Consider the following 72,089-nt stretch of genomic DNA (forward strand, 5'->3'; position numbering starts at 1 on the left):
CTGTGGTTCTATATTTTAGATAAAAGAAGTCCTTTAATATTTTCATACCATTTGTACACTCATTTCAATGAAAAGCCAAACTGGAATAATTGTAATCAGGGGTGTTGGTTTTTTCCTTCTTTATTCAGTCTAAAGACAACCCCCTTTTATTTACTCACATTAAACCTGGTGATTTATCTAGAATAACCACAGGATTCTTCTACCTGATTTCTATGACAACTTTTAATAATCTAACACAAAAAATAAGCTGTTCTCATGCAGTCAATATTTATCTCCTGGAAGAAAGCATGACACTTTCAGCAGAGTTTATGGAGCTTCAACACAAAAAGTATGTGCCCATCACCTCTTTACAGATGAGATTCTCCACTCCTCATCAGAAATTACAAGTTAATTAGGGGAAAAAAAAATCAAAACAAACAAAAAGTTATTAAAAAGAAACACCTAAACATTCCTAGGGAATCAGCAGAGAGCTTCAAAAGATCACAAAAGGAAATAGCCATATGCTTGCTGCACAACATTGGGAAATCTTCTTGGCCTTGTCACTATATTTGCACCTTTGGTTTATTCTCTGTGTGGGACTAAGCCAGCCAAATATAAGAAAAAATAAAAAGAGTGTTTCTTTTCCAGAAGTTTCTGATTCCCCCCCAGCCTTTTTTCATCCTCCAATGACCAAGGTACAGTTAAGAACTAGGGATTTTATCTTGAGGAATGAGATATCCTAACCTTGCAATGGAGATTTATCAACAATTGGATAGATTCTGAACCAAGATTGTGATAAGACTTCTAAACAAACGCAGATGTAATCTACATAGTTTGAGATTAGCTTGGATCTAAAGAGTATTTATTTCTATTTATAGCTTTGAAATATTTCTGTGTTTCAAATTGTACTAAAGAAAATCAGGTAATTGTTTAAGGAGGTATTGACCTCAAAATGTGCAACCATCGCTGAGCTACAACAGCATCATTTTCTACCTCAAGTAACATTCCATTTGCCACTTGGACACAGGAACCTTCATTTTGCTTGTATAATTCCTCTCATTGTAACAGTATCACAGTATCACAGTATCACAGTATAACTAAGGTTGGAAGAGATCTCGAGGATCATCAAGTCCAACCTGTCAACACAAACCCCATGACTAGACCATGGCACCAAGTGCCAAGTCCAATCCCCTCTTGAACGCCTCCAGGGACAGTGACTCAACCACGTCCCTGGGCAGCACATTCCAATGAATGACTCGCTCAGTGAAGAACTTTCTCCTCACCTCGAGTCTAAACCTCCCCTGGCAGCCTATTGTCATCCATTTCTGCTCTATAGTACATTCCATATGCAAAAGAAAACCAATCTGAATGTTTATCATGTGCTAATTATCATCAAAAGTATCTGTAAAAAGATCAAGTCAAACAGAACATACTAAAATACACTTGCTTTGTGATCTTTTCTTCAGCAGAGTAATTAGCCTGAAGTGTAAAACTTCAGATTTTACACTTTTCATAGATTCATAAAGCTGTTTGGGTTGGAAAGGGCCTCAAAGAACATCTAATTCCAACCCCCCTGCCATGGGCAGGGACACCTTCCATTAGGCCAGGTTGCTCAAGGCCTCATCCAACTTGGCCTTCAACACCTCTAGGGAAGGGTTATCCCTAAGCAACCAGTTCCAGTGCCTCAGCACCCTTATTGTAAAGAATTTCTTTCTAATCTCTAGTCTAGAGTTATGTGTCTTCTCCTTAGCCTGTGCTTCTACAGGCACAAGAATTCAAAGATTCATATGGGATCATATGAATATAGAAAAAGGAACTGATGAAGACTGACTCTACATAAATTCTATATAATTTTATCCCTTCCTTTGCTTTCTTTCCGTTCAAATCATTATTTATTAACTTGATGAAAGATTAATAGGCCCAAATATAGATCATTATATAAAATTTACCCAAAAAATGCATGAATCATCTGAAGTTCTCTCAGTGCTTGATGCTGTAAGGAATTAAAAAAAACCCAACCCCTACAGAAGAACATGAACCCTAACCTACATTATGCAAAATTATGTAAATCAAGGAAAGAAGTAAAGAAAAATCACTCTGCAAATACAGCTCACATGTTATTGCAAAGCAATTAAATCACTATATAACCCTTAGTAAAAATGGGGCAGTAGATAATTAGAAATGCTAATGTTAAGGAATTTTAGACTTTGCTCATATTTTTAACTGCTAATTGCTGCAATTAAAAAATGAGGATTTCACTTTAATTTTCTTACCAAAAGAGTTCAGAACTGAAACACATTTTGAAGCCATCACTTCTGAAGAGGACTGCTGAATCAGCTGTGTGAAATACCGCCTCAAATTCATTCATATTAGCTTGTTTTTTTTAAGGAGGAATCATCCCCTCTGGACACACACAAAAAAAACCGTAATAAAAACAATGCCTGTACATTCTTAAATTGGAGAAATCAAATTTCAGGGTCACTCATTAAAATTCACAATTACAGTATCACACAATTCATACAGCATTATTGTATGAACAAGAACAAATCAAAAATGCTAATTAATGACTAGTGAACAGAGATTGAGATGGAGAAAGGTCCATGTTACAAAAACCCAGAGCATGACTAATGTAACAGTGTGGTGCCACCAGACTTTCCATTAAGAGAATTTGGAGTCTGATTTATAGGGATAAAGGGAAGGTGGAATTATTTTGTAGATCCAGAATAGCATCACATAGCATACATTATTATTAGTTAATAATAAGAAGAATCATAGGATGATTTAGGTTGGAAGGGCCCTCCAAAGGTCATCTAGTCCAACCCCCCTCCAGTGCACAGGGACATCCTCTGTTAGATCAGGTTGCCCAGAGCCCTGTTGAGCCTGACATTGAATATTCCCTATAATGGGGCCTAAACTACCTCCCTGGGTAACCTGCTCCAATATTCCACTACCCTCATGGTAGAGAATTTGTTCCAAACATCCCATCTAAATCTACTCTTTTCTAATTTAAATCTATTGTCCCTAGTCCTGTGACTACAGGCCTTTGTGAACAGCATTTTCCAACTTTATTACAAGCCCCCTTCAGGTGCTTGAAAGCCCTCATTAGATCTCTGGAGTCTTTTCTTCAGGCTGAACAGCCCCAGCTCCCTCAGCCTGTCCTTGCAGGAGAGGCATTCCAGTCCCATGATCATTTCTGTGGCCCTCCTCTGGCCCTCTCCATCACATCTATGTCCTTCTTGTGTTGAGAAGTCATAGGTTATCACAGAATCAGAGAATGGTTTGGGTAGAAAGGGACCTTCAAGATCATCTAGTTCCAACTTCCCTGCCATGGGCAGGGACACCTCCTGCTAGACCAGGTTTTGAACACTTCCAGGCATGGAGCCTCCAAAACTTCTCTGGGCAACCTATTTCAGTGCCTCACCACCCTTATGGGAAGAAATATTTCCTAATGTTTCATCTCAGTCAAGCTTCCTCTAGTATGAAGCCATCACCCATCACGTGGGGATTACTTCCAAAGCAATTTCCATATTCAGAACCATGGCATTAATATACTAATCAATTTTTTACATCTGCTATTATATATATTATATAAACTATTATATATATTATATAAACTATTATATAGTTTAAAAATTATTATGGTGGTGAAGGTTTTTGGCATATTGAAAGTGAAAGACAGAAAACAATCAGGTTTGTTTTCATTTTACATAACATAACCATCTCAGCAAAAGCTTCAAAACCTGTAAATGAAAAGGCTCAAAATTAATATAACATGTTTTCAAAGCCAATAATGGCTTTTGGGATAAACTTCACACTACCAGAAAATAATTGAAAGTGACAGATAAAGTTTTGAATTCTTTCCTGTTAAGTTTCTGCTTCTGCATAGGTATAAACTGCTAATGAATGACCACAGTATCCAAGTTTAATTTTGGAACCTGGCCTGCCTGTTGTTAACTACATCCTTGACTGGTTGAGTCTGCATGATTGGTTTAGTGACAGAAAGTGATGCTTCCACAAAATACATATCTACAATAGTAGATATATTCTTTTCAGTATTGCAGAGCAGATTAATTGAAGACAGAAGTGTCATTCCAACAAAATAAATCTTGAGGCTTCCAAATACCTAAGAAGATAATTATCCTATTAACAGAAGAACCTCATAAAATGCTTTAAAATCTTGATTTTTCTTTAAACTAGAATATCATTAGAACAGCCAGTAGTGTGTGACACACTTCACACATATTTTTGAACCTGAATTTACCTTCTCCTTCCTGCCCCGCAGAAAAGTCAGGCTTATCTAATCAAGAGAAAAGATTGGCATCAAAGGGCTGTTTTTCCACTCACCAGATCTAAGCTGCTTTTTATTGTTCGAAGGAATTATCTAAGAGACTCAACACAGAACTTCAATCAGATAGAGAGTTTCTGGTTCATTGATTGGCTGATTCTGCTGCTTCTGCTGAATAAAAGCAACAAAAGTCCTTTTCAAGTCTGCTCTCCTCAGAGAGAGGTTGCAGTTGTGCTTTCATTAAGCCACTCTTCATGGTAGCATGGTGCCAGAGAGTGTCCATCCATCCAGAAACTGCCATACTGTACTGCAGAGCAGCTTCTCTCAGCTGCTGTGTAAACCCAGAAATGTACAATATTCCTGGAAGTAAAGTTTAGCAGCGATGGAGACCTGGAAATGTGTCAGTATCTCTAACTATGGGTGATCACGCTCGCTCCAAATCTGAGTAACTGAGAAATGATTTCTCATACAAACTGACTTTGCAAGTGCTAGTTCTTCTAACCTAAGTAATTCTTATTCCTGAGATTCTTCTACTCACTTCTGATCTTCTTTTCTGTTTCCTGTTTTTATGCTGAGGGATACAGAGTCAATCAATCTCTGGTCTTCTTTTACCCTGTAACCTCAGGAATCCTTCAAGAAACAGCAATTTAGAGAGTTGATAATACTGTATGGAGCTGACTCATGTATACAGTTAGAGCAAACTGAGTGGGAGGCCAGCTTGGATGTCTGCTAGTAAGGGAAACTTAAATGTCATACACATATTGATTGTTTCATTAAATGAACATCTTTCTGCTTCTTCATTATTTATTACCCTGAGTGCTTTGCATTTAATGTAAACCTGAAATAACTGCTTAAAATGCTCAATGCTACCCAATTCTGTAGTGTTAATCTTGTTACACTGAACAAGCTTTGTGAAGACAGTTCAAGGGATAGGGCAATTCAGCAGTTCCTAGAACCTGCCATACTGAAAACAAGGTACTTTCATGCTGGTTCCTATCCTCATTAAAGCTATTTTTTGAAGAACAGGTCTCTAAGATGTTACTGTGATATTGTCTCCTTCAAATTAGGTGAGAAATTTCTCATCGGAGAAACAGCAAAAGTTTCTATAAAATTATTTATTTCCTACAACTCCTTTAAAGAAGACATTTAGATAGATGCAGAAGAACAACTTCTACCACAAACTCCCTGAGAAAATGTATAACAACCAGAAGGCATCCAGCACTCTGTTGAGCACATCCAGAAATCTCCTGCAGGCCTGAGGCACACCGATGCCCATCAGGAAGGAGCAACTTTTTCCAGTGCCTCACCACCCTCATGGGAAAGAATTTCCTCCCAATGTCTAATCTGAATAGAGTTTTTTCCACTTTGAAGCCGTTACCCCTCTTCCTGTCACTCCATGTTTTTGTCAAAAGTCCCTCTTCAGTTTTCCTGTAGGACAGAATCTGAAAATGTTTCCTGTTTTCCTGTGCTAGAGTATTTTTTAGCTTCTTCAAGGCTGTGCAAATAATTGTGCAGCCAGGAAGTCTGATATCCCAAACTATAGTCTCTGAAGACCATTCTGGAGAGCTCTCTTCTCACACCTAAATGTACGGGAGATTAGCAATTGAAACTCAAATTTTCACATCAAAGATTTATACTTTATAAGAATTTTTTTGGCTACAGAAATGTCCAAAGAACAATATGCTGGTGTGCTTCAGGTTATGAAGGAAGCTGATCTGTTTGTGATCTCCAATGTCATGAGCTGGATTGAGGCTCTCAGTGATGCTAGTGTTACTGCATGTACCATCTGAGCAGCGCTAAACTTAATGGTTTGGGTGGGAATGGACCTTCGCAATCATCTAGTTCCAAGCCACCTGCCATGATACCATTGGCAGGGAAACCTTTCACTAGACCAGGTAGCTCAAGACCTCATCCAGCCTGGTCTAGAACACCTCCAGGGAGGGGGCATCCACAACCTCACTGGGTAACCTATTACAGTGTCTCACCACCCTCACTGCAAAGAATGGCTTCCTAATATCCAGTCTAAATCTACCTTCCTCCACCATAAAGCCATTCCTCCTCATCCTATCATCACAAGCCCTTGTAAAAAGTCCCTTTTCAGCTTGCTTGTTGGCCACCCTAAAGTATTGGAAGACTGATGTGAGGTCTTCCTGGAGTGCTTCTTTCCCCAGACTGAACAGCCCCAACTCTCACAGCCTCTATCAGAATATGGGAGGTGTTCCAGCCCTCTGATCATCTTTATGGCCATTCTCTGAACCCACTCCTTGAGACTGCTCTCAAGCCACTCCTCAAGACTGTTCTCCCAGCCTATATTTGTGCTTGGGATTGCTCCAACCCAGATGCAGAACCTTGCACTTGGCCTTGCCAAACTTCATGAAGTTGGCTTGGGCACCTTTAAAGTCTGACAAAACCCAGGTCAGGAATCTGAGGAGAAGACTCACCAAAAGTCTGCACTATGTAGAAAATGGCAAGGGCCATTACATGCTGGTTGGGTTTGTTGGGTTTTTTTTCCTTTGAAAGAAAGGTTCAAAATACTCATCCAGTCTTTTGAAGATTCCAGTCTTTTATACGTGCAAAGTTGCCTTTTACTTTAATGTGAGTTGTCTGATGTAAATTAAGTAATTTTCCTCTGACTGATAACTGTCTATGTAAACTAAGAAAAATTTCCAGACTTGTCTGTAGGCAAAAGCACTCTGAAGGCTGCACTGGTCTGGGTTTCTCAGAGATGGAATGAAATGACTTTATTAATTTTCTAGCCCATGTGCCAAGTCTGGGACAGGGTACTTATTTCGTGTAAATATTTTTCTTATTTATTTATTTCAATTATCAAGTAGAAGCAGAAATTTTCAACTGCAAGCTTCGTTATTCTGCTGCAATACCGCTCTGGTGAATTCAAAACCAGCAGGTCAGAGTTTCCAAGGGTGCCAGGCAAGTGGAAACCCAAATAGCAGGAAGATTAAGTATCAGCTACTTTGTTATCTTAAAATGGTCACTATTTCATTTTCAATTATCTGCAAGCTTCCATAACTACAGAACCTGACCCAGCTGCTGAGATGGAAACTTGTAGGCAGATTTTGCCAGTACATGAACACAAACTTATTTTTTAATGACTGGTTTGCTACTACAATGTTAACTCAAGATAAAATAAATCCAAATAATTACTTTTAAGTATAAATTGTAGAATTAATGGGAGTATTTTAGCTTTAAAATTTGCATTCACTAGTAATACCCTCTGTAAATATAAAAGATCAAAGAAAAACTTGCTATAAATTATGTAGGACAATAGCTTCCATAGAGAATTCAGGGTAACATAGTCTTTTTATTTAACTTTTCATATCTTTGAGATTTTTTTAGCTTTAATTTGAATGATTTTATAAAGTTTAAAACAAAATGTAAAGCTGGGTCTCCTGCCAATATGCTTTCATTCCACAGGTGTTTTCCTAGGATAGGAACTATGGTTTTTTCCTTTACTAAGCATGTTGGCTCTTCATCCCCATTTTGCAGTAATGATCTGGCCAGAGCTGAACAGCTTTACCAAGAAGCAAAGGCACCAGTGGAAAAGACAAGGTTCCATGATAAAAGTGAATCCATGCATAGACAATAGGAATGGCCAGTGGGCAGGCACTGCACAACACAATATGCATGGCTGGGGAAGAAGGGGCCTGTGTCAGAGATTGACTGAACTTTGATTTTTCACTGCCACAGTTTACTACCTTCCTGCTAGATGTGAGCCTACTCAGAAGAGGGGCTTAACTACAATCCTACAGCAGCTGGTGTTCTAGGCACTGCTGGAGCGGTGGAATACAATGGAAACATGAAGAAGCTTCAAGGAAGTACCACTAAGCCTAGAACTTTTCCTACCACACTGAGGGACAGAATCATAGAATTGTTTTGGCTGGAAAAGACTTCTAACATTATCAAATTCAACCATCAACCTAACACCACTATGGCCATTAAACCATGTCCCAAAGTGCCAGGTTTTTTGAACACCTCCAGGGATGGTGACTCCACCACATCCTTGGGCAGCCTGGGCCACTCTTTCAGTAAAGATATTTTACCTAATATCCAAAATAAACCTCACTTAGTCATTTCTTTCCTTTATTTTCCTTGCCTTGACTGCCCTCATCTGATCCCTATTCTCTTAAGCACCAAAGCAGAGCAGAATTGCACATCTCTCAGAGCAGAATTACACATCGCTCATGCCAATCTGCCACTTCTTTCATGCTTGTGATTAGTTGCAAGCTCCTAATGAAGACCTGTTACCTAACTACTCTTCCTGCTTCACTTTTCAAAAGGAAAAGATGCAATTTAAGCAGAATACACAGGAGTCTGTGAAAGTATTAATGAGGTGGATTCTAGTGAAGAGAGTCAGGCTTTTTTTTGCTTTTTTTTCTTTTTTTAATCTTTGCTTCTACAGGTGTTTTAGACTGGGAATGCTTTGGGGAATCTCCTTCGGGGCAATCACTGTGCACTAAGGCCTCAGACTCAAGAAAATGTCATTGGGGATTATGACTGAGAGGAATTTCCATATCTTAAGATGGGGAAGAGACTTCTTTGAGCCAATGGGAAATGGCTTTGCTTACAGGGGACGAAGAGAGTAGGAGGTGTGTTCGCAAGTGGGACACTCATGAGTGTTTCCAAGGGACACGCCTGCGTTTTGCTGTCCGTTGGTGATCGGTGCTCTCAAAGACCTACAAATAAACAGCAGCAATACCTAAATCCATTAGAAGTCACTTTTAAACCCTTCATTTTGCCACCTGCATTTCATTATTTCTCTACCACATTCCTGGTTTACAAAGCCAACAGTATCCCTTTAGTTTAAACAAACTAATGGCCTGAAGTCTTGAGAAAGTTCAAGCAAAGTCAATTAGATCCCTGACACCAGAGGTAGCATCACATTTCGGTCAAGAAAATTGCCCTACTTTTCCTTTTATGTCTCATGTGCTTTCATACTTCCAAACAATCTAAGTTCACCATCATATGTCAGTTTTCAGCTGCTAAAGGAATACACAAAAACAGACTTCAAAGCCATCTTTGTTCTGCACATGCATATCAAAGAAAACATCTATTTTATTTTGCTGCATCAAAGGCCATTAAGTACTATTTTAACATCTGGGAAATAACACCATTTGACATTCAATGCACCTGATGCTCATCAATGTGCCTTCATTAATTCCTTTGCTAGATGTTAACTTTTTGAAGTCACATCAAAAGTCCAAATATTATATCCACAATGATAGGATATATCTACATGTGGACATGCCTATAGGTGTGTTTCTATATACATGTTTGCCTAACAGACCACTTTATTCCGACAGGATTGGTATTTTGTAAGAATTCTCTCACAGGTAATAATTCTATCAATTATAGGTTTGTAGCTCTTTTCATTTACCCAATCACACCACGGCTGCTATGGTTTCTGAGTCTTTTCTCTCTTGCTTCACTTATGGAAATCTTCAACCTATGTGAAAAGTTCCAGCACTGAAGGATTTCAAGCTCTTGCTGAGGTTAATCAAAGTCACTTAAAAGCAATCCCTAAAAGCTCCTTCACTGCACAGCAAATGAATCTTTCTTCACAAACACATTTTAGAATAATGACATGGATTTAGATTCTCAAGTAAAGTGTGACCCTGATGCTCATTAGTGGGGAGATAATTTATACTTGTGGAGCTGCCTGTGGTGTTCAGAGAGTGGTATGCTTCAAACAGAAACTTCTCTTCTCAGCTGCTCTCATCCCACAGCACTACCATGTAGCATTAACAGTTCCTGATTTATTACTTTCTCTGTGCTATGGAATAACTCAAGTTTAGGGACTCTGCTTACACACAGAATCATAGAATCACAGCATTGTTTTGGTTTGAAAAGACCTGTAAGATCATCAAGTTCAGCCATCAACTTAAGACCACCATGGCCATTAGAACATGTCCCAGAGTGTCATCCCCACACATTTCTTGAAAACTTCTGGGGGTAATTAATCCACCACCTCCCTGGGCAGCTTATTCCAATGCCTGTGATGATGTAAAACACACAGCTCAGCATCTCCTGCTTAAAGCAACCTCACTGGATGAACGAAGATCAATTACCTTGGAACTTATGAGCCATTACTGATCCACTGCCTCACCACCTTCATGAGGAAGAATTTCTTCCTCAAGTCTAATTTAAACTCAGATTCTTCTAGTTTGAAGCAATTACCCCTCATCCTGTCACTCCACACCTTTGTCAGAAGTCCCTCTCCAACTCTTCTGTATCTAAATATCTAAACATGTCTATAAAGATATTGGTGTATACATATATAATTAAAGATAGATAAATAAATAACTTGTGGATCTGACTTGCCTAAATTCTTGCCCATTTCAGTAATTTTACCTCAACATCCTGTTTTTCAAATCCCATTGATTCCAGTACAAATCCAGAGGCAGCTTTCCCATCTTCAAAAGTGGTTATCACAATTGGCCCCTCAGCCTTTAAACATCCAGCTGTACTTTTTACATTTTCAGTCCTAAATGGAGGCTGCAGTTCAGTAATGTGGTGTAACTGTGTGCTCCATGCTTTTGTGAGTCTCTTGGGAAACATTTTTAATTCTTTATAATAATGAATGCTGTCAAGTGGATATGATATACAAGCTCCATATGGAAAGGCAAAATTAGAGAATGCCTCCTCTTAAAGCACCAATAAAAGGTTTTTTCCCCCCCTGGAGATTATAACTTACTCTAAAAAGAAATCAAACAACTGGGCCAACAATAAGCAGTTCTCATCTGGGCACCATTAGACAAACATATTAGTCACCTAAAGAACCACAGAATTATTTGGGTTGGAAAAGGCCTCTAAGATCATCACATCTTACTATCAACTTAACACCACCACGGCCATTAAACCATGTCCTAAATTGCCACATCCACGCATTTCTTGAGCACCTTCGGGGATGGTGACTCCACAACCTCCCTGTGCAGCCGGTTCCAATGTCTGGCCACTTTTTCAGGAAAGATATTTTTCCTAATATCCAATCTAAACCTCCCCTGGCCATTTATTTCAGGCCATTTCCTCTCCAATCACCTTATACTAGAGAGAAGAGAACAGTCCCTACCTGACTCCAACCTCTTTTCAGGGAGTTGTAGCGAGCAATGTGGTCTCCCTTTAGACTTCTCTTCTCCAGATTGAACAATACAAATATTAACCCAGTTTTAACTCTTGTGCAAATAATTGCAATGGTTCAAGTAAAGGGCAACATTCTATGCAAACTATAGGACTAAATGCCTTCATAAGCTTATTTTATATACATCAGAATAGGTTACTATTCTCTGTGAATCATGTTCATTCAAGGAAGAAACTAAAGTTGAAGGAGCTGAAATAAAGTACCTGAAATCTGAGAAGAACACTGTGATGAGACTGTCATTGTGTGTTACAGCTGTTTGTAAATATTTAATCAGGAAATTAAATAAAAAGAAATCCATAATATAAATCAGCAAGAATAGATTAAGAAGAAGAAAGCAGTAGTGTAGAGAGTCATTCAATATGTTATGTACTTCTAATTCTGTTCAGGCTGATGTAGACCTAAGATCCCTGGAACAGTTAGTATCAAGTGGGAGCCTTTAGCAGTTACCTTGGAGAAATTCTAAAGGACATTTGGAGTTTCAGCCAATAAAAGTGGCATCATACTTCTCATCTTTAAAAGGCAATAGCTAAGTGTTTGTAGTTATAGATCTGTTTCCTGAGATCAATTCCCATTAAAAAGAAAAAAATATAATCCTAAGACTCTAATGGTTTAATGGGTCAGTGGGCAGGGAGGTCTTAGGTTGATGTCTGAACTTGATAATCTTAAAGGTCTTTTTCTAACTGAAATGATTCTATGATAACAAACTGCCTAAAGTACAGGCAGGAGCAGAAAGAGATGAGAATAAGTCAGCATGGCTTTATCATAAACACACAGTCATCAATCTAATCCCTGTCTCTGGCACAACAGGAGACCCCAAGAAGGGAGGGAAAGCAGCAGATGTCGCAACTTGACTTTCCCAATCCTTTTGATGTGACATTCTGATAAACAAGCTAGAAAAGCATGGTGCAGATGAAAGGGGTGTAAACCAGATGAAAACTCTAGTTGGAGAGTGGATAATACTAGTTCCCTGTCAAAAGGGAGAGCTGCATCAAGAGTGGTTCTGCAAGGCAAGGCTCTGTTTTTACTGTTACTTTTGTGAATGGTAGAATAAAGAGAATACTTATGAAAGTGACACATGAAGTGAAGCCCTGGGGAGCACTGAAAGAGGCAACTAGAAGGGAGAAAGAGTCCAAGTTGAGCCAGGCAGAGGAGTGGCGTATAAGGAGGAAGCAGGGCAGAACTTGGTACCTACAACATTCCACACCAAACAAAAAGAAATATACCACCTATGTGCAGTGGGGAGTAACCAGTCAGGCAGCAGCAATTCAGAGGCAATCTGGGAATTTAGTTCATACAAACTGAACAGAAGTTGAAATGTCATCCTGCACAGGAGGGAGATCTCATGCAACGTTTGCAAGATAAAAAGTAATCTTTTTTTCTCTCACATTAGTAAGCTACATTTAGAGTGCTGTGTTTAGTTCTAGGCATCAGCTGGAGGCAGTCAGGAGGGAGAAATGTGAATGATCAAGGGCTTATAAGACATCACTGTTGGAGAAAGATGGGATGAATGATGCTTATAAAACTTACGGAGAAAAACAAGTAAAGAACATGCTGAACTTTCAAGGGCAGAGTTAGATAATGGTTGGACTCCATGATCTTAAAGGTCTTTTAGAACTGAAATAGGCCTATAATTCTGTGAGTAAATGGATAAACTCCTTCCAAGTCTGTGGAAAATCAAACAGGTTTAGTTCCAATAAGAATGGAACCATAGGAATATATATATCCTAGAGAAGCTAAGTAGTAGTTGAGGGATCCAGGGCTGTTCAGCCTCAAGAAAAAGACGTTGAGAAGAGACCTTCTCACTCTCTACAACTCCACAAAGAAGGCTGTAGTGAGGTGGGTGTTGCTCTTTTCTCCCTAGGAAGAGGTGATAGAATGAGAGGAAAAAACAGAATCATAGAATGGTCATCTAGTCCAATAACCCTGCAGTGAGCAGGGGGCCTCAGGGTGCACCAGAGGAGGTTTAGGTTGGACATTAGAAGACTTTTCTTGACTAAAAGGGTTCTTGAGGGTTGGAACAGGCTCCCCAGAGAAGTGGTTGAATCTCCATCCCTGGAAGTATTTAAAAGATGCTGAGATGCGGTGCTGAGGGGCATGGTTTAGCACCAGACTTGGTAGAGTTCAGAGAATGATTGGACTCAATGATCTTAAAGGCCCTTCCCATCCAGAACAATTCTATCATTTTAACCAATTATTTTCCAGAGCTATATAAATCACCCTCAAATCATGTCAAAATATGTTCTAACTTGGAGTGAGAAACTTGGAGCTGATCAGGGTAAGCAAATGGCTTGAAAGAGCTCTATTTTTCCTGCATTGTTTAAGGCTGGGCAGCAGAACAGATACATAAAATCTTCATACCTGCATAATGCAGGAAGGTAAAGAATTGTGCAAGCACTACTTTCAAGGAGGCTATGAATTCATTCCTCGCCAGTGACTTGAAACATACAGTTTATACTGATTAATTGTTTTCATTATGTGGAAAAAACTTGTGGAACTAATGGTAATGCTAATTTTTGCATTTCAATGCTTTGAAATGACAATAGCATGATAATGATGAGCCTCATTACTGTGTGCATTTTATGCAAGTCATAGAACATGTACAAAACAGACTTCTGATGCAAGTCAGCCAGAAAATAAAGTTACTCCCTACGCAAAAGATTCATTTTGGTTCATTTAGGTCGGATTAGCCTGTTTTCAAAGGAGCTGTGTCAAATGCAGAGGCTAACTTGATATAGTTAAAAATGTACATCCCTATTTAACTCAACAGGATCTGATGGAGAACCAGCCTGATCTAGTGTGAGGTGTCCCTGCCCATGGCAGGGGGGTTGGAACTAGATGATCCTTGTGGTCCCTTCCAACCCTGAATGATACTATGATACTATGATACAAGCAGACATATTTCATGCAAAAATTCTATCGATTCAATTCTGTCTAATGATTATGGAAGTATCTGAATATGAATCCATAAATGTACTCACTATGGTAGGAGTAAAATTTTCATTGTTAGTGCCAAGAGTAGTTTCCGAATGCTGTCTTTTAAGAGCCATAAACGTGTATCCAGATAGGACAAAAAAAAAGCAAACAACCAAGAAGTATCTAAACTGAGTTTACAAAAAACAAACAAACAAGCAAACTAAAATACTCTGTGACATTTTTGTTTATTTCAATAAATTTGCAACTACATGCTTTTATGCAGTCTTGAGAAGTATGAGGTCAGAACAAACACAACAGTGATTAAAGCTGTCAGGGCAAAGCATTTTTTATATAGGTACTTACTGGTTTATGTTTCCAAAGTGTGAAATAAACCTGTATTTCAAGATATGCTAAATAGTAACATAACTGAGCAGCTGTGCCCTCTGGCTGGTTTAAGGACTCCCCAAACTTGAGATTTTCATATCTATATACACAAAATGTGCATAATCGTTACTAGATGTTTAAAATATCATGCTGTACCTGTGTGAGAAGAGTTTATCATCTTTGTAAGGTAGTACATACTCCTATTTCTTTTGACCTCTTTGGGATTAAAAATCCAAACTGTTCCACAAGATAGATCAAATATGTCAAGCCAGTTCAATATTTGCTCACCACTCAGCTCTGTGCCAGTCTGCTTCTTTAACCACCTCAGGTTTCTATCTGTAGGGCTGATGGCAGTGACTGCACATTTGTGGTGAGTCCACCCGGCCCCTCACTCACCGCCCACCAGACAGGCAGAGAAAGCAGGATGAGAAAGGTCATGGATCAAGATAAAGACAGGAAGATCACTTACCAATTACTATTGCAAGCAAAACAGACTCAACTCAGGGAGGATTGATTTAATTTACTGCCAATTAAAATAGATTGGTGTAGTGAGAAGCAAAGAGACAAACATGAAAACACCTTACCTGCTCTTGCTCAGGCTTAGCTTCCTTCCTTTCATTTAGACTCCTCTGCCTTCACCCCTAGCAGCATAGAGGGGATGGTAGGCTTCACAGCTGGTTTCTCCCTGCCCTCCACATTCCTTTTCTCACACTTTCTCCATGCTGCAGGGTGCCTTTCCTCTGGGAATGTCCACCCGTCCTGGTGTGGGATCTTCCACAGGCTCCTGAGCAATACCTGTTCCCAGCCTGGAGCACAGCCTTTTCCTTCATCTGTGCCCTTGGTGTTCCCTCGGCTGTCCTCACACTTTTTTTCATCACTGTTCATTGCTGTTCTTGCCCTTTCTTAAATATGTGTGAACAGAGGCAGCTCACTTCTGCCAACAGGCTCAGCTCAGTCCTGCAGGAGGTGCATTGTAGAGCCGGCCGGATCTGGCTGTGTCCAGCGTGCAGCAGCCCCAGCCTCTCCTCACAGGCACTTTTGTTTCTCATCATCTGAAGCTATTAGAATTGGCAGTAAATTAAATTAATTTTCCCTGAGTTAAGTCTGCTTTTCTCACTTACGAGTTTTTAGAATCTTAGAATCATTTTGGTTGGAAAAGACCTTTCGGATCATCAAGTCCAACCGTTATCTAACTCTGCCAAGTATGGGGCTAAACCACATCCCTCAGCACCACGTTTCTGTGACTTTTAAACACCTCCAGGAATGAGGATTCAACCAGCAACTTGTGCAGCCTGTTCCAACTCCTGACCAATCTTTCAGTCAAGAAATTTCTTCTAACATCAGACCTAAACCTCCCTTGTTGAAACCTGAGGCCATTTCCTTTCATCCTACCACTTGTTCCTTGGGAGAGGAAACAAACCCCTATCCCGCTCCAACCTCCTTTTAGGCTCAGAATTTATTAGATTGAATTTTTAGGTGGATTGTTCAACACCAGAATAACCAGTGTGGCTGAAGCATGTCACAGCATGTCACACTGATAAAAACACCAGTGTTCTGAGATTGACCAACTCCTTGGCTGCTCCCAAGAATGTACTTTCCAAAGGAATGAGACTATGGGAGCCTCACAGGTGATAAAGTGTTTATTTAACTAGAGGTACTAGGTAAAGGAACTCTTTTTTTCCACTTCCCTGTTTGTACCTATATTTCATATAATGTGCCAAAAAATGCTGTATAGCCTCACAGATTTTGCATAACTAGATTCACTGAGTTCATAGCAGAAGATAAAGGCTAGATATGAAATAAAACCTGAAAAATCACCTGGAATCAATATGATAATTTTTATCTGGACCTCACAGTTCATTTGAAATCTTGCTTAAAACAAAATAGCAGAAGATCCTACAACAGATTTTCTGTTCTACCAGAGAGACCAAATGTTTTCATGTTGCTGAACCTAACTCTCTTGTTACCAATATGCTCAACCAAATCCACAAGAACAAGAGATCTGTAATACCGTGAATCAGTACAGTAAGTTGTATAGAGACAAAGACTAGACTTTAAAATTAATGAGAATACAGAATACCACCACAGGGGCTTTGAATCCACAAACCTGGTTGTTACCAGAATAGAACTCCCTACAATGAGCTCCTAAAAGAGAAATCACAAAATGACCTTCAATACAAAATAGACCCTGTCAATAAAACTCCATTTAACCCACTTTTATCCTCACAAAGCAGACCCTTACTCTCAGACATGCCATCAGAGTAGCAAAATCTTGTTTGGTTAAACTCTTGGCTCAACCTGTTCACCTCTGATCATGCTGCAGGATTTTTTTCTTTCATCCTTGCAAATTCCTCCCCCTTTATCATAGAAAACTACCCTGATGAAGTACACATGACAATTTTCAGCAAAGGAACCACCTCCCCGTGCACAGGAAACACCATTGTAGGGCTGTCCATCATTCTCAGTACCCTGATATGTGAAAGACACTCATAACAACATCAGAAAGACTTCAAGAAGACAGAGAAGCCAAAAAAAGAACCTCTGAAGTCTTAAGGTAGCAAAGATCCTCCCCAAGGACAGTACAAGGCAATACAGCATAGGAAAGGCTTCGACCTACTGCTGTTGGGAAGATCTAGAACCATAAAATACGTAAAGACAACAGCAGCTGTACATGGGGGCTCACAAGCCTGACCAGCCAAACCTTCTCCTGGAGACTGAAGACATCCCTGTCTTTCAAATTCATCAGAAAAAAAAACATTAAATAAAAATAGAGGAGCTAAAAAAAATGCCCAACACAAAAGAAAGCAGAGGGGAGGAAAAAAACAGTAGGAAAGACAAAAAGATCTTGGGCTAAGTCCTGTTAGAAAGCTCAAGAAAACTGAGGCTACTGAAAGTGAAAGATCACAGATTTCCATAGATGCACAAATTACTAAAATGTGATTAAGAAAAAATTAATGAAGCACAAGAGAGCAAAGACTCAGAACATGGTCTTTTCCAATAAATAGAACTATTTAAATAAGTAGTGTATTTATTCAAGCACACGTAGGGAAGATACAAGAACAGATGCAGCAATCTGATATTTATTTATTGTCCATTTACTCCTTACAGGAGGTACATGCTGATCTTTGCTTTGATTGCCTAATTCAAATTTGTTTTGTTTTTAGCTCTTCTCAACGCTGTTTGTTTGTTTTTTCAATTCATGACTCTGCTTTCTCACAACTTCTTAAGGACAGGAGGTAGGGAAGGTGAACAGCTCCTTTGCCATCAATGTATTTGATCATTGTAACAGGATTGTTTTGATTGGAGAAGACCTTTAAAATCATTGAGTCCAACCACTATCCAACTCTTCCAAGGCTGGAACAAAAGCATGCACCACATCTCTTTAGCTTTTAAACACCCCCAGGGATGGGCATTCAAGTACCTTCCCAGGGAGGTTGTTCCAGTCTATGAGAACCCTTTCAGTCAAGATGTTTCTTCTAATATTCAACCTAAACTTCCCCTGGTGCAACTTGAGTCCATTTCCTCTTGTCCTAGAATTCAGTCTGACAGCTCTCTACTATCTACAGCTGATTCACCTTCCACTTCCATACAGCACCAGGTAGTAGTATCTATCAATCCTCAAAATAAAACCTTTAAAATTGTTACAGTATATGTACATTGAAGTATTTTCCTCATTTTCTGACTGGCTCTTGTTGTAATTGACAGCTCTCATTATTGATTAGGAGAGAGCTACTTAGTCTGCCATGCTCCTCATCTATTACTCTCCTTCCTAGGTGGAGTAGAAATACTAGACATACTCTACTATTTCAGAAAACAATGGGCATTGCTAGCAAGTTATCCTCTGTGATGGATTTTTAACTTTGTCTTTCCATCCTCATCCAGGGAAAAAATCTTAGAAGATTGTTATTCCATAGCTCCTGATAAAAGGCAAAGTGTAAAGTGACAAAGTGTAAATGGCAAAGTGACACGGGGTTTTAGCAAGCTATAGATTTTATTGCTCTGAGACATCGACCGTGCTCATGCATCTATTGTTAGCATTGTCTGAAATTTTATTATACACAGTGATATGTTTCTAGAGTACCCAATCAGTTCTACTTACACTGGCACTGAGATTGTAGACAACTTTGGCAAGAGTAGAAATCTATTGGAAAAGGTGCGTAGAGAGAATGTTGGATTTTCTTCTCTTGAGACATTTGGGAAATTCATAGATTCATAGAATTGTTTAGATTGGAAGGGATCCTAAAGATCATCTAGTTCCAACCCCCCTGCCATCATCAGAGACACCTTCCACTAGGCCAGGCTGCTCAAGGCCTTGTCCAACCTGATCTTGAACACCTCCAGGGAGAAGACAGACCCAGCCTCCCTGGGCAAACTGTTCCAGTGTTCCACCACTCTCACTGTAAAGAATTTCTTTCTAATGTCCAGTTTAAATCTACTTTCCTCAAGTTTCAACCCATTCCCTCTTGTCCTACAATTCTCTATGCAATGATGAATGTGAGGTGGTATTAAAACTCTTACCAGACCAGAAAGATTCTGAAGCATATCTACAACTTTACACAATTTACAAGCACAAATTAAAATCCCTTAACATATTCCTTTCCTTACTGTTAGCTGCAACTTTAGCCTATGGCTCTATTACATAATTACAACAATATTGTAGTAATCTAATAAAACTGAATATCTTATTGGTATGAGTCTGGGTGAATTAGTTCAGATAAGTGGTTATCATAGGCTAAATCTCAAAGAGTGACACTAAAGAGTGTGTGCAGAGTCTGATGTCTCGCTTAGTTGTTACTCATACAAATGTGCAAAATCTCTGGCTTTTGGGGTTTTTTTTTGTGAAAAAGCTATTTTTTAAACTGCAGACATAGATCACACATAGGGCAGGGATACTCCCCGTCGACTCTGCTCTCATGAAAACCCACCTGGAGTCCTGTGTCCAGCTATGGAGTCCCCAAGGTAAAAAGCACAAGGACCTGTTACAGTGGGTCCAGAGGAGGCCATCAAGATGATCAGAGGGATGGAGATCCCATCCTGTGAAGACAGACTGAAAGAATTGTGGTTATTCAGACTGGAGAAGGGAAGGCTCCAGGAAGGCTTTCTAGCAGCTTTCCAGTATTTGAAGTGGACTACTGGAAAGCTGGAGAGGGACTTTTGACAAAGGCGTGGAGTGACAGGACAAGGGGTAATGGCTTCAAACTAAAAGAAGCTGGATTTAGATGAGACATGAGGAAGAAATTCTTCCCCTTAGGGGTGGGAAGACACTGGAAGAGGTTTCCCGGGGAAGTTGTGGAGGCACCAAGCCTGGAAGTGTTGAAAGCTAGGCTGGATGTGGCCTTGAGCAAGCTGGTCTATGTGGAGGTGTCCCTGTCCATGGTGAGGGGTCTAGAACTAAATAATCTTTAAGGCCCCTTCCAACCCAGTGTATTGTATGAGTCTATGATTCTGTGAAACACATAGTGGGAGGTTTTTTTAAGGATGCCCAAAGGAAAACTTCAAATCAGGAATTAACTTAGCTGCCCAAATGTGCTGACACTGTTAGAACACTTAGCAGTCATATTTACTGTCTACTAATCAGCTAAAACTGGTAAGTCAATAATCACCACCTTTAAATGTATTGAGGAGGATATGCACCTATGAATAATGAAGCAACAGTGAAATGAAATTGTATAAAAAAAAGCAATTATAAATATACAAAACTTCACAACATAAATGATAGATTAAAACATTGTCTTTCTGATTCAGCATGAGGAAGCACATCCAGAAATTCACTGCCAAAAAAAAAAAGAACTAAGGAACAGAGCATTTTGTCTTACACTGCTCAGAACCAAACATTCTGGAACTCTTATATTGGAACCTGTGATATTTCAATACAAATCCTTCTTAATAGGAATAAAGCAATGGGCTGTAGTATATATAAAAACTTTTAATAAGATGGTAGTTTAGCATCACTACTGTAGTTAACAATGCTATTAATGATCTACACCCATCATCTATAGCATTTCTTGAAATGTAATGCATTTCAAAACAACAAAGTTCTACCTTCTCATGCCTTTGTTGAGGCAGTTCCATAAAATAAGAGTGAAAAGCAGATTTAAATTTTATTCCATGTGTCTCTTCAACATTCTCAATTAATTTTGCCTAGGAACTACTAAACATGGGTTACCAGTGGTCATGGTAAAAACTGTGCAGTAGTTCTTAGGGAGGTGATTAACTTTAGAAGAGCAGTCAAATTTCAATAGCTACCTTCCTATTATTATTCTTTTTTCTTTTTGAAACCAAGCCAAACTTTGATTCTTCTCACTGCTCTTAAATCACAGAATTCCAGAATTGTTCTGAATGGAAAGGACCTTTAAGATCAGCAAGTCCAACCATTATCTAACTCTGCCAATCCTGGTGCTAAACCATGTCCCTCAGCATCACGTCTCTGCCTCTTTGAAATACCTCCATGGGGATTCAACAACCTCCCTAGTGACCCTGTTCCAGTCTTTGAGAAATTTTCAGTCAAGAAGTTTCTTCTAATGTCCAACCTAAACCTCCCTGAGTGCAACTTGAGGCCATTTCCTCTCCTGTCATTTGTTCCTAGGGAGATGACATCAACACCCATCTGGCTCCAACCACCTTTCAGGGAGTTGTAGAGAGCAGTGAGGTCTCCCCTCAGCCTCCTTTTCTCCAGACTAACCAACCCAGTTCCCTCAGTCATTCCTCTCCAGACCTGTTCTCCAGACCGTTCACCAGCTTGATTGCCCTGCTCCAGCACCTCAGTGTCTTACTTTTATTTTCTGTAACTAGTTTCCAAGGGAAGGTGTGATTTAAGGCCACCTGTGTTTTCTTCTAGTACCATTAGGATTGTGATCCTTGATCATTTAATGCTAGCAAAATCCATTGAGATACTGGGCTGAAAAAAAATTCTTGGTATAGAAATTTGTGTTGTTGGGGTGTTTTGTGTGGTTTGGTTTTGGTTTTGATGGGTTGGTTTGTTTGGTTTTTAATGCAGACAGATTAAAGAAATCCAGCAATGAGACAAAAAAAGTACTTGATAATATCATTACTGTAAAATTTTGTAGCCATTTGGAGGCACGATTCTCCCTTGCTTAGTTATTTTTCCACAGTAATTGGAATTCAAGTGTACAGTGAGCTAATTCTCCTGAGTTTACTTAGCAGGATTTGTGTTCACAGCCACGTCCTGCAGTTTTCATTAAAAGGACAATGACAAAAGTCATATGTTATCTTGAGTTCTGAATTTTGCACATAATAGAGTGGCACAAATCCCATTGCTTGAGCAACATCTGCCCTTGGTCACTGAATCAGTATCTCCTGTATCATTCGTCTCCTGTAAATCTTCAAAGCAGCACAGCTTGTGACTGTTGTGGGGGAACACAGTATTTCCCTCAGGCAACCAGATAATTTGAGGCACCTTCATAATCAATTAATTGCCAAAGATTTTCTGGTTTTCCTGTATATATTGCTTCTGATTCAAGAAGATACACCAGGGTTCTCTCAAGCAGTAAAAGGTCACCAAAGACAAAAGGCATCAAAGACAGAGAATTCAAGCCCAAACAAAAAAAGCACAAGCAATGTAAATGGCATTCACTTCCCAAGTGATGAACCAAAGAACTGACCAGGGGAATTAGCTGGTACTGAATAATGAGTATTCAGAATATTACACAGCAGCAGACAAGTACCTGAAGGAAAGAGAGCTTGAAGCACTCTTAGCTAGCAGATTCCTACTAATGATGGCCAACAGCACAGAAAACAACCAGACGTTAAAACGAATGAATGAAAAATGAAGCAAAACTCCATCTTGCATCTAGAATACTGCAGGAGAGTCAGGGGATAGATGATGTTCCATTTATAAGTCAAAAACATTGCCATAATTATTTGAAGTTTCAGTTTCAGTAAAATACCAATATTGAGCTCTCTCTAAGGATTAAAAAAATCAGTGGGGAAAAAAAAATAACTAAATGTATTTAGCATTCTGATGCAAAAAAATCATTTCAATCTAAGCATTTATTTATCAGTCTCACTTCAGCAGATATTTCATCTTCCTTATCATGCAGGATTACGAATCAATGTAGTTCAAATACATTCATCCTGGGGGTGTTGGTTGACAGCAACTGTACATGAGCCAGCAGTGTACTCAGGTGGCCAGGAAGGCCAACAACATCCTGGCTCGTATCAGAAATGGTGTGGCCAGGAGGAGTAAGGAAGTGATTATGTCCCTGTACTCAGCACTGATGAGACCACATCATGAGTACAGTGCCCAGCTTTGGACACTGCAGTATAATTAAGACACTGGACCTGGAGCAGGTCCAAAGAAGAGCAATGAAGCTGATGAAGGGTCTGGAGAACAGGTATGGTGAGGAGTAGCTGAGGGACCTGGGGTTGTTTAGTCTGGAGAAGAGAAAGATGAGAGGAGACTTTGCTGCTCTCTACAGCTACCTGAAAGGAGATTGCAGTTAGGCTGGTGTTGGCTTCTTCTCCCAAATCGTAATGACAGGACAAGAGGTCCTTGAGCTGCACAAGGGAAAGTTTAGGTTGGTTATCAGGAAGAATTTCTTTCCTGCAGGAGTGGTGGAACATTGGAATAGGCTGCCTATGGATGTGGTGGAGTCACCATCCATAGAGCTGTTCAAGTAGTAGGTGTGACACTTTGGGAGATGGTCTAGTGGTCATGCAGGTGTTGGGTAGAAGGTTGGACTTGATCTTAGAAGCCATTTCCAACTAATGATTTTATTTCTTCCCATACTTGTGCAACCAAACTTAATTACTGTAGGTAGTAATAAAACTGAAAGTGTGGTTTTCAAATGTGCTAATCAGAGTAAAAACATTCACAATTCCATGATACACTCATAGCTAGTTAATATGCAACAGTGACCATGACACCATATCCACAGTGCTGGAACTTCAAAACAATTGCATACTTACTATGTTGAGAATCATAGAATCATAGTTTTGGTTGGAAAAGACCTCCAAGATCACTGAGTCTAACCATTATCTAACTCAACCAAGTCTGGTGCTAAACCATAGAATCATAGGGAGGTCTGGGTTGGAAGGGACCTCCAAATGTCATCTAGTCATCTAGCCCCTGCAATAAGCAGGGGCATCCTCAACTAGACCAGGCTGCCTAAAGCCCTGCTGAGCCTCCCTTTGAATATTTCCAGGGATGGGCCCCCCAAAAAACTCCCCTGGCAACCTGTTCCAATGTTCCACTAACTTCATGGTACAACACGCCCCTCAGCACCACACCTCAGTGAATTTTAAACACCTCCAGGGATGGGGATTCAACCACCACCTTGGGAGCCTGTTCCAGCCTTTGAGAACCCTTTCAGTCAAGAAGTTCTTTCTAACATCCAACCTAAATCTCCTGTCTTATTCTATCACTTGCTGCTGGGTAGAAGAGAGCAACTTCTACCTCACTACAGCCTCCTGTCAGGTTGTTGTAGAGTGCAAGGGAGAAGAACTTGGTGAGAACATAAAAACTGGGCAGTACAGAGATCTGTGGATGACCAAAGGTCATTCAGAAATCCACAAGACATGAACACAACTTTGAAAATAGGTTCATCCTTATGACTGGAGGGGAAAATCAGGGTCATCTATAAGAAAAAATGATTCTATGATTCTACAGTCTATGTATGCTGACAAACTCTTTCAGCGTTGCACACACAAAGATGCTCTTCTCATATCCAAAGACCAATGACATGTTTCTAATACTTGCTACTAAGCCAGACAAGCATCTTTAAAAATATCAGCACTGTCCTAATTTATAGTAGGGCATTTTAGATAAGCTTTGAGCTAGTTTTATTGCTGCACTATCTGAATACAACACCAGCAACCTCGATACTAACAATAGACTCAAAAGCTGTTTGCAGCATTATGTTAATTTCCTTCAAGGACAGCTTGATAAAACAGTGACAAAACCATGTTTGTAGCTCATCTTTCATGTGTGCCAGTGTGATATTTACACCATTAACAACAACATGTAATAACATTGTTTGTTGTAGTAGCTGCTAGCCTCACTTCTTCCTAAATGAATCCCTGCTCAGTTTCTGCCTCTGTTCGTATAAGAAACATCAACAGCATGCAGCAGAGCACACTGCAAAGACACGCAAGCTTGTCTCAAAGAGTCCTGTGTATTCACTTTTAGGAGTGCAGCATTTGGCAGGAGTACCTAACGTAGAACCCTGGGGAGGAACAGCCCCAGGCACCGGCAGATGCTAGGGGCAGCCCAGCTGGAAAGCAGATTTGCAGAAAAGGACCTGGGAGTCCTGGTGGACACCAAATTGAACATGGGCCAGCAATATGCCCTTGCTGCAAAGAAGACAAATGGTATCCTGGGCTGCAGCAGGAGGAGTGTTACCGTTAGGTCATGGGAGGTGATCCTGCCACTCTGCTCTGCACTGGTGAGGCCACAGCTGGAATGTTGTGTCCAGTTCCAGGCTCTTCAGTGCAAGAAAGATACAGAGATACTTTGGAGTCCAGCAAAGGACCATGAAAATAATGGAGGGACTGGGCATCTCCCCTGTAAGGAAAAGCAGAATGTGCTGGGACTATTCAGCCTGGAGAAGGGAAGGCTCACAGAGTATCTTAGAGGGTACAAAAAAGATGCAGCCAGGATCTCGGTGATGCCCAGTGACAGGACAAAACAAACAGAGACAAAGGGCACAAACTGAAACACAAGAGGTTCCATCTGAGCAGCAGGAAATACTTTTTCCCTGCGAGGATGACTGAGCACTGGCACAGGTTGCCCAGGGAGGTTGTGGAGTTTCTGTCCTTGGAGATATTCAAAAGCTGTCTGGGCTCTAGGTGACCCTGCTTAAGCAGGGAAGATAGACATGATGACCTCCAGAGGTCTCTTCCAAACCTAGCCACTCTGTGATCCTGCAAACCTCAAAAGGGCAAATTAATAATTTATTAGCTCTGCACAGAGCTGTGCCTCTCAGTAAGGTTTATCTGTAGTGCCTGTCAAAGCAATGAATACACTGAACAATATTTTTTTTCTGTCATCCCTCTTAGCAATATAAAGTCTGTCAACATCTGAACTCTTATTCATTCAGTGACACAAACCACCTCTTAATATTCCTGTCTAACTTTCACAGATAGAGATGTCTGGTCTTTCTGTTGTCACACTGTGATGTCAACCTGTAATTACAGCAGAACACTGAAGAAAGACACCAATTTAAAAAGTAAATATTAGCCTTCACTTATTTCTTTTAATTTTGCAAAGTCCTAGTTGGAATATAACCACTGATCTGACAGTTGGACTCAATGATCTTAGAGGTCTTTTCCAACTGAAATAATTCTATGAGTACACGATTTCAAACAAATATTTAGCTTTCATTGCAATCTCCTCTTTGGTGTATGCAAGGAGGTTGTGGATTTGTGGACCTGAACTTTTAGGAATCCTTTGGAGAATTATGAATCTGGTACCATTCAGCTGTGTCCTTATCCCGCTGAAGCAACACGATCATGGCTCTTGTCAGCTGCTCTTGGTAAAATGCTTACATTGTGGCTTCATTCATTTGTGTATTTGTTTGCAGTCTAGAATGTAAATGCTCAGATTGTTCATCTAAATTATGTTCTGCCTCTACATGAAATTTTTGACTTTTGAATTCTGTCCATAAAAATGAGGAATTTTTCTCACCTAAGTTTTTCTGCATTAATAGTGTTCTACACTCACAGATTCACAGATTGCATCTGGTTGGAAGGGACCCTCAAACATTGTTTTGTTCAAACCCCCTGCAGTGAGCAGGGACACCTCCAACTAGATTAGGCTGCCCAAGTCTGATCTTGAATGTCTCCAGGGACAGGGCCTCAACCACATCCCTGGACAATCCATTCCAATGTTTTAAAAGTCTCATTGTAAAGAAATTCCTCCTCATGCCCAACCTCATGTCATACTCCAGTTTCAAACCATTGCCCCTCATTGTATCACAAGCCCTTCTAAACAGTTCCTCTCCAGCTTTCCTGTACATCCCCTTCAAATACTGAAAGGTAGCTCAAAGGTCTCCCTGGATCCTTCTCTTCTCCCAACCCTCTCAGCGTGTCTTCATAGAAGAGATGCTCCAGCCCTCTGATCAGCTTTGTGACATTCCTCTCAACCTGCTCCAGCAGGTCTATGTTTTGCATTGGGGATCCCACAGCTGGACATAGCTTGGCCATACCTCTGGTCTAGTCATATCCTACCAGGGGTGTCACCATACTTATTATATAATTAATAATAATAATAATAATAATAATAATAATAATAATAATAAATAACAAACAACAACCAGGTTGGAAGAGACCTTCAAGATCATTGTGTCCAACCCATCAACCAATCCAACCCACCTAAACAACTAAACCATGGTACCAAGCACCCCATCAAGTCCAGCTTCAAACACTGCTGGGATTATGCCCAGAACCATCAATTCTGAATACCACTTTCTGAAGTCACAATAGTCTTTATGATAAAATAGAATAAAATAGAATAGAATTAACCCAGTTGGAAAAGACCTCCAAGATCACCAAGTCCAACCTATCACCCAACACTAACCAATCAACTAAACTATGGCACCAAGCCAGTCTCCTCTTTAACACCTCCAGTGATGGGAATGGTGGATTAAATCCAGTTGGGCCTCTTAGTTCTTCCCACTGCAGTTTGATTTTGACTCTGCCCCTTAGCAACTCCTCTGACAGAATTCATTATTTATTTCTGAATGAGTGTGTGTATAAACATGCAAATGTATGTGTAGCTATTGCATTTTAAATGACTTATTTTCAGTTGTTTGGGTTTCTACTCTGAATCTGGAATAGCTGTTCCTTATAAAAGTATCCCTTAATTAAGCTCTGTGTTTTCCTATTCATGGCTATCCTAACTGTTTCTAGAGGTACTATGTCATCATCACGTAACATGATCCAAAAGCTCGAACACTAATCTGTCTCTCTATTCTTTGGCACAAAACACAGTGGAACAATTCGAGCTGGCTCCAACTTTCAGAGGCATTTTACAGTCTCTGGTGTTCAACCTGCTCTGTAATGCCACAGTGGTTTATTAGCACAGCACACCAATATTATTTCAATCTTTCTCATAACATCTGAAAAAAAAATGGTGAAATAATAAATAACTACAGGAATGGTTATGTTGAAGAGACACTTTGGAACAGATCTGACCTATGTTTAATGCAGTGTGATGAAACAGCTTGATAAAATGCTATAAAATATTGCAGTACTGCTGTGAAATTCTGGGAATCTCACAGTACAGTTTTAAAATATTATTTTAAAATTATCATTTCATAATGCAAAATTTTAAAATCAACCAAGATTTTACCTTCTACTTACAATATTTCATTTACCAGCTCTCTTGACAGGCTGAGTCAGCTGGGTCTGTTCAGCCTGTGGAAGAGAATCCTTCAGGGAGACATTTCAGTAGTTGAAGGGGGCTACAGCAGAGCTGGAGAGGGTGATTTTCTGAGTACCTGTGGTGACAGGACAGGGGGCAAGGGTTTTAAACTAGAGCAGGGTAGGTTTAAATTGGACATTAGGGAGACTTTCATTACTATAAGGGTGGTGAGACACTGGAAGGGGTTGCCCAGAGCAGTTGTGTATGCATCATCCCTGGAAGTGCATAAAACTGGGATGGATGAGACTTGCATCCTTGCTCATGACAGGGGATTTGGAATTAGATGGTCTTTAAGGTCTCTTCCAACTCAAGCCATTCTATGATTCTAGAATTTCTGTTATTTAGACATCATTCTGTAACTAACTGAAAATTTATGCTGTGCCTTGATTGCACTATGCTGTACCACTGAGTTCAGAATTCCACAGCACTGACTTGAAAGGACCAGAAAAAATAGGCACAAATAAAAAAGTTAGAAGGTAAAGAGTTTTTGCTTTGTAGTAGTTCTGAATTCTGAAACTGGTACAAGCATAAACAGATATACATGTAGACTCCCTAAAACTAAAATTATCATAGAATGATTTGGGTTGAAGGGACCTTCAATATCATTTACATCCAATCTCCTACTAGGGACACCTACTAGACCAGGTTGCTCAAGGCCTCATCCAACCTGGCTTTCAAAAATTCCAGGGTTGCAGCCTCCACTACTTCTTTGACCAACCTGTCCCAGTGCCTCACCACCCTCATGGGGAAAAATTGCTTCTTCCTGTCAATCAATTTTCTTCCCATTCAAAGCCATCATTCCTCATCCTGTCACTATATGATGAGGGAGAATCCCCTACCTCTACCTACTGGCCAGGTTTCCTTTGATGCAGCCCAGGACACAGTTGCTTTCCGTGCTGCAAGTGCACTTTTCCAACTCATGTTGAGCATCTCATCAGCCAGCACTCTCAAGTCCTACTCCTCAGGACTGCTCTCTGATTCTGTGGTTGCCTTTTGTTGCTTCATTTAACAAGACTACAAGAGTAAATCTATAATTACAACAATTCTTTTTTCAGTACAAATTTGAATTATCTTGATCACCACTTAATTTAGTTCATCTATAACCAAATTATCAATGGAGAGATTTGTTAACATACAAGTCTGACCCTGTGCAGTGACAGGCAGTACTGTCCTGTACTAAACAATTCCACAGCCAGAAAGCTGCCTGGAGTATCACTGAGCCTCAGGATATCTTGATGTTTTTGCCCTTTTTTTAGGCTACAGGCATAGCCAATGACTTGATGTGGTTCTTTGACAAATCTACAGCTATGGGCAAATTTATGCTTTATCTTCTCTCCTGAAAGCTGCACAGAAAAACCATGTGGGGTTCCAGTTTACATAAGAACTATAATAATAATAATAATAATTTAAAAAAACAACCTGGTTGGAAGAGACCTTCAAGATCATCGTGTCCAACCCATCAACCAATCCAACCCACCTAAACAACTAACCCATGGCACCAAGCACTCCCTCAAGTCTCCTCCTGAACACCTCCAATGATGGTGACTCCACCACCTCCCCAGGCAGCCCATTCCAATGGGCAATCACTCTCTCTGTATAGAACTTCTTCCTAACATCCAACCTAAACCTCCCCTGGTGCAGCCTGAGACTGGGTCCTCTTGTTCTGCTGCTGGCTGCCTGGGAGAAGAGACCAACATCCGCCTGTCTACAACCTCTCTTCAGGTAGTTGTAGAGAGCAATAAGGTCACCCCGAGTCTCCTCCTCTCCTGGCTAAGCAACCCCAGCTCCCTCAGTCTCTCCTCATAGGGCTTGTGTTCCAAACCCCTCACCAACTTTGTTGTATTTGTTTTTCATAAATGATATTTAAAGACCCGTGGAAATGAACTCTTTTTCCGGTTAATGCTCACTGGCTATGAATAATGGGAATCAGAAACATGGCTCAAGTGAATACATGAGTTTTAAGTAGAAGAATATTCATAACCATTGTTTTCAGCTCCATTTTAACTAATGTCTATAGGCAACTTCAGCATTACTGCTACTACAGATGGAGTACCCGGGCTTTAAAGGTATTATCCAATAAAACTTTAGTATGATGTATAGATTAAAAATAACAATTCAGTCTTTAATGTGTGGACTAAGTAATGTACCAATGAATCCAGGGTGACCATTCAAAATGAATTTCCAGAAAAAGAGCAGTTTATTTGCTTCATAAAAACCTGTGAAGCATTCAGATTGAATAACGTAAGCAGGATGTTGCAATATAAATCTTCTTAATTTACATCCAGGGCTTCATTAGGCATATTTTATAGCACTCCACAGAACTTTAATTTACAGATTTTTTGGAACTTTACCAACCCCAAAGAAGTGCTAAACATGCCTGTTGGAACATTTAACCAAAGTAAGTCGCTGGAGATTTGCTTAATGAGTGCAGAATTATCATTTATTTGCATTCTTAGTAGATTTAAAGCAGTAAGGCCTATTAACAAGATAATGGTAAATGCTATTTCAATGTTAGTCTTCAGCAAACTATTCACCAAAATGAATAACTCAATGTACAAATTTCATAGTATGTAACTAAATTGAGCCAGCATTTGCTCAGCTCATTTAGGTAGGTAATTTGACTCAAAATGGCAAGTTACTGAACAATGTGCAGCTGAACAGACTCAAGTCAATAACTCTAATAAAGCTCTACAATCTATCTCTAGTCTTTGTTGACCTTTACTGTTAATTTTCCTAAATACAGAGCACTATGTACAGAGTGAAATAACTTGTCATTACAACCCCTCTATGGAACTAATAGCATTTTTCCTGGCCAGGCATATCAGTAAATTGAACCATTTTGTTACAAACTGGCCTACTTCAATCACAGAATGGTTTGGCTTGGAAGGGACCTTCAAATTATCCAGTTCAAACCCCCTGCCATAGGCAGGAACACTTCCTACTAGATCAGGCCCCAGCCAGCCTGGCCTTTGAACACTTCTAGGATTGCAGCCCAAAGAGCTTCTCTGGGCAACCTCTTCTAATGCCTCACAACCATCATGGGGAAGAATTTTTTCCTCTCATGTAATCTAAATCCATCTTCTTACAGTTTGAAGACATTACCCTTCATCCTGTCACTACATGCCTTTGTTAAAAGTCTCTCTTCAGATATCCTGGAGGCTCCCTTCAAATTCTGGAAGGCTACCTGAAAGTCTTATGGGCTTCAAGTGCACAGTACTGGCTCATTTTGAGCTTCTCAACCCCCAACTCATTTTGAGCTTCCAACCTCCTTTCAGGGAGTTGCAGAGAGCCAGAAGGTCTCCCCTCAGTCTCCTTTTCTGCAGAAATTCAGTGTTAGCTCCGTGTTTTATGCTCCTCTACAAAGCAATTACTGATTTTCCTTCTTGCTAGATGTACTTTTGGACACTAAGGCATTCCAATACAATCAAGGGTTTAGATGACAAGCACCTTTGTATAAGGAACTCAATTCTTTTGTAACATGTACCTTTAGGCTTATCTTATGTTGTCAGAGGCAGCAGCAGGCAGTAAGTTTTACTCACCATTAAAACTAAGAATGCTGCTGTTCTCATTTAATCTGACATTTTATTACCAGCAAAAATTGTATCAATATATGACTCCCAGGCCCAGAGTAGCTATCAAATAAATCCATGCTATCAATAACTCTTACACTGCTGCTGCTAGAGACAAACTCAAACACAGACACTGGTAGGTCCCTGAATCAGCATTAATAAATACTGCTGCTTACCAAACTTGGTTTCCAGACAGATAAGGTTTTAATTATCCAACATCAATCACATACTGTAAGAGTGCTCAACTAAGATTGCTGGAAAGAATGTGATATGAGAACCCTAGGAAGGCTGAGTTCCTTAGGCTTTTGAAGGCTATTTTTAGCCAAATGAAAGACTGTCATTAGTTTCAGAAGGATCCATCTACATGGTGTGTTTATTGACATAATGGCTGATATGTCCTTCAGGTGAAATCAGCACTACACAGGAGGCAGGAGGAAAACATAAATTACTCACTTCTTATTCTGAAGTTATAAGTGGAACATAAACAAGGATGCATTACACAACACAGAGTTTCCTGGGCCCAGTGTTTTCACAGATTCATGACCATAATTCTTTATCCACACTGTCTGAACTTAAAAACAATCCCATACTTGCTGTGTTGAGAATCATAGAATCACACAATCATTTTGGTTGGGAAAAGACCTTTAGGATCATTGAGTCCAACCATTCTCTAACTCTACAAAGTCTGAGGCTGAACCATGTCCCTCAGTACCACATTCCTGTGTCTCTGAAACACCTCCAGGGATGGGGATACAACCACCTCCCTGGGAAACCTGTCCCAGTCTTTGAGAGCCCTTTCAATTAATTTGCCTTATTTTATGTGGGAAATTTTATGTGGCAATGCCAGCGATGAGCAGTGTGAGCAATCTGGCAGTGCAGGCCTAGAGCCTGACGGGGTGGTAGGCCATGCTCAGAATAAGTGCAGAGCCAGCTAGCAGTGTAGCAAAACAGCGCTGTGCCTGCAGCATGCAACTAAAACAGGGCACTGGTAGCTATAAACACAGAAAGTTATCTTGGGACAACAGGACATGCACCTGCATCAACAAACCTCACATGTCGTTAGTAGTTGGACCAATAATCTGTAATAGTGCAATGTGTGGTCACTCATAGGGAACCAATGAAGCTATGCCAACCAGGCACTCCGAGTTTATATCAGTTGTAGAAGTTCCCTTGCTATCCACTTCTGCCTTTCCTTTCCCTTCTTCTTCTACGCTTTACTTTACTGTGCTATACTCGCACCATAGGCCTGCAACACTGGAACAATAAAGGAGCAATACTCATCATATTGGTCAGCTGTATTGACTCCAATCTCTGTCCCATTAATTTGATAAATGTTATTGGGAAAAAAAATAAACAAATATAGAGAACTCCATCAACAGGTTGGGTTTTGACCAGTATGTGGTAGGGGGGAAAAAAAAAGTAAAGAAAAAAAAGAAAGAAAAAAGGCTGTTCAAAGGCACATTCAGCTTGCTTTCTTCTAGAGACTTTCAAGACCATTCTGGATGTGTTCCTGTGTGACCTGCCCTAAGTGCACCTGCATGGGTGTTGGACTTGATAATGTCCAGAGGTCCCTTCCAACCCCTACCATTTGATGATTCTGTGAATATGATACTAGTGATATGCAACACAGCTACCAGGAGGGGGTTGGTCTTTTCTCCCAGGCAAACAGCACCAGAACAAGAGGACACAGTCTCAAGCTGCACCAAGGGAAGTTTAGGCTCGAGGTGAGGAGAAAGTTCTTCACTGAGAGAGTTGTTAGCCATTGGAATGTGCTGCCCAGGGAGGTGTTGGAGTCATCATCCCTGGAGGTGTTCAAGAGGGAATTGGACATGGTACTTGGTGCCATGGCTGAGTCATGAGGTCTGTGGTGATGGGTTGGACTTGGTGATCTTTGAGGTCTGTTCCAACCTTGGTGATTCTGTGTGAGCATTTTCTTTCCCTGTCCCTCTCCCTAGTTTCTTTGTATTCAGCTTTTTTTAGGCTAGATTTTGAAGTCTGTCAAAAAATTACTCCATAATCTGTGTTCTAATAAAAAATAAACACTTATCCCATACATATTTATTACACTTTACAGGTTTTCTGATTTTAAAGTAATATTCCTCCTGCCTCTTCTTGACAGCCAATGAAAAAATGAACTTTCTTGCAGTTGTCAGAACAATGCAAAGCTACTGTTCAGACTTTTTCAGTTAAAACATCTGGGGGGGGGGGGGGGGGGGGGGGAGGAAAATAAAGAAAAAGGGTAAAATATTTCTTGTTTCTGAAGTAACCAGAACTAGAATAGCAAATAACCACTCATGCAGTTGACTGCTATGAAGATAATATCCTTTCTAATTTTTCCCTGTTGTGTTTTAATATATAAGTTTGTGGGTGGTAGAAGTATTAAGATAAGAATTTAAGAATCTTCCAGTATTCAGCTTTCCATATCTGACAATTTTCCTGTCTGGCCATTTAAAAACTATCATTAACTTCATTATTTCAAAGATGCCAATATTACAATGTGCATGGGTTCTGACTGATAACCTGACTGCAGATTTGCTGTTCACAAAACCCTTCACTGCTATACCCTGGGGCACTCCAGGCCAGCAGAAGATCTTTTCAAAAGTAATGGGAATAATTCATACAGCAAAATTCCAGAGGGTGCAGCTGCAGGAGATTTTGGAGACAAAGATCAGCAAGTTCAGAAATAAAAGAATTACTGCAAAGAAATCCATAAATGTGTACTAAAATGTACACTGAAAGGACAAGATCTGAATGTATCCTCTAATATCCCAATACAAGTGCTTAGACTCCAATGCAGTGCCAAAGGCAACTTCTTAAGATGCTGCATTCTGCAGCCGAGGTCACAACAGAGCTTAGAATCTGAGTTTCTCTGCACTATGGCACAAATGGCTAACTTCTCAGGACCCTTCTTTTTACATATCGAAGGGTAAAGCCCTCAGTCCTTGAGAAAAATAAGGGAGGAGTGACTTAAAGATTTCTGCTGGAACGTAAGGAATGATGCTTAAGCTGGATTTTAACATCACAGGATGACTGAGCTCCGAAGGGACCTCAGGAGGTCTCTTGTCCATCCTCCTGCTCAAAGTAGGGTCAGCAATGAGATCAAACCAGATTGCTCAGGGCTTGTTAGAGTCCAGACTTCCAAACCTCCAAGGATGAAGACTGCACAATGACTAGGTCCCTCTGAATGGCAGCTTTTCCCTCAAGTGTGCAAACAGCTCATCCTCTCCTTCATATACACAAACACTTGGTGTCATCTGCAAACTGGATAAGAGTTCACTCCAATCACCTCCTCCAGGCCTATGATGAAGCTGACAGGACAGAACCTAAGATAGCCCCTGCACTAGTCCATTATTTTTAATGCCTGCAGATACAGTATGACCTATTAACTACTACCCTCTGAGCACAATCACCCAGCCAGATCTTTAATGTAGCTGCATAGCTACTCATATCATAATGTTCTAGCTTTGATAAAAAAATACTGCAGGAGATACTGCTGAAAGCCCTGTTAAAGTTGATGTAAATGATATCTGCTGTTCTCCTCTCATCCACATATCCATCATTTCATTACAGAGAGCAGTCGTGCTGGTCAGGCATGATTTGCCCTCGATAAATCCATGCTGACTGTTCCAAATCATCTTCTTCTCCTCTATGCGTCCAGACATGTTCCAGAAGGACTCACTCCACAATTTTCCCAGCTGTGTCAGCTAAACTAGGACATCTGGTCATTTCAGCCTAATTCTTCTTTCAAATTAAACTCATAGCACAGGCCATAAAAAAGTGAATCCAAACACTCACCTTCAGACCACAGCATCTGTCCCGCTGATGAAACCAGGCTGTTTTCACAAAGTCGGAATGTGGACACACAAGCACGTAAGTGATAATGAAATTATCTTTAATAACAAGGGGTTACTCTGTAGAAGTGATTTCAGCGGCCAGGAAAGGTGCAAGAACACTGAGGAGAAGGTGTGGGCATTAATCAGGAGAAGCACCTTGCATTTGAAATTTATCAAGTGTGGGAAATGGCTCCAAGGTTACACATTTTGCAAACAAAAACTCAAGTGCGTTTATGCATCTTCAAACTCAAGCATTGCAACAGCATTTCAGAGTCAGTCATGTGCTGTGTGGAATGTCTCAAAAGCTGCCTAAAGAAACTGCATCAACTTCTGGTGTCTTTTCCTTCCCCGTATTCTCATCCTCCTGATATGATAGTCATTAAAAGGCAAGATGAGGTTGGAGTAATTTATCCCAAAAGATTTTTTGCAAGTTCTTCTGTGTTACAGTTCAACATTATTTCCTCTTAACACTTCAAGACTGAATCAAATTGCTCATCCTATTATGAAAGACTTTTCTGCTCTCACTCCTACATTAGTGTAGTCACTAAATCATTGGTGAGTCATGAGCACAGTGACAAGCAGTCTACCCCTTGGTTCATTTGGAGCAGAAGGATAATGAGTCGACAGCTCAGGTTTATAACTTATATCTGTGATTATCACACTCATCTTTATCCTTGAAGAACTTCAACTGTAATTTATTTAGAGAGTGTTCCCAATTTATTATTCTATTTTCTATTAATTAAAAAACACATAAAAGGACCCTCAGGAAAATCCTCCTGAAGTGTTTAGATGCCCTGATGTTAACAGAGAAAACAGTTAACAGTTGAGGTGCATTTGGCAACATATGCATGTGAAGCCTCATCCAATCAGTGTTTAATGGATGAGTAATGGTCAGTATTCAAGGAACACCTTCTCCATGCTCAGGAGCAAAGTATACCCACAAAGAGGAAAGCAGGAAAGAATGCTAGGAGACCTGCCTGGATGTGCAAGGAGTTCCTGGACACATTGTCACACAAAAAGAATCTCTACAAGGACTGGAAGAAAGGACAGCTGGAATGGAGGGCATACAAGAAAGCTGCTCGAGGCATAGCCTAGCACCAGACTTGGCAGAGTTAGAGAATGGTTGGCCTCAATGATCTTAAAGGTCATTTCCATGAGTCTATAATTCTCAGATCTGTAATGCAGCTCATAGCCAGTCCAAAACTTGCATGAGGTAAGTGATGCATCTAAAGAAATGGTGTGTTAGATTGAAAGTCCTAGGACTACTTGTAGGACAGCAGCAAATTAACCCCAACCTAGAAGAATTACTACACTAAGCCCAGCATCCCACATATTAATCTTTCTTGTTTATCATCTGTCACACAGCCACACCAAAAGGCTCACCTGTTTTATACTTTTAACAACTCAGCTACAGAGTTTGTGAGGTATTTAAATGAGAAAGAATATAGACATAGGTGGCTTTATTTTTACTACAACTCTCAAATGAAGTCAATAGCTATGACAGTCTATCAATCTCTGTTAATAGCTGTTAGATGTCAAAGGAGACAGTGGAGGAAAATGTTCTCATTGGTTCATGATGGATGAGAAAGATCATCACTCACCAAGATGTGAAGTATATAGGTGTTTTACTCTTCTGAGGGAGCAATAAAAGACTTGCTCTGGTTTGAACCAAAATCATTATGTTGCTGCAATTTGTACTCAGAACTACAATCAAATAGCTGTGTTGCTGTTGATTACACACACAACTCTGTAGTGGCTTTTTTCATGTATTTACTTAGCTGTAAGTGAAAACAATTTGTCCCATTAGAGAACATCTAAATATTTCAAACCCTGATCAGTTTTTAATCCTTAATCTTTCTTTTTAACAATTGAGCAGGGCTTCAATGGCTTGGTCTAAACACAGAGATCATTGTGAACTGCAATACTCTTGAGTACCGAAGCAGTTATGTTTCTATGAAAGCAGAAAAAGATTGTCCTATTTATCTCCTCTACAATAAGCTCAAATTTTAAGGCTGGAGTTCTCTGCCCTACCATGCTCACATGCTGTGAATCAGGCTTTACTTATAGTGGGATAGAGGATGACACCTCTGAGGATGACACCAAGGTGTGGCCCAGCTGACACACTGAAGGGTAGGGATGCCATTTAGAGGGACCTGGACAGTCTTGAGAGGTGATCTCCAGCTGACTTCATGAAGTTCAACAAGGCCAAGTGCAAGGTCCTACACCTGGGTCAGAGCAATCCCAAGCACAAATACTGCAATGGTCCAGCAATGGTTGCTGGCAGCCCAAAAGGCAACTGAGTTCTGGGATACACCAAAAGAAGTGTGACAGCAGGACAAGGGACATGATCTCCCTCTCTACTCTGCTCTTGTGAGACCCCACCAGCAGAACAGGAACATTGAGCTGTTGGAGCAGGTCCAGGGGAGGGCTCCAAAGGTGTGGAGAACCTCTGCTATGAAGACAGAGTTGGACTGAAGCTTGAGGAGGGCAGGGTTAGGCTGGAGATTAGGAAGAAATTCTTTGCGGTGAAGTTGGTGAGATACTATAACAGGTTGCCCAGAGAGGCTGTGGATGCCCCCTCCCTGGCGCTATTCTAGGCCTGGAGCAAGCTGGTCTAGTGCAAGGTGTCCCTGCCCATGGCAGGGGGTTAAAACTAGATGATCTTCAATGTCCCTTCCAACTTAAACCATTCTACGAATCTATGAATTTTCTAAGGAACTGTCTTTCCCTGCACTGCTCTCCATCCATTCTCCATCTAGTCTGTATTTGTGGTTCTATTGTGTTCCAAAGCTGGTGAGGGGTTTAGAACACAAGCCCTATGAGGAAAGACTGAGGGAGCTGGGGTTGCTCAGCCTGGAGAAGAGGAGACTCAGGGGTGACCTTATCGCTCTCTACAACTACCTGAAGGGAGGTTGTAGACAGGCAGATGTTGGTCTCTTCTCCCAGGCAGCCAGTACCAGAACAAGAGGACACAGTCCCAGGCTGTGCCAGGGGAGGTTTAGGTTGGGTGTTAGGAAGAAGTTCTATACAGAAAGAGTGATTGCCCATTGGAATGGGCTGCCCAAGGAGGTGGTGGAGTCACCATCACTGGAGGTGTTCAGGAGGAGACTTGATGGAGTGCTTGGTGCCATGGGTTAGTTGTTCAGGTGGGTTGGATTGGTTGATGGGTTGGACGCAATGATCTTGAAGGTCTCTTCCAACCTGGTTTGGTTTATTCTATTCTAAATAAAGGTTTATTATTATTATTATTCTATTGCCCTGACCCAGGTGCAGGACCCTCTTGGCCCACAGTTTTAAGTAGTGATCTGAAATCCCAAATTGATCAGAGGTTTGCAAAAGGCAAAGGCTTGCACACGCAGTAACTTAGGTTTCTTCCCTGTATGCACAGTGAGAGAAGGAGATGGGGATAACTGAAATAGGATGTTTGATGTCTCAGTAACTTTAGAGATATTTTAATATTACAGTCCCTTTCATCCGAAGGAATAACTTTAAATCACTTCAAAGCACTCCATAAACACAGCAAAGTAAGAAGAGATTGAGGATTTGAGAACGTAACGGATTAGATAAAAAGAATAATTAAAGGGAAGTTGTTGTTAGTGGTTTAACAAATCTTCATGAATAATAGGCAAGAGTTTCAAATATGACTAATGAGTTTGGATGTCTCTATTCTGTATGGCTGATGTTGAACATGCTAATGAATTTAATTTGTAGAGGAAGAATAATCAATGGGTTTGAAGGTTGTCCCCTTTTTCTCTGTCATTAGACACCTGAACTGAAATATTTAGTCACTTCTGGAAAAAGCTGTCAGTTAACTGGACTTCACACATGTCAGTTCCAGCTGTTTCATTAATGCATGGGGGTGATCCTACCCGTACTCACAGGAATGTTTTAGAGGATTATTTTAATTCTTCACAAGACAACATGGAAAGTTTCTCTAGCTGTAAAATCTTGAAAATCTATAAAAATTTAAATAGGAGTAAATTCACATAAAGGAATAGCATTTCTAAGTGTAATCAAAATACCTGTACTTTTCTTAGTACAGAATCAGCCTCCTCTTCACCAGGCTAAACAGCCCCAGTTCCCTCAGCTGCTCCTCACAAGACCCGCTCTCTAGACCCTTCAGTGGCTTTCCTGCCCTTCTCTGGACACAACTCAGTGTCTTGGCCCAGAATGAAAAATGCTGCTGCTGTTTGAACTGGAAATATTTTAATAATTTAATAGGTGAAAGTCTGCAACTGAGTGCTGAACCACCTGAAGATGGCAAATACCCAACACACAATGGCACCATTCTTTCTCAGTCAGAAGGCAACATGAAAGCTACTCTGATGTGTTCAGGACAGAGTTAAGTTTGCAAAGATCTCAAACTGCCTAAATATGTCTGTAGTGATGACCAGATTTCATACCAGCACTTGGTGAATACCTTTTAGGGGTCAACACAAGCATATGGCAAGGAAAAATACCAGTTTGCCTTCTAATTTGATCCATACTCAGAATGAAGCCTGGGAGAAATAAGTTGGCTGTACCCAGCAAAATGTAACAGTCGATGCAGAGGGCTACAGGCAAAGATCTTGAAAACAGCTGGACAAGAATACTAAAGCTGGACACCACGAATGGGAGAGGACTCTGAGACTGCAGAGACCAGAGGCTTAAAATACAGAGGCAGGAAAGTAAAATAGTTGAGAGATCCGAGCACAGGGAAGCTGCAACATTGCATTATTGCCTTACTCTGTATATAGCACAGATAATCTTTGGGTAAATATTGAGGGTATGAAAAAAAAGTGCAAACTCCTTGTAGGGTCCCTTCCACTGCTTGTTCCACAAGATGGGAATTACACAGGAGCTGAAACAGGAAATTAAGAGAAAAGGAAAACTATTCACAAAGATAAAGGAATTGAATGTTGCCCTGACAAATGTGCATGCTTGGAATTGCACTACTTTTTCACAGTGTTCTTATGAAATATATAGCTAATCACACAGACATTTCTCCACAGTTCATCTCTAACTTGATACTTTTCTATCTTTGAATGGTCAAATAAGTGGACAGCACTTGCTCAAATCACAGCTCAGAAAAATGAGGACACTGCAAACTGCTGGAAACTATTTCACTGTCCCTCTGTGTGTCTATGATCCTTATCTGTAAGAAGAGATTTAAGGTAAAAGTGTATTGTAAGGATAAATGCCCATTCCTGAAGCACCCCCATTTTAAAGAGGCAAGCACTGCAAAAAATCCCATAAACGATTATTTCTGAGTAGAATGTGATTGGTGTACAGCAGATGAGGTCTTTGGCATATATTCAGTAGTGAGAGAAAACAAAATAGCATCTAACTGCTTCAAAAAACCCTAAGGCAAGATATTGTGCAATAGGCAGTAAGTCATCATGTACTTAAGGACTGTTCACACAAGGGAACTAAATTAAAATTAAAATTCTAATACAGTCATAGCTTAACTGAGGACTATTTGACTATGCCAACATCGTAATATTGTTTGAGGTTGGTGGAAATTAGGGCCAATCCAGGACATTTCTGATAGGTATTGATAAAAGTTCACTGTTAAAGAATGTACAAAGGAAGCTGTACTAAGGATAAATCAATAATGCAAACCCCTGTATACTGACCCTGAGACCATGCATTGTACAGAATTGTCTTGGTTTGGGTCAGGTTGGTCTCTTCTCCCAGGCAACCAGCACCAGAACAAGAGGACACAGTCTCAAGCTGCACCAGGGGAAGTTTAGGCTGGATGTTAGGAAGAAGTTCTTCATAGAAAGAATTATTGGCCATTGGAATGTGCTGCCCAGGGAGGTGGTGGAATCACCATCACTGGAGGTGTTTAGGAAGAGACTCAATATGGTGCTTGGTGCCATGGTTTAGTTGATTAGATAATGTTGGATGATAGGTTGGACTCGAAGATCTCAAAAGTCTCTTCCAACCTGGTCTATTCTAGTCTAGTCTAGTCTAGTCTTCCCAGCTCAGCCTCTGCTCAGTGAGGCACTTTAGGCAGCTCAGGGCACATTTACACAGACAAGGGCTGCTTCTAGCAGTGACAACACTCACGGGGAGAGTTAGTGCCAAGGGATGGGCTGCGGACCAAGGGTACTGCTCCTTCTTGGGTGCCACCTTGGGCTGCAGAGGAAAAGGCTGCACCTGCAGGGAGGAGTGAACAGTTAAGGTGACCCTCAACTGTCCAAGAAGGGATTCAACCTGTGGACAGCATCTTTGGCATAAAGCTTCTTCAATGGCTGGTGTCAGAGGCTGTGCAGGGAGGTGATTGAGTCACCAACCCTGGATGTAGTTAAAGGTCTTTTTGATGTGGTGCTTGGGGATATGGTTTAGGGGTAAACCTTGTAGAGTAGGAGTATCAGTTGGACTTGGTGATCCGGAGGGTCTTTTCCAATCTGTACTTTTCTGTGATTCTGATATTCCTGAATCCAGTTCCACAATCCAGCTCCTGAATTCAGTTCCCATCTGCTTCTGAGTCCAGTCAGGGGCTTCTGTTACAGCATCACCGGTGAAAATCACAACTAATTGCCATTAGGGGTTGGAGCCACCATCCCTGGAGGTGTTTAAGCAGTGGGTGTAGCTGGCACTTAGGGATATGATTTAGGATGGACCCTAAACAGGGGCAATGGTTGGACTGGATGATCTTTGAGGTCTCTTCCAACTGGATGTTTTCTGTGATTCTGTGATTCTGTTATTCTGTTCAGTATTGGTCTTCTATATATTTGTATCTGTTTAATTTTACTTTGTTACTTTCATGAAAGTAGTTCCAGTTTTCTTTACCAGTTCATAAATCTTTCGTGCTTATTCCTTTTCTTTTCCCCTTGGGAAGGGAAAGAATTTCATAGAGAGCTTCATTTAGAGACCAGCCCAGCCCTGAATCAACAGTCATGTAGTTCCTACTTCATATATTTCTTTCCAAATGTTTTGCAAACCTAAATAATTAGATGGACATTGCTGGTTCTGGAAGTTCACAGTACAACATGTATACTGCATTGCTCAGTCTCCTGCTGCACATATCTGTGAAATAAAGATTTTTATTTTTTTTTTTTTTTTGAGTGTAGATGTCTCTTAAATACACAGAGAAGTCTCGAGGTGGCTTTGAGAGCGCTGAGGAGGTAGGTAATGACAATGTTAGGAGTATCTGTGTCATTGATACCTATGATGGTTACACAGATTATCCTCCAGTGGTTCATTAGGTTGTTAGAAGACTGCACAGGATAGTCTGTTAGCTGTTAAACAGTTAGATGTCCATAAAACTGAACCTGGTATCTGGTAATTGTTAGGAGCTTTCTCTTATTAAAGCTTCTAGAGTATCTTTACAAAATGTAAGGTAAATATATTTTCACAGTTTGGGACGATGGTAGAAATTTGTGGCAGATTCAATTTTCTGGTTACCCCCTCTCCCTTGGCCTTTAATAAGTTCCCTTATCAAAGCTGAAAAGTATTTGCACATCTTGCAGAATTCTTCAACACCAAACCTATCCCAGAGGTATTTCTGAATTAATGTTAATGGATTTTTTTTTAGTCCTTTTTTTTTTTCCGTGCAGGAGAAATCCTTCTACATTTCAGCACTGGCCATCAGATGACAATGCTGAGTACAGACATCTTTAATATTCTCTCCAGGTACACCCCTGTGGCTACTGCTGCTCACACTCCTTGCTCTACAACTGTTCCTGCTGGGGAAAAGGTGTTGCTATAGCTGCAGGCAAATAGTAGCTGCCACGGCTGATTTGATGCCATTTAGTCTCTATCTGTGCAGGTTCAAGGAAAAATTCTCTCTTTGTCTCTCCTTTGCATCTTTTGGAGATAATAACTTCTGCTCATCAACAACAATTTTTTCATTGCCTGATGGAGTTGAAACACTTCACTGATGGAATGCAGGCACTCACAACTAATCATAGAATCATAGAATTGTTTTGGTCAGAAAAAAAACCTTGAAGATCATTGAGTCCAACTATTATGTGACTCCACCAAGTCTGGTGCTAAACCATGTTAATGTGCCATTCAGATTTGTAATTCACACTTTAGGTAAAAAGAAGGCACAGAACACAATGTCAAACTACCCAATTCACCTCTAAAAGAGTAAATGATGAAATTGTGAATGCTTTGTTTAAAATGCAGTTTTTAAACCTCAGAGAGGGCCAAGGTCAAGCTAATACATTTTACCTCCAATGTTTTTCTTTCCAGACACGTTCCAAAACATTTCATCTTACTCATTCTGAAATTGGTCATCATTTGACCACTGACTGATGGAACAGGGTCAGATTCTCCAGTAATAAGCCACATCCCAAGCAACACACCTAAGCCTTGCATGTCACATTCACAGAATCACAGAATGGCAGGGGCTGGAAGGGACTTCTGGAGATCATTGAGTCCAACTCCCACGAATAGAATAGAATAGAATAGAATAGAATAGAATAGAATAGAATAGAATAGAATAGAATAGAATAGACCAGACCAGGTTGGAAGAGACCTTCAATATCATCGTGTCCAACCTATCAACCAACACCACCCAACCAACTAGACCATGCAACCTAGCAACCTATCAAGTCTCTTCCTGAACACCTCCAGTGATGGTGACTCCACCACCTCCTCAGGCAGCAGGATCACTCAGATTAAATCACACAGGAATATGTCCAGGTGTGTCCTTAATGCCTCCAGAGAAGGAGACATCACAACCTCTGTGGGCAGCCTGGTCCAGTACTCTGCCACCCTCAAAGTGAAAAATTTGTTCTCCATATTTTCTTTTTCTCTTGATCATCACCTAAGATCTGTCTCTTTTGCTGAAATTGAGTGGCAGAATCATATTGTGTCAGGACTATACACCAGCTCAATAACAACTATTGGTATTTTCAGTGTCTTACTGCTGGACAGGCTGCCCCTAAGCCTTTCCTTTCCAATTTTCATTTCGGGGGGCATAGCAATGTTTCCTGCACTTTCACCCTTCTCCTTCCTTCTGTTAAGAAAGGTCTTCTTACCTCAGGATAACTAGTATCAGCTACCATGAAGTGTAAATTAGTCAAAGGGAAACAGTTCAGTTCATCAAGAGGCAAGATCACTAAGGTCAACATTGCACTAGCACCTGGGGTTCATCTCAGAAAGTTCACTTCACCACATAATCACATGCCATTCCTCTCCTACCCTTCCTGGACTCCAGGATATTATATAGCCAGAATTTTATCAGCACTTCCACTCTGTAAGTCTGTTTGACCATTTAGGGCATTAAAGTACCAAAGTGTTTCTCTGGCACAGTCAGGTTAAACACAGCTTTGACATGTAAGAAATTCCACTTAAGATGACTACATATCTGAAGTACGATACACACCATAGTGCAATCACCTGTAAGCTGTTATTTCTATACAGCTCACCACAGAATCAGGCAGAAATATGTCTTTATCTCTGCAGGTTGAGAGAGGTGATTCTGTGACTCAACTCCGCTCTGATGAGACCTCACCTGCAGTACTGCTTCCAGCTCTGGAGTCCTCTACACAAGAAGGATATGGAATTGTTAGAGCAGGTCCAGAGGAATCCATGAAGATGATCAGGTTGTTCAGCCTGGAGAAGAAAAAGCTCTAAGGAGTCCTTCACAGTATCAGAGTATCACCAAGGTTGGAAGAGACCTCGAGGATCATTGAGTCCAACCTTCTAGCAGCCTGAAGGGCACCTACGGGAAGACTGGATAAAGACTGTTTCCAAGGGCATATATTGAGAGGATGAAGCTCAAGGATTTGAAATTAGAGAAGGGTAGATTTAGGTTGAACATTAGGAAGAAATTTTTTACTATGAGGTTGGTGAGACACTGCAACAGGTTGCCCAGGGACGTGGCAGAGGTCCCATCCCTGGAGACATTCAAGGTCAAGCTTGATGAGGCCCTGAGCAACCTGATCTAGTTGTGCATGTCCCTGTTGACTGCAGGGGGGTTGGACAAGATGAACTTAGAGGATTCCTTCCAACCTGATGCATTCTATGATCTAGCAGTCCTGATGCAGCAGTCCTGCTCTTTATGTCAGTCCTAGTTCACAAAGAGCCAGTGTTGAATCCTCTGCAATGTTCTCCATTAGCCACTTCAGTTCCAGAACAAGTTTACACAGAAATGGCTCAGGACTTAAAATAATATTATTTGAAGTCTAGGATTAGAGCCTGCAAATTTAATTCTGAGATTTGAAAGAACCACACTCTTTGAAATACTCAGAAGGACCCAAAGGTTTTATGCAGAGCTTTTTTGTGCTTTGTGTTTCTTATATTTTCGTTACAAAAGAGGAAAGTGTGACCTTTAAACCGCTTGGTTGGTTTGCTGCATAGTATTTATGCAAAAGAGGGAAGCAAAAAAAATATGTTTGTTCTTAAACCATTTCTGTATGAAGGTGATGTCAAAAGAAATTGGATTAAGACATGCAGAAAAATATACAGAAGTTGGACAACCAGACACAGGCATGAAAGCATGAAGAATGCACTGCTTGCACTCTGAAAGTAGCTGCAGTTGCAACACAGCACTACAAAAACATTTGTTACTTGGCATTAAATGTCTCCTTGTTATTCACTCTTAGATTATGCATTTTTAGTACTTAAAGGATCCAACATTTATTTACATATATTGAAAATATGAAATAAACCATAATAATCCTCCCAAAGAGGTCCCAATCCAGAGATTCTAGACGCTCAATCACAGATCTGAAGAAGCAAGAAATGGAGAAGTCAACAGACAAAGAACAAACATCAAGTATTAGAAAGCTGCCAGGTGCCTCCTTTTAAAAGTGATGAGGTAAACTACAGCCAGCCTTACTCCTAGGTACAAATGTGAGAGGTGATTCCAATCAAACACAAAAGCTGTCTGAAGTCAGAGGTTCTAAATGTACTAACAAAATTGCAATGAAGACCTCTGTGATGGGTCTGGCTCTGCCTTCTTGGTGACCTGCTGGTAGGTACAGTGGGATGCTATGTCCTCTCAAAATCCATCTCTTCTCCAAGATGAACAAGCCCAGTTCCCTCAACTTCTCTCACCTCCCCTACTTCAGTGTCAAGTGCTGTCCTTCTTTAGGTTTAAACCAGCACTAATTCTGTTCAGTGATTTCACTTCCCAGCTCAGTCTTCACAGTAGCTGCACATTTTGCAGTTCATGGCATATTTGCAGATTCTGCCTCCTGAAGTGACAGTGCTTGATGTTTATAGTTAGTACAAACAACCTGTGAATAGAAAGGCTCTTGCTTCTATTCACTCCTAAAGAGGCCAGGGACACTGCTCCATCTTGGGTGCCACTTAGGCTGCAGAGGAAAAGGTTGCACCTATGGGGAGAAGTGGGCTCTTCAGGTGACCCTCAACTGACCAAGTAAGGATTCCATCCCATGGATGGCATCTTTGGTGCAAAGTGGAAGGGTAATCAGGGGCAAATCCCCTTTGATGGCTTGTGTCAGAGGAGGACTCCTGTCAGTTCTGCCTCTGATAGTGATCCACGACTCCCTGAATTCAGTTCCCGAATCCAGGTCCTGAATCTGGTTCCCATTTGCTGATGAGTCCAGTCTGGGACTTCTGTCACAGCATCAATGGTGATGGTGGCTAACTGCCACCAGGGGCTGGGTTTCATATAGTCTTGTATCTATTTGTGTCTGTTTCATTTTGTTGTTATTATTTTCATTTAAGTACTGTCAGGACTTTTTCCCAGTCCATCAGTATCTCTCTCTTAGTCCCTTTCTCTTCCCTTTGGGAAGGGAGAGGGGCTCACAGAAAGCATCTGGCACTTGTTCAGTGACCAGCCCAGCCCTGACACTTGACACATAGAAACAATTACATGCTTTTCAGTTATATGAAGTTGTTTATAATGTGGATCATCTTTTTTTCCTGAATCATATAAAAACCACCTTGGAATTAGGAGTGACAGTGAGGTCACTGTGTCCTTGTTGAGAAAGGAACACCACTGAAAGGATAAGAAAAGTTTTGTAAAATGTCACACAAATTAGTATCAACATTTTCTTCCATCATAGTTCACCTAAAAACCTCACTGTTCTGCACACAATCCCTCAACCCAAAAGGTACAGTTTAAAGAACACAAACTGTACCATTTAAGTGACACTTAACCATAACATAGATTGGCCTGACATCCTCACACATGTGACATGATTCACCTGAGCTCTTCACGGAGTGAAGCTAAAAAGATCAGCATTGCTTCATATTACACTGATATTCAGGCTTCAAAAGACATTATCAGAATGCAGACTCCAGACCAGAACTAAGAAGTCCTCTGACAATGTTAGAAAGCTGTAACCAGAATGAATTTTTCAATTAAATGACTGCAGGAAACACAACTGAGAGGATAACATAACGTCTCATCAGGGAATGTAGGAGGTTATTCAGCCTGTCCAAGTTCATCCATTCTTAGTACTCCTCTCCCCTGTGGAAGGCATCTCATTTTTCTCACATGACCCCTGTGTTTTTGCCTGAGCAGCTATGCCTGACAGCCTGCTTCACACATTTATCATCCTCTGGATGAAAAAAAAAAGTGCTTCTGACACCTATTTTGAATGTGATTATTTTTCTTAAGTCATCTCTGTTTTCCTGTCTTTCATTTTTATGTTGTTCTGAAAATCAGCTAAAGGTTATCAAGATTCTTTACATTTTGCATGATTTAAATTGAAACTTTCCTTACCTATTCTCAGAAAAGTTTAATCAATGGTGTCCTGCGCTGCATCCAAAGCACCCTGGAGAGTAGGTCAAAGGGGGTGATGCTCCACCTCTGCTCTACTCTGCTCTGTTCTGTTCTACCCTGTTCTGCTCTGCTCTGGTGAGACCTCACCTGGAGAGCTGTGTCCAGCTCTGGAGCCCCCAACACAAGAATGACATGGAACTGTTAGAGCAGGTCCAGAAGAGGCCACAAAGATGATGAGAATGATGGAGCAACTCTGCTTATGAGGCCAGTCAGAAATTTGGGGATCTTCTGCCTGGAAAAGAAAAAACTGTGGGGAGACATTCTAGCAGCTTCCCAGAATATGAAGGGGTCTGTGGAAGGGCTGGAGAGGGACCTCTGACAAAGGCATGGAGTAACAGGACAAGGAGTAGTAGTTTCAGAATGGAAGAAGCTGGATTTAGACATGAGGAAGGAATTCTTCCCCGTGAGTGTGGTGAGGCACTGGAACGGGTTGTCCAGGGAAGTTGCAGAGGCTGCAACCCTGGAAGCGTTGAAAGCCAGGCCAGATGGAGCTTTGAGCAAGATGGTTTAGTAGATGTCCCTGTCTATGACAGGGGGTTTACACCTAGATGATCTTTGAGGTCCTTTCCCATCCAAACCACTCTTTGATTCTGTTTTCCTCATACAGATATTTTTTAATTTTATCTTGTCCATATTTAGCAGCCTTTTATTGCTAGCTTTAATCATTGAGTTGACTTGATTTGTATTTTCCTAGTTCTGTAGTAGGAGTTTCCTGCATGATAATGCATAGTGGTTTGCATCCTAATATTCTCCTTTCATTCTAGAAAATGGTACAGACCTACTAAAATTTTCATTCAATGTGGTGTGAACAGACAAATTCACAACAGATTTGAACCTCAGAATTTCATACATTTCAGTTCACAGCTTCATAGAATGGTTTGATTTGGAAGGGACTGTGGTGAAGGCACATTATGCCCAGATACTGAATCTTGTCCCAGCATGTGGACAAGTTCCCCCTCCTCCAGGTGGAAGACAAAAGGCACGGCATTAGACAGGCTTGCACACACCCAGCGCATGCATTGCTCGTGCTGACACCAAGTATGGGCATAATTCTAGCTTCACGCTTTCTATAGGCTGAAGCCAGTTGTTTATGAGAGTGCCCATTGGTCAAGCCCAGCCTCGAGGAATCTATAAGTATCACCCCAGATGATAAACAAGTTGCCCCCCTCATTCACTTTGTCTCTGTGCTTGCTCGAGAGAGCAACTCCCGAGCAACAGCTTTTGCCATTGAGCTTATTGTTGTTAGCTTCTGTTATACATGCATGCATACTGAAAGCCTCTGCATCCTGAAGAAGCCCAGAGGGAGGACCTTAGCGATGCCTGAGCTCAACGTCGCTACAGCCAGTCGTACCGACTGGGAGAGCCCACCGTGAACTGGACCGACCCCCGAGGGTAAGATCTGCCCAGTTGCCGGGGAGAAGGGACTTGATCGATACCGAGTCCACGTATGCCTAGCCCTGCCGTAGCGGGAAAGGAGCCTCCACATGTGCCGCTCTGAGCCCTGTGAATCTCAGGGAAGACTAAGGCATTGTTCATGCCTATACTGCACCGAACCCGGGACCACTCCGAGAGTCCTGCTGCTCCTTTAAGCTCAGTAAATGAGAATCTGCTGCCTAACGCAACCGCATTCTCTCCCCGAGGCTGTTTGCATCAGCCCCAAGAATTGCCGAGGTTGGGCAGACCCCTGTAGCTTTGCCTGCTGCTGCGTTGTCTGAGCCCACCTACCGGCCGCCGTCATCCCGCCCTGCCGTGCGAGCTGTCTTTGAGGGCCGGCCCCACGGGCTGACGCTGACCAGGACCAATCCCTGTTGTCTGCAGGGAATCGAATATCTTCCACATGTTTTCAATCCACTAACACTCAGTTCAAAGTAACCACGTCTAGCAGAGTAAGCGCTGACGCATAGAAAGATTGTGATATTGCTGTGTATAGCCAGGAGCCGCCCACGTCCAGCCAAGTCGCCATCTAGTGGCCAAGTGGCGGAACCGCCCCTGCGTTATATCCCCTGGGGGTGTTTAAGAGCAGGCTGGATGAGGCTCTGTCCAGCCTGATCTAGTGTGGGGTGTCCCTGCCCATGGCAGGGGGGTTGGAACTAGATGATCCTTGTGGTCCCTTCCAACCCTGAATGAAACTATGATTTCCTACTACACTGGTTGCAGGGTGGTACCCTAAGTAAAAGAATGAGAGCAGAAGTGCGATTTTACAGTATAGGTGATGAGACACTGAAATAGGTTGCCCAGGAAGGTTCTGAATGCCCCCATCTTGGAAGTGTTCAAGGCCAGGCTGGATAAGGCCTTGAGCAAGTTCATCTAGTGGAAGGTGTCCCTGCCCAAAACAGAGGGTTGGAACTAGATGAGGTCCCTTCCGTTCCAAACCATTTTGTGAACCTATGAATGTATAGATTTGGCAAGAACGGAGACAGGAATGACAGCACTCAATATGAGTGATAGAAATCATCCAACTTTATTGTTCCATGCTTCATTATTTATAGTGTTATGCATAGTTAATTCTATTCTAATTTAATGCATACTATTGGTTTCTCTCTAAAATATTACATCATTATTTTCACTACTCTGTGGATTTTTTTCTTCTCAGTCTAATTGCTCTTTTTCCCAGATCTCACCTTCTCCTTATCTTGTTTGCCTCTTCTCAGGGGCAGCTTGACCTCAGCATACCAAGCAATGAGCACTTCCCCACAGCTCCTACTCTATTGCTATATTAACAACAGAAAATCCTTCAAGGACTGAATTGCACAGGTGTTCCTGGGACTCATGTCCCCTCTTGCTTAAACCAATCCCCAACACAGATAAAGTAAATAAATATTTCCTGTCAGCTGAATGTACCCTGCTGCCCAGGGAGGTGGTGGAGTCACCATCACTGGAGGTGTTTAGGAAGAGACTGGATGGGGCACTTGTTGCCATGGTTTAGTTGATTAGATAGTGTTGGATGGTAGGTTGGACTCAATCTCAAAGGTCTCTTCCAACCTGGTTAATTCTATTCTATTCTATTCTATTCTATTCTATTCTATTCTATTCTATTCTATTCTATTCTATTCTATTCTATTCTATTCTCTATTGATCATTGCCTATTAAAACTGTGGGGCTTAATAACTATAAAAGACATCACTGGCACTTTGTTTCCTTTTACCTTTCTTCCTGCTACATGCAGCATAATAAATCCTGTGAGGTCTGGTTTAGAATATTTCTGAGAGCTGACTCTTGACAAATTTGTTTTATCCTAACGGCTCAAGTTTTGTTTGCTTTCTGCTCTATGATATGTACGAACTAGGCATTCAAGAGTGATTTAGCAATTTTAAAGTGCAAATATAGCACTTTAAGCACACTTTCACAGCTCACCCCTTCTTAAAAAACAGTGGAACTTTTGGAGTAGCCAGACTAATTAGGAAGTTTGACCCTCTTGAGCAGTTGGTACATTATTTATACCACAAAAATGAGTTACAGTGCCTGTAGTCCATTGGGTTAAATTTCAGATTCTAGAACAGGGACAGATGTTCAGTCTTTCCAATTTTAAAATTCCTCTCAAGCCTCAGAAGAAGCACTTTTAAGTGTTAACCTGGGAAAACATTAGAAAACCTTTTGAAGCAGAGAAAATCCTCTTTCCTCTATTTTCGCAAAGACTGACGCTTGTTGAAAAAGAACTTCAAATTTACCCCATGGACTTAACAGGGGAAAGAATAAAAACCTTCTCTCTCTCTTTTTTTTTTTTTTTTTTAAACCCTCCACTGTTTACTGGTTTTTATCCTCTGCTTCAATAATTCCCATGGTTGCTCATATACATGCTTTAATATTTCAGAAACATTTTCAAGGGCAACTATCCAACGTGAAAAGATTCTGCATTGCAGCCACTTTTCTGACAGGTTGGCTAGTTAGGTTAAGGGTCTTCTTATTTACATTTGCTCTTGAGCTTTAGCACCTCAGATATTCTGCTTCCACAGCTAGAACCACTAACTCTAATGCCCACAACATTTCAGCAATCTTTTAATTCAAATACTCACTTAACATGCTAAAAGCACATTCGAAAATCGTCTTTTGTCTAATATGAACAGAACAATAAAAGCATAATAACTACAAAATACCATTCAAATCCTAACTATAAAACCTAACTGAAGAGAGTTCAATCTACTGCAACAAACTGTACTTAGCTTCCTTGTATTTCCCTTATTCAGTTATTTCCTCATTTATTAAAATCAAAGGAACATAACACGTATTTAAGGGAACGGGGTGGTTTAAATCAGAGGGGAAATACCAAAAAACCTCTGAAAAGCAGAAGTATTTTCTGTCCAACATCACTAGCTGAATGCAATTCTCAGGAATTAATCATTCCTAAATTAAAAATATTCATGTTCTCCTCAGATAATCGATTCTTAGTTACCTACTGAAGGTTGAATTTGCCACACTGTGAAACCTGCTGATAGAAAGAGAGAATGACACAAAATAAAGGAGGCCATTCTTTTCTCTTGTTTGTTCTCCACCACCAGTCTGAGCAAAGTCTGTCTTTGCTGACTGAGGGGTAGTTAAAAGATAAAGTACTGCTTATCACTTTAAGAAGCAGGATTAAGACACATGAATCTGCTTTGTTCACTCTAGGGAAAGGCGATGTGCATGAAAATATGCTGGAAAGCAGATCCGTGGAGAAAGACTTTGGAATCCTAGAGGACAGTGAATTACCCATAGGACAGCAATGTCCCCTTGTGGCCAAGAGGGCCAGGGACATCCTGGGGTGCCTGAAGAAAAATGTGTCCAGCAGGTCTAGAGAAGTTCTTTTTCCCCTCTACTCTACCCTGGTGAGACTGCACCTGGAATACTGCGTGCAGTTTTAGGCTCCCCAGTTCAAGAGGGACAGTGATCTACTGGAGAGAGTCCAACAGAGGCTACAAGAATGATGAAGGGCCTTGAACATCTCTCCTGTGAAGAAAGATTGTGAAAACAGTCTGTTTAGTCTTGAGAAGAGAAAGCTGAGAGGGGATCTTGTTAATGTCTATAATTATCTGAGGGGTAGTTGTGAGGATGAAGGTGACAGTCTCTTTTTGGTAGTGCCCAGGGTTAGGACAAGGAATAGTGAGAGACATTGCGGAGTCTCCTCTGAAGATTTACAGAATCTACCTATACGCGTTCCTGTGTGACCTGCCTTACTTGATCCTGCTTTGGCATCAGGGTTGGATTAGGTGATCTCCAAAGGACCCTTCCAACCCTTAACATTCTATGATTCTATGTATAACCAACAGAGTGATCATGCTCATTCTGATTATTTTTATAACCATACAAGACTACTTCCTCCTCAGCATATCTCAAATTAGTTTCATTGTATAAAATCTGTATGTAAGCTCCAATGGCAACAGCAGATTTACGGCACTGAGTTCAACAGCTTGACATGGTCTCTCATCTTTTGAAGTTTTCTAAGACCAATTATGTCCTTTCCAATCCTTTATTGTATCACTTGCTGGATACATTGGAGAAAATAATAGAATCATAGAACTATTTTGGTTGGAAAAGACCTTTAAGACCATCAAGTCCAATCATTATCTAACTCTACATATGCTTCATAAGACCAATGCAAAGTAATATCTTACTGTCAGCCACGATTCAACACAAATGTCTTGGTGCAGTACTTCAAAAGTAAGTTCCAGAGGACACCTCATTAACATGAGCAATCACCCACTCAAAGTAATTGTAAAGTTATCTGCCAACACGGAAAGAGCTTTTGGTAGAGAAGATGCCCCTTTCCAGTTCCTGCTGTCTCTCAAAGAATCACACAGATGCTTTCTGTCAAAATCAGGTCATCTCTGCACCAGATCTACTGTCAGAAGGACACAGTCTTTCAATCAACCCTGACAGGCTGTAAAGTAAAGATCAAACTTGTGAACTTGTGATTTTCTACACTGGCAGAACTTTACTCTGATTCGGTAGACTTTTTCTCATTTTGATCCTCAGCTCTTGTCATTTTTTTTTTTTTTTTGCCTCCATTTCCTAGATTCTTGAGTATATAAAAAAATAAATAAATTCAAAGACCATTTTCTGCAAAAATCCCAAGATTTAGAACCATAGAAGGATGTGGGTTTTCTTTGATTCTTTCAGTTCTCTTTTCTGAGCTCTTAGCAACAAGCCATTATCAAACAGCAAAATTTGATGTATTGTTTCAGTCCTGGAAAGAAGAAAAAGAATACAATACATAATTCACTTGTTCTTGTACCTCACAAGTATCATTAGTGACCTCTTAGGTGATTCTTTTTAATCAAAATACATCTCTCAGACTTGCCTGCATTCTCCTCACCACTGTGCTTACAGTGTGATTGGCATTGGATGGCTTCTTCCCTCTATTAGCATTCCATTCAAGGCTTCACAGATGCTTAGGTGAGAAAGTCTGAACTGTGGCCCCTTGCTGGCTCTTGGCAGTTTACACCCCTGCAAGAGATACACTCCATCTAATATGAATCATTAAGGAGAACTGAGAGCATCTGCAGACACCGCTGCCCTCCGAGTTCAGTGTGTCTTTTACAAAATATGAAAGCTCCGATCGCAGCCTGGACTGCAGCAGTTTACGGATCTCTCTGATTTAACTCATGTCAACATCTGCCCGGTATCCTGCATCAAAGTTAGCTTTGCTTTCTAGTTTCCTGATACATGGAACTGTAATACAGACTGAATATTAGCACTATAAAAAAGAAATTGAAGTGCTGGAGTGGGTCCAGAGAAAGACGAAAAGGCCGATGAGGAGTCTGGAGAACAGGTGTGGTGAGGAATGGCTTAAGGAACTGGGTTTTTTTAGTCTGGAGAAAAGGAGGCTGAGGGGAGACCTGGCTCTCTACAACTCCCTGGAAGGAGGTTGGAATCAGGTAGGAGCTGGTCTCTTCTTCCTAGTAACAAGTGATAGATGAGAGGAAATGGCCTCAAATTTCACCATGGGAGATTAGGTTGGACATTATAATACACTTCTTGACTGAAAGGGTTCTCAAACACTAGAACAGGCTCCCCAAGGAGGTGGTTGAATCTGCGTTTGTGGAGGTGTTTAACGGCCACGGAGATGTAGTGCTGAGAGACATGGTTTAGTACCAGAATTGGTAGAGTTAGATAGTGGTTGGCCTTGATGATCCTAAAGGTCTTTTCCAACTGAAGCAATTCTCTGATTCTAATTTTTTCAGGGAGGTGGTTGAGTCATCGACCCTGGAGGCGTTCAAGAGGAGATTGGACGTGGCACTTGGTGCCATGGTCTAGTCATGAGGTCTGTGTTGATAGGTTGGACTCAATGATCCTCAAGGTCCTTTCCAACCTAAGTGATACTGTGATACTGAGATACTGTGATTTGTATTTCTGTTAAACAGTACAGATAAATCTATATAGACACACAAGTATGTTTTGTCCATAGAAGACAGTTTTTCAGGAGGGAAAACAAAACCAAAACCCAACCAAAATCAAAACAAAAAAAACCCGAACAGACTAATGAGTTGCAGAAGAAAGAAAGAAAGAAAACAAAAACACACAACAAGAAACCAGAAATGTAGAACTGAACAACAGCAGCAATGTCTTGAAACCACGTAATCAGAGAGGCCCAGAATAATAAAGCACATTTACACAAGTAATTCCTATTTTCAGCTTAAGCAAAGGCCTTATTGATCCTGTGCTGCTGATGCACAGCAAAGCAAACCTTAACTGTGTTCCCTACTCCCAGGTTAGCTCCTTCATCTCTAATCTTAATTTTCTTTTCCGGCTTCTCTTCTGTTTTCTATTGATCAGATTCTTCATACTGCTCACACATGCTTCTTCACCAATTCAATTTGGAAAAGCTTTTGCCAGCCTTCAGATGTGCAACATTTTCATCTCAGTGCCTTTATATGGATGAAAACATATTTTCTTTCAAAAACAAACACAGAAAAGAACAGCAAATCTGATGTGGAGGATTGTGCACTTCATGAACCTTCAGTAAAGTTGAAGATGTTATTGTTGTTGTAATCGTTAGGGGACAAATATAAATTCATAAGAGCATCTAAATCTGCATTTATTAACAAATACATCCCTTTCAGCATCACCTCATGGATGAGTTAATTGAAACACTTGGTGGAAACTGGGTCATTTAAACATAGAATTGCTGTTAAGACTACATACTAAATTAAAAAGTTGACAGTTGGGGAAACTACAGAGGGTTGTTTTCTTCACTAACACTGAAAGTTCTTTCAAACGATGCTTTATGGGTCTGGAAAGCTCATCTTCTGCTGTCATCCTGTATTAATCAAGGTCACATTGTAAACGAACTTCCATTTATAGTCTGTTGTGGTGTGTTGACCCTGGCTGCATGCAAGGTGCCTACCAAAGCTTCTCTATCACTCCTCTCCTCAGCTGGACAGAGGAGTAAAGAAATAACGAAAGGGTCATGGGTTAAGACAAGAACAGGTAGATCGTTCAGCAGTTACCATCATGGGCAAAACAGACTCAGCTTGAGGAAAGTTTATTTAATTTTTTACCAATAAAATCAGAGAAAGGTAATGAAAAAGTGAAAACTACATCTTAAAACATCTTTGAACTATCCCTCCCTTCTTCCCAGGCATCACTTTGCTCCAGAATTCTACACCTCCTTCCCCTCAACAGCACAGGGGAATGTGGTTGAGGTCATCGTGGACACAGCACTTCGAGATGTAGTTTACTGGCTATGGTGGTGTTAGGTTGATAGTTGGACTTGATGATCTTAGAAGTCTTTTTCAACCAAAACAATTCTATGATTCTATGGTCGCATTGCTCCTGCCACTCCTTCCTCTGCAGGGAGAGGAGGACTCACGTTCCTCTCCCACTCCAGTGTGGGGTCTCTCTCACAGAGGTGTCCCTGTTCTTGGCAAGATGTTAGAACAAGATGATGGTTAAGATCCCTTCCAATTCAAGAGGCTGGAAAAATATGATGGTTAAGGTCCCTTCCAATCCAAACCATTCTATGGTAGTGTTTTCTACAACTGCATTGTTTTATTTTTGTTTGGGATAAAGTGAAGAAAAAACTTCTAAGTAAAAGACTATTGTTTATGTAATATGACATTAATTGGTCACTTGTAATTGTAGCAACCATTTAAAAACTCGATGTTATTAGACTTTTATATTTCTATATATTTATATACTTAGAAATATTCATTTAGATTAATAGTTTTAAATAAATATGATGATTGAATTGAACAGTGTAAATCTCACTGAGCAGTTTTATATTGGATCAAAACTAAAACAATAATTCCCACACCTTGTACACATCATTTACTTCTAAAAATTCCCCTGCACTGAGACATATTGATTTTACTGCACTCATTCCAGATGTCAATACAAATAACAGAGATTTGGCAATTAGATATGAACATAAAGGACATTCTATATTCACAGTTTGGGAAGATAAATCCCAGCATCTCAGAAAGATAACAATGTCTTCATCTTAGTTTTCACTAAGAATGCAACTTCCCTTCTGCTGTCAGGTTCCCACATTGAAATTCTACTTAGAGAATAACAATGTAAACAATAATAGGAGCTCGTTAGGATGACAGTCTCTTCCCTCACCATGGTTGTGAATTTAATTGGCTGTGTGACAGACGCGACAAACACTAGAATCATTAAGATACGTGAAAGGAAAAGTCAACTGGTATGACAGTCAAACAACTCAGTTACAACTTGTTTTAATCGTCTCATTGTAAAATAGCCTCACCATCTTGCTTTTCTTCAGATAAAATGGGATTTTTATCACCCATGGCAAAGGCTTCTAGCAGTTTACTTAACCAGATATAAAGAAAAGCCATCAAATCTCTGGACAACAATCCAGAAAAATTTGGTTTTCAAGAAAAGGTATAACTCATCCACTAGGAGATATTTTTCTTCTGTTCTGGTGGACTCTGCAGAAGATGAATGCATGTACCTGTGAGCAAAGATGAGATGCACAGAAATGCATGACAGACAGGAGTACAGTGCTATCAGTGCAGGACATGAGCATCATGCTAACCTCCTGTACCTGTGTTCCCTTCTTTGCCCTTCAGCAATGAGACTCATCATATTTAATTTACTCAAGGCATGTGGCTCAGTTGGTAGCGCACAAGACCCTTAATGCAGTGGGCAGTAGTGTCCTCCCTACTCTAGTCATGAGGTCTGTGGTAACAGGTTGGACTCAATGATCTATGAGGTCTCTTCCAACCTTAGTGATACTGATACTGAAAGGCTGCAGAGTTGTATCAGTGAATTATATGTCATTTGTATTACAGACTTGAAATAGCAGGTGCTTTCCAAATTCTGGCAACACTACTTCCATTTGTCACCAAATCTCTGCCCCAGAGCTGGTTTTCCCATAGCTGCTGGTAGGTATGCAGCTCATAGGTAGAAGCTAGAAATCTTGCAGAACAGAAGAACCCTTTAGATCTTTATTTCCCGTTACCATCAGATGGTGAAGCAGCATGTCACAGCATAAAGCCCCAGGTATGTGAGACTTCTTACATCTGCCCAATTCTGACTCACTAAACTAAGCAGGAGAAGTGCAAATGGGGGAAGCAATTAAGCAATAGATTAACTTTGCTATGTTACTAATTCCTCACTTCTGTGCCACACATGGGGAGTGAGACCTGACAAGAAAATCTGTAGATCTGAATGTTGACATTTTTGTTGTTACATTCTTATAGCTGATGATTTTTCACTAGACTGTTTAATACTCACACTTGCTTGCTCCTTTTTCTATTTCAGATTTTATTATGTTAATATATTTCAGAGTATAGGCATAATATCTATGCTATTAAGTATTTACTATATCTAAGTTATCTTTATGCATATCACATGCTCTTTATTGTAAGACATGCACATGGACATGACAAGCTATTTTAAACATTGATTATATTTCTATCTATGATCTATTCCAAACCATTTCATAACATATCTGTAAACAGCTGCTGCAGCAAATGTTTTGTCCTTGTTCCTTAATTGTCATTGCTCCTAAACTCTAACTGGATTTCTCTCAAAATCAGTCCCTTCTACCTCTAAAAAGAGTTCTGTTTCAAACACAGTAATTATTAAAAGAGTGTTCCACATAGCTACAGTTTGAAGTCACTTCTTGTGTATTAATGAAAACTTGAATTTCAACAGAATCAATCTAACTCACTGCTCCTAACAGCCATCACATTTTGTAATAGATTCTACTCTTTTTGCTTGACTTTCTCGTACTCTCCTTCTAATTGTTTCTTTGTCCTTTCAAACATTTTAGCAGCAATTGTTAGCACTAAAATTCTAGCAAAGACTTTGGAGTTGTACATTTGAGGGACCAGATCAAAACTAGTTCTTTTTCTCACTACAGAGATCAATGTGAAGAGAGCATTAAATCAAATGTGCTCAGCCACTGCAAAGCCAAAGCTATTAAATTGCACACAGAAATAAAACAGTTGAAACATGGCAAATTGTAGTTGTTCTGGTTACTAGTTCTTCCTCTGAAGTGCTTTAATATTAAAACTAAAACAAAACTAAAGTGTAAATACAGCTTAATGTGGAAAAAAGCTCTTGTGCTTTAAAGTGCCACTGAATGACCTCAGTACCTATTAACTTCAATGGACAATAAATGTACATGGCATTTACACAGGATGAGGTCCGAAACTATTTACATGATAGTTGTGCTCATTTCTGCACGCTCACTAGCTTCCATTTACATATAGAGAGGCAGAGTTGATTATTCTGAATAGAAGCAGCAGTTGAAATTGACCTTGTATGGTGGATAGTTTCCATAATTACTGCAGTTGCCTTTTTGCTGAGATATGTAGATGTAACTAAAACTCCAGTTCATTGCAGTAGCTGATAGAAAATTGCCACTGAGTTTACAGAAAAATACCAGATCTAGGGTGAAGTAGGATAGCAATATCATCAAGGAGATGAAAAAAAGTCTCTTATGAAAGGAAACTGAAAGACCAAGGACCTTTTGTTGTTGTTGTTGTTATTTAAATCTTGTAAAGAAGAAGAGTAAGAAGATACACAAGGTACTTAATACAGCACAGTGTAGAAGCAACAAGGTTCAGCATTAAACAGCAGAGTGCAAAACTATTAGATATATGAATGCAACAAAAATAGAGTGATGCTCAAAATCACAGGAGAGCTGGAGAGCTCTGAATATTCTACAACCAGTACACCATTTGTATAACTTTCTACTTGGACAAAATACTCCACTATTTTTTATATATACATATAATAGGAACAGGCAGTGTTTTAGTGGATTATGGTATCTTTATGTTAGGGAAGAATTGCAAGATTATTTGAGCTTGTGGAAATTTTATCTTTAATTAATATTCATTCTGTTTGCTGCAAGATAAACCTGACCTTGATTGTTATTCACAAAAATAGCAAGTATTTTTTTGGTCTCCTTCTGATTTGTTCTGCAGTTACTTTTTTGTGTTTCATCAAAGACACTTTCTTTTTAACAGCTCTTTAGGGATTTTGCTTATATTTATGGCTATATGGTAATATAAAAATGTAGATTAACAATCTTTGGGGATTAATGTGCTTTTTCATCAACGTAATTGCTTTTTGCTAAGGAAAAAAAAAATAACAAAGAAAATCTTGGGAGCTGGTTATGAGGATTCTGATTATATTTTGTTAAGGGATTTCAGAAGTGGCTGCTGCCTCCAGCAGCTGTGGGGCCCAGTAACTCCTCCTGGGCCCTTCAAGTCCAGTCTGGAGATCCAGAGACCTCCATCCCAGGTCACTGGATTCAGCTGCTGCTTTCTCATTTCCAAGTTCAACTAGTAGAGATGCTGAGCATGTATCCCAAACACACATGGAGGATACCAACACAGCCAGCTGCACAGCTTGCCACAGACAAGGTGCTAACTTTAGTGTCATCCATATGCAGGAGTGACAGAAAACACAAGGACAGCCAGCAAAGTCCCCTCCTCCTCTTCATCTGGGAGAGATTGATGCTCACTAGTGACAGCTCCACACTCTGAATTCACACATAGATGCACTTTAGCAGATTCTTTGAATACCAGCATGACCCCCTTGTATGTCTAGCCCCCCTGAACAGTTCCCCAGCAATCCTACCTTCCCCTCTGGTACTCCTCACTGTCTGGTTCAGCTGGTAGCTTACTAGCAAACATCTACATGCACTCACACATCATCTCAGAGGTTATAGAATCATAGAATGGTTTGGGTTGGTAGGGACAGGGAAGTACTGGAGAGAGAGTTCAATGGTGAGCTAAGAGGATGACATGGGACAGGAGCATCTCTTTTATGAGCAAAGACTGAGAGATGGGGCTGTTTAGTGTGGAGAAGAGAAGGCTGAGAGGAGACTTTATCAGTGTCTACAAATATCTGAAGGGTGGTTGTCAGGAGGATGAAGCCAGTCTTTTTTTAAGTGATACCAAATGATAGTATGAGGGACTGTGGACATAAACTCAATCACAGGAAATTCCATCTCAGCATGAGAATTTGTAGGTTTTTTTACTGTAAGAGTGAGCACTGGAAAAGGCTGCCCAGAGAGGCTGTGGAATTTCCTTCTCTAGAGATCTTCAAAATCCACCTAGATGTGTTCCTGTGTGACCTGCCCTAAGTGGTCCTGCTTTGCAGAAGGGTTGGACTCAATGATCTTTGGAGATCCCTTCCAACACCCAGCATACTATGATTCTATCACCTTACAGATCATGTAGTTCCATCTAGGCCCTGCACACTCTGGTTTACCCACCCAGTCTGGGCCCTTTCTCCCCTTGATGTTACCACTCAGACTCACATCTGCTTAATTGACACTTGATGATACACTATGCTTTTGTTTCTTATTAGTTTTTTATTCTTGTGTGTGCCCAATATTGTCTATCATTTCTCACTATTCTAATTTAAGTGTAACATTACTAATTCCTGCTTCATTATCCAAGTTCATCAACACAGATGGGATGAAACCTTGAGCAACCTGTTCTAGTAGGAGGTGTTCCTGCTCATGGCAGGGGGGTTGGAACTAGATCATCTTTAATGTTCCTTCCAACCCAAACCATTCCATGATTCTATGACACTAAACCAGTTCATGCAAGAACATAGCTGCTCAGCTATGAGTATCCCACTCTTCTCCATTAAATCTCAAGCTTTTACATTATAACCCATAGCCTTCCCTACCTTGAAGCCTACAGATCTAGGATATTCTGGAACTGGGTTGAAACATGATGTCTGACTTTTAACATTTAAAAACAACCTGTAGGAACTAGTCTTTTCCAGATAATACAGGTTTCAGAAGCAGTGCAATGATATTTGGTATGTGGTTGTGAAAGAAAAGGAAAAATTAAACATTACTGACAAATATATAGTCAGCTAATGAAGAAAAATAATGGTGAAGTATATGTTAGATATGGAATTATATAGAACTATTTAACTCAATATTGAAAGCAAGAAAAAGTTACTGAAAATGGAAAGGGAGACAGTAAAATATACATTTAGCAGTTATGTTTCTGTCCCCTTAAGACACTGATCTAATCAGGCAGCTGTTCCCAGGCTGGCATACTCCATTATGGCAGGTTTTGAATGGCTCTGAACACCTAGGAACAGAAACGAGGGTGATGTAGCAAGGATCGATGGCCTTTTAACAAAAAAAGTGCCTACTTTTCACTCATGTCTGCATTTTGAAAGCGGTAGTTCTATTATTTACAAGCCCTGTACAAAAAGAAAGGTAATAAAGTTGACTGGTGATTCTAGTAGGCCTCAATTTTTTTCTTGATGTATTTGACAAGTGTTTACATTTGTATTTTGCTCTTTATATTTTCAAGGTGTTACACAAGAATTGCCTACTTAATCTTCCCAACACAAGCATTAAAGTTGGAGAAAGAAATTCTGTGGGTAGAACGACTCCTTAACACATGAATTAAAGATTTAATCATTACCAAAAATATGTGGGGGTTTATAATAGCTTCTAATGTCATGCATTACACCACCCTTGAGTGCTATGGCAGCCAACATGAAGAACAGCACGACAATTTTGTCTCTTGCTCAGTATTCCCACAATCTCAGCACTGAACTCTGCAGCTATATGCACTACATTTGCATAGCACAGACTTCACTTAGGAGGACAGTCTCTTATGTGAATCCCTTTACAAGCTCACATCTATTTCTCTCACAGATGTTATAATATTAAGACAGACATAAGACCTATATTACAGTGATTTATTGCAGAAAGCATCCTTTAAGATATATTTATGGGGATGAGAAAGATTACCAAGGGAGTTTAAAATCTCTTCCAATTCAGTTTCATAGTAGTTTGAAACTCTCTTCTCTTTTCCCACGCTGGGTTTCCAGTGTTTCAAGAAAACACCTTAATAATTCAAAGTGACATCCTGATATTTTATATGGAGAGAAAACAAGGCCAACTTCCCTAAGCTTTCCACAGGAATTAGATTTTTTTTCTACTGATACACGCTCTACAATGTTCAAACTATTTGCTTTTCCATTTCTATCACAGAAACAAAATCAAATGAATCAAGAAAAAAAAAAAAAAAAGCCAATAACTTTATCTTTGCAAAGTTTTAAGCTGAGAAAAGTATGGCCTGTGAAAAGACATCAGATTAGCATTGGCCATGTGCGCTACAGAGAATAAGAGAATTATTGAGGCAGGAAAATACATTTAAGATCATCAAATCCAATTGTTAATGCAACACCACCAAATGCACTGCTAAACCAAGTCCCTCAGCACCAGATCTACAAAGTTTTTGTAACCCTCCAGGGATGGTGATCACCACTTCTCTGGGCACCCTGTTCCAGTGCTTGACAACCCTTTGAGTGAACAATTTTTTCCTAATAGTCAATCTAAACCTCTGCTGGTGCAACTTTAATATATTTCCTCTAGTCTTATTATTTGAAGAGCAAATCACCCCCCACACCTGACTCCAACTTGCTTTCATGAATTTGTAGAGAGCTAGGAAATCTCCCCTCACCCTGCTTTTCCTCTAGGCTAAACATCCTCAGTTCCCTGAGCCATTCCTCAAAAGACTTGTTCTTTAGACAGCATCTTAACATCATTAACATCACATCATCCTAACAAATACATATTAGCACTCTGATGCCTAATTCTGCAACCAGAGCTTAATTGTAAACAGCAAAATAAAGTTAGTGCAATGAATCCGATATTGAAATATGAACAGGATTACAGCCAGTCTTGCATGGCCAGAACCATAAATTCCATAACATCCTAAGCTGTTCTGGTCTCCAACACAACTTCCCTCAGGCTTTGGAGCCTCTGGTGAATGATGATAATATATTTTCACAGAATCATAAGTGGTTTGGTTTGGAAGAGACCTAAAACCCAAGCAAAGAATGAAAGATTTTCCACAAAGCACATATAAACATTGGAAAACTTACAGTGTGTTACTACCATGTTGTGATCCAGTAGCCAAACTGAAGCAAATCAGAAAAGATGCATCACACACATCACTCAGACAGTGGACGTGTGATTGCACCTCCTCAGTTAATTAGACCGTTACATTCTTTGTGCTTTGTACATGTAGGAAGCTAGAAGACAAAGAAAGAATTCTGCTGTTTACCCTGCAGAGTGTAATGCAGCCTGTTTTAAGAAACCATCATGGCACACAATTATTTTATTTCCATTGTAATGCCTTGTTTATGGAAAAAATTACAGAACTGTTATCCCAGAAGGCAAATGTTTCATAGAACATTGATAAATGTGACCAAATTAAGATATCGTACAGGCAAATTACAGAGAAAATGAAACTGTTTGCCAAAATGCCTGAAGGAAGCAACAGACTTTTTTGATTCCTATAAATCAAGGCAGGATTGCTTTCTAGAAGCATTATTCTGTAGGCTGTTTGCATCAATGATAAAATCCTATGGCCTATGCTGTCTCACAGAATTGCAGATTACGTTGGATTGGAAGGGACCCTCAAAGGTCATTTTGTCCAACCTCCTGCAGTCAGCAGAGACACCTCCAACTAGATTAAGTGGCCCAGGGCCACATCAAGTCTAATCTCAAATGCCTCCAGGGATGGAGTCTCAACCACATCCCTGAGCAAACTCTTCCAGTATTTCACCACTCTCACTGTGAAAAACTTCCTACTTATGTCCAACCCAAATCTACCCTGGTCCGGGTTCAAAGCATGTACTCTCATACTATTTCTACAAACCCATATAAACAGTCCCTACCCAGCCTTCCTGTAGGTTCCCTTCAGATATTTAAATGTAGCTCTAAGGTCTCCCTGGAGCCTTCTTTTCTCCAGACTGAACACTCTCAGCCTGTCCTCATAGAAGTGCTCCAGCCTTTTATCATCTCTGTGGCCTTCCATTGGACCCTCTTCTTCAGGTCCATGTCTCGCTCATGTTGGGGTCCACATAGCTATACACAGTACTCCAGGTGAGGTCACACCAGAGCATAACAGATGGGCAGAATCCCTTCTGTCAACCTGCTGGTCACACCTCTTTTGACACAGCCCAGGATGCAACTGGCCTTCTGGCCTGCAAGTGCCCATTTCTGGCTTATGTCCAGCTTCTCATCCACCAGCACCCTCAAGTCCTTTTCTGTAGGGCTGCTCTCAATTTCGTCATCTCCCAGCCATCTCAGTAGCAGAATTAAATGATATACCAGTTTCTAGTTATCTGTGAATCTGTCAGTTGTATTTAAATGAGTACTTTCTTCATATCATCTTCTCATAAGAACTTGGTTGAGGATTGGTTTAGACTGCCCTAAGAGCACGACTATGCTATATTTGCATGAATACTCCCTTTATATTACCTTTCTTGAACTGAAATCAGTTAAAGATTTCTTTGCACTACCTCAGGAGAAAGACTAGGCTATGTAACAACAGATTTTAAACCTGTTATGGAGACAATAAAGCTTAAAACTGTGTTTTTCTGGCCTGCTGTTGCACAATTACATTAAGAGATAAGCATGCACTGCTCCTACTTCAAGGCAGAAGCCACCGCTCTCCATGGCAGATGTCAGAAGGGCAGTCACAATGGCATGACATGCTGACAATTTATTATTATTGTAGTAGAAAACAGATTGTTGACCTTTGAATGGCTCAGAAAAACAATGGTATGTTTATTTTTTTTTACATTAAAGAAAGGAAGAGGTGGCTATGCAAACAGAATATAATGAGCAAAACAGCAAGGCATTTGGATCTTCCAAAGTATCACACTTTGCAGTCATACATCAAGTAGACCTCCAGCACATTTCTGAATCTCACAAGAATGACTTTTCTAAATCAGAAAATGCACTTTTTTAAGAAGCTCTAATTGTTGGCTGACATGACTCTTGCACATATTAAACTAAATCTTTTTCTGTGAGTAAATTAGAAGAGAAGAGAAGAGAAGAGAAGAGAAGAGAAGAGAAGAGAAGAGAAGAGAAGAGAAGAGAAGAGAAGAGAAGAGAAGAGAAGAGAAGAGAAGAGAAGAGAAGAGAAGAGAAGAGAAGAGAAGAGAAGAGAAGAGAAGAGAAGAGAAGAGAAGAGAAGAGAAGAGAAGAGAAGAGAAGAGAAGAGAAGAGAAGAGAAGAGAAGAGAAGAGAAGAGAGAAGAGGTTGGAAGAGACCTTCAAGATCATCACATCCAACCCACCATCTAATCAACTAAACCATGCAACCAAGCACCCCATAAAGTCTCCTCCTAAACATCTCCAATGATGGCAACTCTACCACCTCCCCGGGGCTATCATCAACACCTAGAGATGTGTGGACTTTGTTTTACTGTTCTGAAATCAATACAGATTTATTATTTGGTGTTAAATAAAATGTGGATTTTATTAATGAAGAAAGTTCAACTGACCACATGTCTCAGGAAGAAGTTTAGTTCCATTTGCTAGTGATCAGCTTCTCATCCATGTAAGTACATAACGCATGGCAAGAGGGTTGCAACTAGATGATCTTTAAGGTCCTTTGCAACTCAAACCACTCTATGATTCTGTGAAATGCAGACCATAAAAATATATTTTGCTAGAAAGAATACTAATATCTCTTTAAAATGTTTTTAGTCACAAGGGAGTCATTTGCTGAAAAAGGTCTTGTACTGAGGGGCCCAAAAGTGAGCCAAGTACTCAAAGTGCAGACTCACCAAGGTGCAGTACTGGGCACAGAAGGAAAATCACTTTCCTAGTCATGCTGGTCTCACTACTGCAAGCCAGGATGCTGTTTGCCTTCTTGGCCACCTGGCCACACAGTGGCTTATATTCAGCAGGCTGTCAATCAACTCCTTCAGGTCTTTCTCTGCTGGGCAGTTCCCAGCCACTCTGCCCCAAGCTTGGATTGTTTGTGAGGGTATTGTTGTGACCCAAGTATAGGACCCAGGACTTAGTGTTGTTGCATCTCACACAGTTAATTGTCACACATAAGACATTAACTATAAAAATGAAGACAGTAAATTACACTGCTCATCTATACAAGTTTGAGGTTTATCTACAAAAGGGAACACTAAACAAATCGTTCATGTCCAAATTCACACCTGTTCATGATTTGCACTCTTTACACCATACTCATCTACACACCTTTCACATCTGCATGTTTCATGTCACAGAAGAGGCTGTCTAATCTATTCCACCCTAGAATTTATGATTTATAAAGAAAAATAAGTAAATAGTAAGTATAGTAAAATAGAATAAATATTAAATAAAGCTGTTTGACAAGAAAACCTCAAATTACCCCAGTCTTTTGGAAACCAAAGTTAAATGCTGACCTATCACACAAATATCCAGAAGGGTCCCCAGGCCAAATTGCCCCAGACCCATACAGTGTCAAAACCACAGGAAGATCAGAAGATAAATTCTTCTTTCCTGGTCAACAATCCCACCCTCACCCCCCTATGTTACCTCAAGTACGGATTAACAGGGCACACCGAATGGCATTTCTAAGACCATAGCTTCAAGAGAAATTTCCTAATATCTTCTCTGTACAAGAATATTTAGCTGCATAACAAGTCTTACTGGTTTTAGTATGACTAATTTCCAGAGCAACTGATGGATTGTACAGAAGAATTAGTTTTAAGCTACCTTTATAAGCATGCAGAAATTAAAAGAAATGGCATTTCAGTTAAAGAAAGGTTTTCTCAAAGTGTGGAAAAATTGTAAAGACGTGGGGCAATCCTCAAAGAGAATTAATATAAGTTTGGAATTAAGCAACAGTACTAGACAGTGCACATTTGCAGATGCATTCAATATTTATGGATTGTGTGGGTTATGCTTGTAGCTCTAAAGTTCCTCTTAAAGTTCATTTAATCTAATCCACTCAGTTGTCTCAAGAGATAAAATTCCTCATTTAGTGTCATGTCAAGGTTTAGTCAAGCCTTTGCGGTGTCATTGCTTTTGACATATTGCTGAGATAGAACCTTTGATTCCAGAGGCTGCCAAGTGGAAACATGCAACTGAAATGATTAATCAAATTATTAAAGGGGGGAAGGGAGTGGATAAGGAAAGAAAAAAGAAAAAAAAAGAAGAAAAAAAAAAAAAAAAAAAAAGAAGGAAAAAGGTAATGGTCTTCCCTGAATGAGACAGAGCAAAAAGACCAAGGTCTTTCCCATCTCTTCAGCTAAATGGCTAAAATCCCAATCTAATTTCTTGTCAAGTGTAGGAAAAAAATGTATTGGCAATGGACTTTTACCGTTTTAGTAGACTGGTTTACTTACAGGGGAAATCATTTATCAACTTAGATATTATCAAAAACAAATGTGATTTTCTGCAGGAAGGAAAAGGAGAAGGAAAACAAGGAGAAGGGGAGGAGAAGGAGGAGGAGAAGGAGGAAGAGAAGGAGAAGGAGAAGGACGAAGAGAAGGAGAAGGAGAGGGAGGAAGAGAAGGAGAAGGAGGAGGAGAAGGAGAAGGAGGAGGAGAAGGAGAAGGAGGAGGAGAAGGAGAAGGAGGAGGAGAATGAGAAGGAGAAGGAGAAGGAGAAGGAGAAGGAGAAGGAGAAGGAGAAGGAGAAGGAGAAGGAGAAGGAGAAGGAGAAGGAGAAGGAGAAGGAGAAGGGGAAGGGGAAGGGGAAGGGGAAGGGGAAGGAGAAGGAGAAGGAGAAGGAGAAGGAGAAGGAGAAGGAGAAGGAGAAGGAGAAGGAGAAGGAGAAGGAGAAGGAGAAGGAGAAGGAGAAGGAGAAGGAGAAGGAGAAGGAGAAGGAGAAGGAAGAGAAGTATCTCTGGCAAGCACGTAGTCTGGCTGGCAATAAATGAGAGCAGCCTAAAATACTCCTGTGCTCTCTCCTTTATTTTTACTAGCTTGTTGTCTTCTGTTGTTCTCAGCAAACACACTAAAGGTGTCTTAAATGGCTGCTCTACAACATGTGGTTCCTAAGCATGAACTTGCACAGTACCATGCCACTGCCATCCCACTATTTCATGGTGCATACTTCTTCTAGAAGCTACCCCATGTTTTCCCAGATACACTACATGATAGTGCACATTCCTACCCCACAGCTGCATGGTTTCAGATCAAGCTTGCCACCCTCAAGCTAAGTCACTTTTATAAGAAAAGAGTCAGTGTAGGATGTCTTAACCATTATTAAAATCCTCTCAACTCAGGAAGGGCTTTCACCCTTTTGAAGAGGTGATTGGAAACAGTCAGCATGGCTTCACCAAATCCTGCCTGACCAACCTGGTGGCCTTCTATGAGCAGGTGACGAAATTAATAGATGAGGGGTGAGCAACTGATGTCATTTACTTGGACCTGAGCAAAGCCTTTGACACTGTCCCGCACCACATCCTGGTATCCAAACTGGTGACACATGGGTTTGATGGGTAGACCACTGGATGGATAAAGAACTGGCTTGAGGGCCGCACCCAAAGAGTGGCTGTCAATGGCTCCATGTCCCAGTGGAGGCCAGGCAAAAGCGGAGTCCCTCAGGGATCAGTCCTGGGACCAGGCTTGTTCAACATCTTTGTGGGTGACATGGACAGTGGCATTGAGTGCACCTTCAGCAAGTTTGCTGATGACACCAAGCTGTGTGGTGCTGATGACACCAAGCTGTGTGGTGCAGCAGACACGCTGGAGGGAAGAGAGGCCATCCAGAGGCACCTTTACAGGCTGGAGAGGTGGGCACAAGCCAACCTCATGAGGTTCAACAAGACCAAATGCAGAGTCCTGCATCTGGGTCGAGGCAATCCCAGGCACAAATCCAGGCTGGGCAGTGACTGGCTGGAAAGTAGCCCTGAGGAGAGAGACTTGGGGGTGCTGGTGGACGAAAAGCTCAACATGAGCTCTCAATGTGCACTTGCAGCCCACAAAGCCAATCAGATCCTGGGCTGCATCAAGAGAAGTGCGGCCAGCAGGTCAAGGGAGGTGATCCTCCCCCTCTACTCAGCCCTGGTGAGACCCCACCTGGAGTACTGCATCCATTTCTGGAGCCCTTTTTACAAGAGGGATATGGATGTGCTGGGGCATGTCCAGAGAAGGGCCACAAGGATGATCAGGGGGCTGGAGCACCTCTCCTATGAGGACAGACTGAAGGAGTTGGGGCTGTTCAGTCTGGAGAAGAGAAGGCTCCGAGGTGACCTAATTGTGGCTTTCCAGTATCTGAAGGGGGCCTACAAGAAGGCTGGGGAGAGACTTCTCAGGATCTCAGGTAGTGATAGGACTAGGGGGAATGGAATGAAGCTGGAGGTGGGGAGATTCAGGCTGGATGTGAGGAGGAAGTTCTTCCCCATGAGAGTGGTGAAGCCCTGGAATGGGTTGTCCAGGGAGGTGGTTGAGGCCCCACCCCTAGAGGTGTTTAAGACCAGGCTCTGGCCATCCTGATCTAGTGTGGGGTGTCCCTGCCCATGGCAGGGGGTTTGGAACTAGATGATCCTTGTGGTCCCTTCCAACCCTGACTGATTCTATGATACTATGATACTACTTAAATCTATATCAGCCCATTGACAGCTCCTGATCCAGCTGACAAAACTAATCTCTTTGGAAGCACTGTGCCAAAAAACCACTGATGCTTTAATTTCTCAGGAACTAAAAATCATTAATTACATGAATAGAATCATGATGTGGAGAATAGGGAAAAAAATACTGCAGATCCTTTGTCCTGAGACCTTAAAAATTAAGAAGTGCTTATGCTTGTCTAGTCTTTATGCTACTGCAACCAGCAGCTTTTATGTGTGATAAATTTGAACCACCTGAGCTGGGTCTCTGGAAGCTGGTAGTAAAAGGACATCACCTAACTTTTTGGTTCTGGTGTATCTTCTACTGAGAGCTGAACTAGCTTGGCTCCTAAGAACATGAAAAATGCTGCTAAAATATCTGTTACAGGACTACCTTCTCTGGGAAACTACATGTGTCTGTAGTATCCTGAACTCCAAAATACGGAGACATTCAGCAGTGAGCCACTGCACACCATCTGAGGCTCAGTCTATGTATACCCCAGTAGGAAGCCCAGAGTTCATGACAAAACACAGCAGCTTGTAACTGTGAATCCTGTAGGGCCTCTTGTAATAAGGTGTGGAAGGTCCTTCACATACTGAAGAGGTCAGCTTTCTTTCTGAGGTTCAGATGTGTATATGCTGACTTTTTTCAAAGAAAATAAGCATTAGACTTAGGTCACTGGTGCTAGGGGAGTTTTTCTCTTTCTCTTGTCCTGAAAGCATAGCAGAGCATCTGCTATGCCATTATCTAGTCTTGGTATGCATTTTAGCCCAAAATATGATATTGTGACATAAAATATAAGTATAAAAGCCCATACCAGCCTCAGGACTCATGGGGCATTTACCATCTGCTTTTTAATCGCATGGGTCATAAACTGATTGTCACATACACAGAAATTAGTTTAACTGTCAGCTGATTTCTGACATGTCATCTCTGCCACTAGGAAGAGAAGAAGAGTTAAGGCTCTCAAAATACACGCTTACACCTCGGAGCCCACATGTTCCCTATGGGGAATACATGAGCCCAAGTGTAGCTTCAGTTCCTGCTTCCTGTTGATCTCCAGCTGTCATAAGGAAATTATGTTCTACCATGTAAGGAA

The sequence above is a fragment of the Melanerpes formicivorus genome, unplaced genomic scaffold (assembly GCF_026170545.1).
Source record: "Melanerpes formicivorus ecotype bairdi unplaced genomic scaffold, bMelFor1.0.p_v2 SCAF_4, whole genome shotgun sequence".
Taxonomy (NCBI): Eukaryota; Metazoa; Chordata; class Aves; order Piciformes; family Picidae; genus Melanerpes; species Melanerpes formicivorus.